Source organism: Myotis myotis, unplaced genomic scaffold (assembly GCF_014108235.1).
Source record: "Myotis myotis isolate mMyoMyo1 unplaced genomic scaffold, mMyoMyo1.p scaffold_m19_p_18, whole genome shotgun sequence".
Lineage (NCBI taxonomy): Eukaryota > Metazoa > Chordata > Mammalia > Chiroptera > Vespertilionidae > Myotis > Myotis myotis.
The window spans coordinates 57,272-115,707 of NW_023416322.1; the positions used below are offsets into that span (position 1 = coordinate 57,272).

Here is a 58,436-nt window from a genome sequence, read left to right on the forward strand (position 1 = left end):
CTTTCATTTTGGATTTGGGTCTCCTCATCTCTATTATTAAAGACCTTAGGTTAGGTTAACGAGGTCTTTTTGAGGGGTTTATGGAAGTTTACAGTAAAGGTGGTCAGGTCAGTGGAAAAGGACCTGAGATGCCTCTCAATCTGTGAGGCTGCACGTAGAGAGTGGGAGCACAGATTCAGACTATGCCCTCAGTCCCTGCTGCCTCCCTCAGGGGTAGAATGGGCTCAGAAATAGCTCACGTTCTCAGGATTTGGGCTCTCAGGGATAGGGGAGAAGGTGGCTTCTGGTTAAGAGGGTCTGAAGAGAAAGAGGCGAGGCGTTTTGTAATTTTGAGGAAGATTAGAAAAGTGAGAGAGAATGGCTGTCCAGATAAAATCCTCTCCTAAAGGGAACTGGCTGGCCACCTGTGAATTCAATTGCTGGAGATTCGGCGGAGAGCGCACAGGGCTGGGCGGGCAGTTAGAATGAACACGAGCGCACAGGGGGAGAGCGGGAGAGGTGGAGATGAGTGATCCTGGGTGGGCGTGGGAGAGGTATCAGAATTCTTTGATGAACGCGGTGGGGTTGGCGAGAAGGACACCAGCCGCTTTTCAATTGTACTCAAACGCCGCAACCACCCAGGGGTGGGGCTGAGGGGAGGAGGAGCCTGCAAACGACTGACTGGGGAAGCAGGCAGGGGTGGGGGTGGGGGTGGGGTTAGTCGCCCAGCGGCTTGAGTTTCTGGGGCAGTGGCCGCAGGGCGGCGGAAGGGGGGAGGCAGGTAGCGGCAGAAGACAGGAGGCGGGGCCAGCAGGTAGCAGAGAAGGCGTGGCTGGAGGAGGGTCCAGCAGGGAGGAAAGAGGAGAGGGGGCAGCAGGGCACCAACTCCGGCCAGCTGCAGCCACAGCCCATGGGAGGAGGGAGGACGGGGCAAGGAGAAGAGGCGGAAGGAACTTTGGGGGAAGGGATGGGGATGCAGACGGGGTGAAGAGAGAGAGAGAGAGAGAGAGAGAGAGAGAGAGAGAGAGAGAGAGAGAGACTTGGGCACATTTCCCGGTTCGCTGGCAAAAATTACTGAGATTGGTACAGATGGCAAAATCCAAGTCCCGTTTTCATACTGAGGCCATGCTACGTTACAGAAATAGGACGCAGGTCTGGGGCAGGCCTAGTGTTTAGCCAGGTTGGCGAGCAGGCACCCTAGAGGTGTGCTCAGGTCAGGTTTGGAATTTGGATTCTCCGTGCTCGATACCTGTGGCCTGTAGCGGGGCCAAAGGCCAGCCTCCGAGCGATTTGACCCAAGCTACGAACGAACGGACGGAGGGACAGGGGGAGGTAGGGACATCTCTACTACCTCCTGAGGTCCGGAGGAGCCTTCCTGGAAGGGTCCAGAGAGGCAATCTCTGACGCAGCTGCGTTTTACGGACAGAGACACCGGCGGGCAGGTGGCCACGTGGGACCGGCAGGGGGGCGGGGCGGGACTCACCGCTGATGTTGCCAAACTGGGAAAGGTTGCCAAGCTGAAGAAATGTGGTCCTGAGGGATCCAGAGACAAGAGGAGGGAGAGGCGGGCACCCCGAGCTGTGGAGGGACGGCCAAATGGAGTGCTCACGCCACCCGGTTTCGGCACCAAATGTTAGGTTAGGTGGCTCAGGAGGAGTAGGAAATAAAGAGAGTTGAGTCAATCAGAAAAGAAAGAAAAGGAAAGGTTTTATTCTGCGTCCCGGGTGACCCACGAACCCCAAAGACAGGGCACATGGATTTGTGCCAAGAGAGAGGGGGTTTCTTTTTTATACTGCAGTTGAGTGAGGGGCGGGGGCATGAACTGAGGAAGTCTCCGCCACAGGGGGTCGGCAGGTATTCAGGAAGGAGTCCTGTCTGTGTGGGGTTCGTTGTGGATTCAGGGAGAAGCCGGTATCTGTGTCTGGCACATTGATCTGTTAGAAATTCCAGGGAGGGTCCATTATCTCATCACACATCTGCATGTATCCGATCCTGGGCTCTCTCCGACCTAACACTTCCCCCGACCCTCACCTGCCTTCCCTCTGAGATTCCACCCTCTGTTCCCTGCTTCCATGTCTCTGGGTCCATTCCATTCATCAGTTTATTTTATTACTTAGATTCTACATATTGAGTGAGACCATGTGATAGTTGTCTTTCTCTGACTGACTTATTTCACTTCAGCATGATACTCTCCAGGTCCCTCCATGCTGTCTCAAAGGGTAAGAGATTTTTCTTTTTACTGCTGCATAGTATTCCCTGGTGTAGATGTACCACAGCTTTTTATCCACTCACCTGCTGATGGCACTGGGGCTGTTTCCAGATCTTAGCTATTGTAAACTGTGCTGCTCTGAACACAGGGGTGCAGATGGAGTATAGTGACCTCCATCTTGGGTAAAAACTGCTGTTTAAAATTTTAACCCTGCTATTCTGGCTTCTGTAAACATTTTCTTGCTTACTAGGAAAAATAAGAGTATTCCCCATTCCAGAGAGGCCATAAAATATTCCCCAGACAGAGTTGTCAGTGCTGGCACCAGGCCAGGCCTTGAGATATGGTCTCCCGGCCCTGTCTAAGCAAACAGGACTCTTTCTCAGAAGGTCTGGAAGTCTCATTCCAAATTTAGAAAACAAAGAGCTGAAAAACATATAAATTAAAAAGACTTCCACCATATTGAGCCCCAGAATTTGAGAAGCAAGAGCTCCTCTGGGCCTGCTAGCGCTACCGAAAATGAACACGACTCCAAATAAATTTGGCTTATTGATTAAGGCATCTTCTTATTTACAATATAACACATACTGTTAATGTAAAAACATCCTGTTACAGAGAACTGGAATAAATTGAGCAATGCCAGAGAGTTTGGAGTCACACTTTATTCACTGCGGTGGGTTTAGAGAAAATAAATTCAAATTCTAAGCAGAGCTACAAGCAGAACTCCCCTTTTTATTAAAGAGCCAGCCCTAGGTGTGCTTAGCGGTTATCTCGCTGGTGGCCTTGGAAACTACACAGTTCCATCCAATTAAAAAGTGCGCCGGGCATGGCATTGAGAGTATGGGCATATCTAGTCTCTGGCCTACAAGGTCAGACAGCTAAGTTTATCTTCCTCATTATTCAAGCAGGCTAGCTAGAGCAGGCTAGAAAGCAAAGTTATATTTTTAGAATAAGAGGCTGTCTAAAGAATAGCAGAGAATTCCAAACAGTAGTTTTACAAAATAGGGGTTAGCCTTCTCATTCTCCCCACCCCCACCCCACCCCCCTTTTGTCCCACACGCTGTTTAGCCTTGTGGTACAAAAACTAAGGGATGTTACAGTGAACGGGGGTGACGATCAATCTTTTACTGCTTCCTGCTGAAAAGGGACGACGTCCAAGGGGTTAACATCCTGTTTCTTCCTCTTGGAGAGGTTTGTAGGGAATTCTTCTGGCTTGTAGGACCATTTAAAGTTTAAAGGCATCTAGATGGGATGAGATAAAGCGAGTTAACAGATTTAGAAGACATGGCTATGAGTAGCATTAACAGTGGTCCTGTCAATGGGAGGAGCCATTTCCAGACACCTGCCCCACCCCCCCCCCATCCCGCCCATGCAGCCCAGGTCTCAGATAACTCCTGTCTTATTTCTGAAGCTCGATCAGCTAGTTTCTGGGCCCCATCCCTTACAATACCAGACTGGTTAGCATGAAAACAGCACTCTTCCTCAAGGAACAGGCACAGCCCCCCTTTCTCTGCTGTGAGAGGTCTAGTCCTCTTCGATTCTGGAGAGTAACAGCTGCCAGTGAGTCAATCTGATCCTGTACTGCAACAATACTTTGAGCTATTTCTTCTAAAGTGTCAGCAAGGTCCTTGGATAGGCTCTGATAGTAGGAGAGGGAAGTTGCCAATCCCCCTGTTCCAGTGCTAACCCCTGTTGAAATGCTGAGTGTTATAAGGAGAGGGATTAGCTGGACTGCTCTTTTGTATTGGATATGATGTGTTACAAGGACAGGCAAGGATTGATTGTTGGAGGTAATGTCTATTTCGGGGGCTAGGTAAGCCAGAGTACAGGTCCCAGTCCGGTTGGCAGGTAGACAGAGAGGTACTGGTGCCACAGAGGAAAAAAATTCCCTGGGTCTCCAAACAGAAGGTATTCTCAATGGTAGAGAGGTGTGTGAGCTTGCTATTCTCCTGTTCCCAGACAGAGAGAGTTCCTTTGCTATGTAGGAAGCAGTAATTTTATGGTGCTTCTGTGTCCCAGCAAGGGCAGAAGAGTTCTCCTGGAACTAGCCTCGAGTTCTGTCGGCACTCATAAAAAGACAAAATGAGAATTATTAGAAAGATAAAAACAATCATTATCCAGAATTACCAGAGCACTTTGCCTTTAAGAGAAGATAAGAAAGATTAGTGTAAGGAAGAATTCAGCAGGGCATTTCTGAATTCCTTGGAGCAGGTTGATCAGCCAGGTCCGTTGTCTTCTTGAGGGTGATCCGGAGGAGGTGTTTCTGATCAGAGGTCACCTTCCACTCAGGCTGGGTGTCGCTCGGCTGGTGGGCTGCTTTCACCCCTGGAGTGGTGAATCCAGGTGTTCAGTCCTGCAACCTTGAGAGCTGTGGGGGTGGTTAGTATGACTGGATAGGTCCCTTCCAAATTGGCTTAATGGGCTCTTTTTTTTTTTTTTTTTTTTTTTTGAGGCTTTTACCCAAACCTGGTCTCCAGGTTTATAAGGATGTACGGCTGTTCCTAGAGAGATGGGTAGTCGGTCAGTAACCCATCTGTGGACCTCAAAGACAGTTTTTCCAAGTTCTTGTAGTTGCTTCTGGATTTCTAAGTTTCCTATTTCCCCCAAATCTCCCTTTGGCCAAATTAAGGGACGGGGTCTACCATATAGAATTTTAAAGGGAGAGAAACCTACCCTGGCCCTCGGGGCACAGCATACCTGCAGGATACAAGAGGCAAGATATTCTTCCAGGGTAGGGTTTCTCATGGCATAGCTTAGCCATAGCCTGCTTTATGGTCTGATTCATGCGTTCTACTTTCCCTGAACTCTGAGGCCTGTAAGCTGTATGTAGGTTCCATCTAATTCCTAAAGCCTTAGTTACCTGTTGTACTATTTCTGCTACAAAGGCTGAGCCATTATCAGACCCTATGGTCAAAGGCATTCCATACCGCGGAATTATGTCCTTTAGTGACCTCTCGCCTTTTCCGTGTGAGTGGGATACGCCTCGACCCAGCCTGAAAAGGTCCAAACAAAGACTAGCAGGTATTTATTCCCTCTGCCAGGCCCTATTTCTGTAAAATCTACTGCTAAGTCCTCAAAAGAGCTTGCCCACAGCGCTGGACTCCTATCGGTCCCACGGGACCCTGTTTGGCATTGTTCTGAGCACAGAGGAGGCAACGCTGAGGAACTGAGGCACACAAGGAGGGAAGACGGGCAATTAGGTAGTATCTGCCTATCAAAGCTTCGAGAGCAGTCCTTCCTAAATGAGTAAGTTCATGCTGCTGGAGGACGACCTTATGGGCTAACTGTTCTGGGACAGACCCTATGATCTGGGAGTATCCACCAGCCTCCCATTGTTCTCTTGCCCCTTCTTGCTGGTCCCATTCCTTCTCCTGAGGAGTGTACTTTGGAGGTTCAGGTGATTCGGGGCCAACATGATCCCTGCCGGTGCTGCTTGTTCTTTGGCAGCCTGCTTTGCTGCTGCGTTAGCACACTGGTTTCCTTCTGACACTGAGTCTTTCCCTTTCAGGTGACCTTTGCAATGAATGATGGCTATTTCTTTAGGCTCCCAAACTGCTCTAGTAACTTTAAAATCTCATTTTGATTTTTGATTCCTTTTCCTCCCACTGTCAGGAGCCCCCTTTCCTTGTATATAACCCCATGAATATGCAGGGTAGCGAAGGCATAGCGTGAATCAGTGTAGATGTTGGCACGCTTATCCTTACTGAGTTCTAAGGCTCTGGCGAGGGCCCAAAGTTCTGCCCTCTGTGCTGACCATCCTTCAGGCAGGGCCTGTGCCTCAATTATCCCAAAGTCTGATACCACTGCATACCCGGTTCGTCTTTTTCCTTCATCTAAGAAGCTACTGCCGTCTGTGAACAATACTAAGTCTGGATTCTTTAGGGGCTTATCTGTTAGATCTGGCCGGCTGGAGTACATCTCCTCTAGGACTTCCAGGCAATCATGCTCAGGGGCCCCCTCAGCAATGGGTAGAAAGGTAGCAGGATTAAGAGTCCTCACTGCTTCTAGTCGTACCCTTGGATTTTCACATAACAGTCCTTGGTATTGAGTCATTCAAGCATGAGTCAGCCAGTGCTGCCCCCTTTCTTCCATTAGGGTAATAACAGAATGAGGTACTTTTACATTTAAGTTTTGTCCCAGGGTAAGCTTATCTGCTTCTTTGACTAATAATGCCGTGGCTGCAAGGGCCCTGAGACATGGGGCCACCCGGAGGCAACTGGGTCAATCTGCTTGGAGAGATAGGCTACTGGGCTTTGCCAGGGTCCAAACTCCTGGGTTAGAACTCCTAGGGCTACCCCGCTGTTCTCATGTATGAAGAGATTAAAGTCCCGTGTCACATCTGGTAGCCCTAGTGCTGGGGCCTCAGTAAGCTTTCCCTTTATGCTGATGAAGGCTTTCTCCTGCTCGGGGCCCCATTCAATGGGTGCCTTCTCTTCTCCTTTTAAAACTTCATAGAGAGGCTTGGCCAGGTCTGAAAACCCTGGGATCCAGATTCAACAGAATTCCCAGGAATTCCCGAACCTGCTGCCAGGTGCTAGGGACTGGTATGGCACATACTGCCTGCTTTCTTTCAGTCCCTAGCCTTCGTTTCCCTTGGGTGATTTAGAAGCATAGATACTTGACTTCCTTCTGACAAATCTGTGCCTTTTTCTTGGACACTTTGTAACCTGTTCCAGTTAACGGTCTCAGGAGGGCTCGTGTCCCCTCCCAGCACTGAGCTTGTGTGGAGCTGGCCAGTAGGAGGTCGTCTACATATTGCAGTAGAACACACCCCAGGTCCTGTCCTGGGAACTTAGACAGATCAGATGCTATGCTCCACTAAACAGAGTAGGGGAGCTTCTGAATCCTTGTGGCAGTCTGGCCAGGTGAACTGCCCCTTGGCCCCCGCAGTTGGGTTTTCCCACTCAAAAGCAAAAAGGGGCTGGCTGAAGGGGGCTAATTGGAGGCAGAAAAAGGCATCTTTCAGATCTAAGCATGTAAACCATTCCGCTTCTGATGGAAGGAGTCCTAGAAGCATGTAGGGGTTTGGCAGCACCAAATGCAAGGTTCTAACAGCCTCATTAACAGCCCGCAGATCCTGTACTGGGCGGTAGTCATTAGTCCCAGGCTTTCTGACAGGCAAGAGGGGAGTATTCCATGGTGACTGGCATCTTTTAAGGAGTCCCCACTGAAGTAGCGGGTCAAGTGGACCTGAATTTCTAGGCGTGCCTCCCTTGGAACTGGATATTGGCGGATTTTGACAGGCTGTGCCCCAGGCTTTAAGTCAATTAGTATCGGGGCGTGGTCTTTGGCCAGGCCAGGGGGATTTCCTTCTGCCCAGACCAGCGGAAATTCTTCCTCTAATTCAGGCTCTAAAGGTGTGGCCTTTGAGGGGCATAAAGTCTCCATTCTTCCTCCCGGGGCACTACTAAGGACAGGATCATTGGAGAAGTCTCCTCACCTAGGTGCGGCTGTGCCGAGCCATCAGGGGCAAAGGTGATCTCTGCCCCCATTTTGGCTAAAAGGTCTCTCTACCTATCAGAGGTACTGGACAATCTGGCAAGTACAGGAATTCATAATTTACTCAGTGGCCACCAAGTTGGCATCGGTGAGGCAGGCAGAATGGTCTACGAGTCTGGTCTCCAGTAGCTCCAATAATGGTGACTTCCTTTCCTGAGAGAGGTGCTACTTTCTGTGTAACTACTGAGTGCTCCGCTCCCGCATCAACCATAAAGTCCACAGTCTGGCCCCCAATTTTCATTCTGACCATGGACTCATGTGGGTCCAGCTGAAAAGAGCCTGATCTGTCTTAGTCAGAGTCAGCTGCTATGAACCCAAGAAGGTCTGCTTCAGGTGGTTCTGGTTGATAGTGACTGGGTGGAAAAGACGGCCCTGTTTTCTTGCTTTGTTCTGTGGGACGTTCATTTTTCCAGTGCCCTGTTTCCTTACAATAGGCACATTGGTTCCGTCTCAGGCTTGCTCTTCCTTTCCCCCATGATCTGTTTTCTTGCTTCCCTTTTTGGGCTGTCTAGGGGCCCGAACCTCTGAAAGCCGCTGATATTACCTTGGCCCTTATTTGTATTCTCTTTTCTTCCTTCTTGCTGCCCTGTCTCAGTTGATGAAAACCTTGTTTGCTATCTCTAGAGGTTCACTAGCATTTGTTCCTGCAAACCCTTCCAGCTTCTGTAATTTTCTCCTGATATCAGGTTGGGCTTGGCCTACAAAAGCAACATTTACCATGGTTTGAGTGTCCGGGGCCTCAGGGTTAAAGGGGGTGTAGATCTGGTATGCTTCACACAGTCTCTCATAGATAGCTGCTGGACTTTCATCAAGCTTCTGGAAAATCTCAGAAATTTTAGCCATATTGCTGGGCCTCTTGGCTCAGGCCCTGACCCCCTGGAGGAAAGCCAGCCGATATCTTTCTAGCCTGGTCTTTCCGTCTTCTGAGTTCGCGGACCAATTGGGTTCCTCATCTGGGAGGGCCTCCCTTGCCCATCTGTCTGTATCTAATGTCCCTGCTGGGGCCTGGGTCTGGAGCCACTTCAGAGACTCTGTCATTACTCTCATGCGCTCCTCAGTGTTAAAAAATGCAAAAAGGAGCTGATTGCAGCCCACCCAGGTGGGCTTCTCTGTCTGGAAGATCATTTCTAGGAGATCTACCATGGCCTGAGGTTTTTCAGAATAAGCTGGGGTGTGTTGCTTTCAATTCAGAATGTCACTTGTGATAAAGGGCTGATAATAATACACCAGCCTTCCTTCCTGTAAGGTCCCATCTTCGTCAAGCACTTGAGCACCCCGAATCTCCCTGAGAGGCATCCGACGTGCCAGTTGTGGTTTGGGCCCTTGATTGGCTGAACGCAAGCGCCGCCCAACCGGCTCTGGAGAGTCTGGTTGAGGAGAGACGGAGGGGGGTGGGGTTTCCAGACTTTCCGGACCTTCCAGGCTAGCAGGGGGAGCACTTGGTGCTGCCTGTGGCTCATATGGAGGTGGTAAAACTGGTGGGACTTCCTCAGGGGATTCCTGTAGAATAGGAGGCTGAGCTTCCTTCTGAGGGACCTGCTTCTTTTCTCCTGCCTGCCTCTCCTTAGCCTGCTCCTGCCCTGCCTGCCTCTCCTTAGCCTGCTCCTGCCCTGCCTGCCTCTCCTTAGCCTGCTCCTGCCCTGCCTGCCTCTCCTTAGCCTGCTCCTGCCCTGCCTGCCTCTCCTTAGCCTGCTCCTGCCCTGCCTGCCTCTCCTTAGCCTGCTCCTGCCCGCCTCTTCACTCTTGGTACTAAAACCTTACTCTGTCCCTTCTTACACACACAGAACTGGACCCAAGGTGGCAAGGTTTGAGCAATTTCTAACCAGCTGTCTATGTAGGGAAACTGATCTGGGTGTCCAGAGTCTCCTGTGACTACATTCCAGACCGCCCTGACCAATCCCTTATCTAGAGAGCCTTCCAAGGGCCAGCTGACCCCAAAGGCTAGCCATTCTACTTCACAGAATTTCCTCAGTGTTTCAGAATTCATTTCAGTTTCATAATCCCCATTGAATCCCTTTTTAAAATTTTTCAACATGCAATTGAGAACAGTGGGTTTACTCTGTCCCGACCCCATGATGATCAGTGGTGAGAGACAGATAAGGGAGGCATCACAGATCCTCACTCAGATGCCCACCTGGCCGCATCCCTTGAGAGCTTAGATTCGTCTTAGCTAAGGTGCACCTGTATAAATCCCAGGCCTGGTCACCTCCGAGTGGGAGTGAGTCACCATTATGCCGTATGACGAATCAAGAAACCACAGGTTGGAGCCCACTCAGACTCTGTAACCAAAGTCATGAAGTCACACAAAGGAGAGGAGAGGGCAGGCCCTCTCCCTTCACACTCACACACTTTCATCAGACATTCACTCAGAGTTTAAACAATCCACCCAATTCCTGACTAATTGCCTAAGGAAGCCCTATGGCTTCCGGGGAGGTGATCAAGCTTCCCCTTCCACTCACTTGGAGTGGGCCTGACTGACTGGGGCCCCTACCTTACTGATTCTGTTGACAGGTCCAGAAGGATCCGTCCACTCTCTCCAGATGCCGGCCGGGTCCTGGGCTGAGGTCCGGGACAGCCCAGAGTCCCCCTGTTCAATTCTGCTAAATCAGCAGGGCGTGCCTTCCAGAGGCCTATCCGGCTCCCCGGGGCCCCAAACACGGTCCATGCCAGAGGCCAAAATGCCAAGCATGGATTGGTTTTCCCGGAATCTCAGGGAACCAATAATGTTACAGAAAACTCGAATAAATTGAGCAATGCTCAGAGAGTTTGGAGTCACACTTTATTCACTGCGGTGGGCTTAGAGAAAATGAATTCAAATTCTAAGCAGAGCTACAAGCAGAACTCCCCTTTTTATTAAAGAGCCAGCCCTAGGTGTGCTTAGCGGTTATCTCGCTGGTGGCCTTGGAAACTACACAGTTCCATCCAATTAAAAAGTGCGCCGGGCATGGCATTGAGAGTATGGGCATATCTAGTCTCTGGCCTACAAGGTCAGACAGCTAAGTTTATCTTCCTCATTATTCAAGCAGGCTAGCTAGAGCAGGCTAGAAAGCAAAGTTATTTTTTTAGAATAAGAGGCTGTCTAAAGAATAGCAGAGAATTCCAAACAGTAGTTTTACAAAATAGGGGTTAGCCTTCTCAATCCAAACCTGTAAAGAATTTTTGTGAGTTTATTTGAGCCAAACTGTCAACAATTGCCAGGAAGCATAATCTCAACAAATTGGGATAATGTTCTGGAGAATGGCAGTTTTTTACCTTGTTTTGTACATCATAATAAAAGGAGGAGACGTAAGTGAGCTACATGAAATACATTGGTGATAGATTAGGAAGGTGGGAGAAAGCAAAGGGAGGGAACCCCTGGGATTGGGTAAAAAGTAAAAAGATAGGCACACATTTCTTTTACTTATGTGGGTGCAGGATAGTTAACAGTCAACAATTAACATGATAACAATAACAATTAGGGGATTTGTGGTCTCTGTCCTGGCTCCCAGGTACATTTTTTTGTGCCCTGAGGGATCTGGAAAAAGGGAAGTTACAAGTTACCCTGACATTTCACAGGGATGTTATCTTAGATGCAAAAAGACAACAGGCTCACCGAAGCCAGTTTGGCTCAGTGGATAGAGCGTCGGCCTGCGGACTGAAAGGTCCCAGGTTTGATTCCGGTCAAGGGCATGTACCTCGGTTGTGGGCACATCCCCAGTAGGAGATGTGCAGGAGGCGGCTGATCGATGTTTCTCTCCCATCAATGTTTCTAACTCTCTATCTCTCTCTCCCTTCCTCTCTGTAAAAAATCAATAAAATATATATAGATATATAGATATATAGATATATAAAGATAACAGGCTCAGTGAAGGTAAAGGTTGACCTTTGTCAGGGAAGATACTGGCCTAGGACATGACTGCTCACCATAACTGCTTTTAGTCAAAGTTTTAATTTCAGACCATCCTTTGTGGTGACTTTATCAGGGGTGGGCAAACTTTTTGACTTGAGGGCCACAATGGGTTCTTAAACTGGACCAGAGGGCCGGAACAAAAGCATGATGGAGTGTTTGTGTGAACTAATATACATTCAAAGTAAACATCATTACATAAAAGGGTATGGTCTTTTTTTTTTTTAGTTTTATTCATTTCAAACTGGCCGGATCCTGCCTGCGGGCCGTAGTTTGCCCACAGCTGCTTTAGGTCTTTGAGTTTGCAAAACTGCATACAGGCCTCCCCTGAGCTTGTCAGGTTAGCATGTGGCCCATTTCGTCCACACATCCCCCTTTTGGTCATAAATCAATTCAAAGGATGTACTGATGACCAACCTTCTGGTTGGATCATAGGGTCCCAAGGTGCTAGGCAGGCTCATTCCTGGGAATTCTCAGTGGCAGCATTTGTCTTGCTGAACAGGGTGGACCACTGGGTATGGGGCAAGACCATAACCTTAGATGGCACTTATGGTCAAATTATTATTATTCAAAATAAAAGGTAGGTAAATGGAAGGAAGTCAGATTGAAACAGGAATTTTTAGGGGTGAAAAAGACAGGTTTAGGAAATTTTAGAAATTTTGGAAATTAAGGAGACCATGGAAGAAGCACAGGGCTGCAGAGCAGCAGAAGGTATATTTCCATAGAATGTGGGAGCTGAAAAGCTGTAACAGATACATTTCCATAGAATGAGGGAGGGAGGAAACAGCAAAAGGTCTATTTACAAAATAAAGGGAAGGAGCCCCTCATCCAGAAGGAGAAGAAACCCCAAAGGGAATAGGAAAACAATAAGGAAGGAAGGAGAGAGGGAGAACCTCACACAGTCCCATGTGAGGTTTTTTGTGTTGTTTTTTTTAATATGTTTTATTGATTTTTTACAGAGAGGAAGGGAGAGGGATAGAGAGTTGGAAACATCGATGAGCTGCCTCCTGCAAACCCCCCACTGGGGATGTGCCCGCAACCAAGGCACATGCCCTTGACCGGAATCGAACCCGGGACCCTTGAGTCCCCAGGCCAACACTCTATCTGCTGAGCCAAACCGGTCAGGGCCCCATGTGAGGTTTGACCTTTGAGCTCAGAAGTTACTATAGTAACCAGTTCAAGGAAATAGTGACCAATCAGTGGGGACATCAAGGCACCAAGATCTACAACCTTTACAAACCATGGAAATAGGAACTCAGAGGGACTCTTACCCCTTCCCACGTGGGAGTCTGTGCTGTAAGATTCTTTCCTGTTCCCTACATGGGAGTCTGTACTTGTTCTTCAATAAATTTCCACCTTTGCTATACCACCTTCTGTCGTGGATTCATTCCTCTATTCCCATTGAAAAAGAGCCCAGGAACCAGCCTGTCCAGTCCAAAAATTCCATTTCAAGATCTTATATGTCCTTATTAAATATATTTTGGATCATTTCTAATTTTTGAGCCACCATAATATGAGTCTTTTTGCTATTTGTCAAGTTTTATTTTTCTGCATCTAGTGTAACATTTACATACCAGGAACAAAAGCAATAATATTAAACCAGTAACACTGATTAAGAACAGAAAATGTCTAATATTAGACAAGGAAGGATCGGAGGGGAACAAGTATCTGCTATTTTATTACCCAGAAGTTCTCATTTTCCTTCTGGGCAGTTAGTTTCATCCATTCCTATAGTTAGACAATACTCATCTCAAATACTCATCTAGATTAGATCCACATATAACGGCACCAGGGGAATCATTAGGGAGGTGTTTTTATAGCAGTTTGTCCAGGTTGGTTCTTTATAATAGATACAGCCTGAAATGTACCAAAGCTTATATTGATAGTAGAAGACCAGTGTGTGGCCAAAATTAACTTCATTATCATAGCAGATAATAAGAATGTTACAGAATTTACCAGGCGACCAGAAAATATACAAGTACCCAGAGATTCAGGGGGAAAAAAGAAAAAAAAAAAACTTTATTTGCAGATGTACTGGTGTTACAGAAAAACCAGACAAAAAGCAAACAGCGCTCTGAGAGTTTGGAGTTACACTTTATTCACCGCGGCGGGCTTAGGGAAATGAATCCAAATTCTAAGCAAAGCTACAAGCAGAACTTCCCTTTTTATGGAAGAGCCAGACCTTTGTGCGCTTGCTGGCGGCGACCTTGAAAACTACACAGTTCTATCTAATTAAAAAATGCACCTGGCATGGCATTGGGTGTATCTAGTCTCTGGCCTACAAGGTCAGATAGCTAAGTTTATCTCCCCCATTATTCAAGCAGCCTAGAAAGCAAAGTTACTTTTTCAGAATAAGAGGCTGTCCAAAGAATAGCAGAGAATTCCAAACAGTATTTTTACAGAATAGGGGCTTTCCTTCACACTGGTACAGTGACTCAGGGGAGTCAGTTCTCCAAAGCCTGGGTGATGAATATGGATGAAGCTTTCCCTTTATACCCTTTGGTTTCTTTTTTTTTTTAATTAAATCTTTACTGTTCAGATTATTACAGTTGCTCCTCTTTTTTCCCCCCATAACTCCCCTCCACCCAGTTCCCAGCCCACCCTCCGCCCTCACTCCCCACCCACTGTCCTCATCCATAGGTGCACGATTTTTGTCCAGTCTCTTCCCACATCCCCCACACCCCTTTCCCCCCCAAGAATAGTCAGTCCATTCCATTTCTATGCCCCTGATTCTATTATAATCACCAGTTCATTCTGTTCATCAGATTATTTATTCACTTGATTTTTAGATTCACTTGTTGATAGATGTGTATTTGTTGTTCATAATTTGTATATTTACCTTTTTCTTCTTCTTCCTCTTCTTAAAGGATACCTTTCAGCATTTCATATAATACTAGTTTGGTGGTGATGAACTCCTTTAGCTTTTTCTTATCTGTGAAGCTCTTTATCTGACCTTCAATTCTGAATGATAGTTTTGCTGGGTAAAGGAATCTTGGTTGTAGGTTCTTGGCGTTCATCACTTTGAATATTTCTTGCCACTCCCTTCTGAAATCAGATGGCAGTCGTATGGGTACTCCCTTGTAGGTAACTGACTTTTTTTCTCTTGCTGCTTTTAAGATTCTCTCTTTGCCTTTTGCTCTTGGCATTTTAATTATAATGTGTCTTGGTGTGGTCCTCTTTGAATTCCTTTTGTTTGGGGTTCTCTGTGCTTCCTGGACTTGTAAGTCTATTTCTTTCACCAGGTAGGGGAAGTTTTCTGTCATTATTTCTTGAAATAGGTTTTCAATATCTTGCTCTTTCTCTTCTTCTGGCACCCCTATAATTCGGATGTTGGTGATTATAATATGCTTGGAACTTTCCCAGAAGCTCCTTACACTATCTTCATATTTTTGGATTCTTTTTTTTTTTTTTTTTTATTCTTTTTTCATTTTGCTTTTCCGGTTGGGTGTTTTTGCTTCTTCGTATTTCAAATCGTTGACTTGATTCTTGCGATTCTCTAGTCTGCTGTTGGGAGTCTGTATAATATCCTCCATTTCAGTCAGTGTATGCTTAATTTCCAGTTGGTCCTTTATCATAACCTCAAGGATCTGACTAGATTTCTTGAGGATCTCACTACATTTATCAGCGGTTTCACCAGTCTTTTTGAGGGTCTTACTAAATTTATTGGCGGCTTCTAGAAAGTTCGTGAAAAACCTTAAAAGTGTGGTTTTGAACTCTATATCCAGTAGTTTGCTTTCCTCCATTTCTGTCATTTGTGTCCTGTTTCTTTGTCTCCGCATTTTTTTATGCTTCCCTGTGTTGATAAAGTGGTTTTCTGTGCTAAGTGTCCTCTAGGGCCCAGTGGTTCAGCCTCCCCAATTACCTGAGGAGGACACTCTTGGTGCACCCCCTCGTGGTCTTTGTGTACAGTCTTGTTGTAGTTAAGCCTTGATTGTTGTAGGTATCACTGGGAGGGATTGACCTCCAGGCCAATTGGCTGTGACAATCAGCTGTGTCTGCAGTGGGAGAACTTCTGTGCTGGAGACGCACCTCCGGGGCAAGACTTGCTTCAGTGGGGCTTTGGTGCTCACTGAGTCTGCCCCCTGAGTGTGTTCTTTATGTATCTGAGGAGCTGCAAACTGGATGGTCCCACTCTGACCACCGAGCACAATGGCTCCTGGATCTCTAGGGAGGTGCTAATCTAGCCTCTACCTGAGGCTACCCAGCAAAAGCCTCCGTGCAGGGCTTGGGTGGGATGGATCCCACGGGATCAACAGGGCGGGGCTAGCAGTTATGGCTGCCCTCAGAGGCCCCGCTTTCTCAGTGTCCGGCAATTGCTGCAAGCCCCTCGGAGAGAAAGCTGCCCTTGAGTTCCGACCAATGCCATACAGTCCCGCTTCTCCCGTATGAGTCTCGGTCCCCAGAGACTCGCCTGGAACTGGAGCTCAGAGCCTGAGACTCCCTCCTGATTGAAAATGACAACCGCGCCCTCAGCCACCAACCTGCTCCGCGTGCACCTCTGTACCTTAGTATTTTACTTCCGCACCGCACCTCCTCTGAGTCTCGGTATGCTTTTCTCTTTCCTTCTAGTTGTAGAATTTCCACTCAGCCAGACTTCCTGTGGTTCTGGATGATGTTCATTCCGTCTTTTAGTTGTATTTTTTAAGTGGTTGTGCGAGGCAGCAAACTCCGGTGTTTACCTATGCCGCCATCTTGATTTCTCTCCCCTGTGGTTTCTTTGTCTCTTAACTTCTGGTCTTGGTGGGCTTTCATAGCCCTACCTAAGCCTATTAGAATGGGGAAGTAAGATTACATCTAAAGGCCTGGCCTGATGGTGCCAGTGACCTCCCCTCTGGCTAAGCTGTTAAATTCTTGGTTTATGGCCCTTGTAAACTGGGAGTATTTAGGAAAACATTCTGCAAGGCAGGACAGGCATCACAGATAAGAATGGAGTTAATTATCAGCTAGCAAGACTGTACGTTTATCGGCAAGCAAGGGTGTATGTCAGAAGGCAGGTTACTGGCACGGATTCAGATTGCTAGCCCCCCCAAAAATGTCTAATATTCCCCTTCATTCCTCCCTCTTGATCCTCGAGCTGATTTTCAGCCTTGGATATTCAATAGAAACCTCAAAGCTAGGGAGTAGGGTGTTCAGCAGCTCGAGTCTTTTTCATCTTCATCACCCAAGGGATTGTGATGGCAGTCCAGAGATCTGGTCTGGAGTAACATCCGGGGCTTCAGGGCTTACTGATTCTATCTCTATTAGCTGTTCTAAAACCTGTTTACTTTCTTAGAGGAAAGGAGAGGGAGTCTGCAGAGGTTTCTTCATTTCCGGCTTCAGAGCAATGGAAGTGGTGAGAAGCACGTCTCAGAGACCCATCTATTTCTCCTCCATTTGGCCCATCACCCTTACTCTGCTCATGTCTGTCTAACTGCCTAACCATCCCCTCAAGGATCCTGGCTCTGAATTCTTTCAGGGAAAGGGGGCGTTGGTGGCTCCTCTGACTACTCCATGCTGAGGAGGGATGCAGGTTTCTCTCAAAGCCAAGAGATCCTTACTCTCTGTCAGAGGGACAATGAGGCCTGGGCATTGAAGGAGGTGGCAATGGTGTCTAGATGTGGTATTCCCTGAGTAAGGCTTGTAACCTGGTGGAGACAAACTGTATTATAAAATTCAGTATTATTGAGCAATTAGAACAGCAAGAATTACAAATGGTCTGGTGGAAGGGAAAAGAAAACATTTCAGTTCTAATAATTGCCTATTGAAATAGAATTTTTCTCCTTAAAATCATCCTTGTTGTTATTAAAGAACTAAATTAAGACCAATTTATCTATTGCATTCAATTTGGCTTGATTGTTTGCATAAACACAACAAGAATGGTAACTGACCGTCTTTGCTGGAATTTCATGATTGAGTCTCAATGTGCCCCTCAGGGAAGGGAAGCTGAGCCATCCAGCTGCTGTCAGGCCTGCCTGCAGTATCTGCTATGTAAGGTGAATTCCTCACCAAGACCTGTACCTTCAGTAGCTCCACCCAAGCCCACACCCTAAGCTTCAAGGCCCATATCAGCAGCCCTCCTACTCCTCACAGCCTACAATGCGTGAGGGTTCAGCAGGGACACAGAGGTACCCTCGCTGCTCCCCTTCCACTCTGACCAACCACCAGCAATGGCAGGGTATGGGCCTGATGCTCCAGTACCATCTATTTTTAAGTCTACCAAACAGGATACCAGGCTTTCTCCATGGCACTCTTATTGGCTTCAAGTCTTCAGAGTCCAGACAGGACTCTTTAAAACATGACACTCCAGTCAAAGTTTTCAGTCAATAAAACCACCATTGGAAACCGATCTTATTGAATTTATGCAAAGAAATGCATCGCCATGATTCATTCATTAAGAATTGCCAAATTTTGGAGAGATCACATAGGGTGAAAAATACACTAACTTACTTTAAGATCTTTTGATTTTCCTTGCCAGTCCTTTCCATGGACTCTTCAGAAGATGTAATATTTTTCCAAATGCATTATAACAAAACAGTAACTGTCTCCAAATGACGATAAATTTAAAATGACATGATTATGGATTTCATTATGATGCAGATGACATGGAATGTTATCCTTTCTGTAAAACCCAACATTCTATAATATTATAACCAATAACCATCATATATAATAAAAGGCTAATATGCAAATCAACCAAACGGCAGAACGACCGGTTGCTATGACACGCACTGACCACGAAGGGGCAGATACTCAACACAGGAGCTGCCCCCTGGTGGTCAGTGCGCTCCCACATGGGGAGCACCACTCAGCCAGAAGCTGGGTTCACGGCTGGTGAGCACAGCAGTGGTGGTGGGAGCCTTTCCTGCCTCCGTGGCAGCACTAAAGATATGCGCCTGGGAGCGGGCCTAAGCCAGCAGTCGGACATCCCACAAGGGCTCCCGGACCGAGAAAGGACACAGGCTGGACTGAAGGACCCTCCCACCCCTAGTGCACAAATTTTGTGCACCGGGCCTCTAGTTAGTTATAACTGTATTTGACAAAGGTTCCTTCAGTATAAAATTTTCCTTCATGAGAGAGAAGACAAACAGTCAAGGCATTTCAGAGCCTATTGGGATGATCTAAAGCCAATTCTAGATCAAGAGAAAGTTTCTTAAAATTCAACCCTTTGAAGCATTGTCAAACTTGATTTTACCAAAAACTTAAATATCAAAGTGCATTAGACACAAACATAGGCTAGCAAACTTCAGTTCCTATGATTAAAAGATGGTCTTTCTTCTTTTTTATTAAATATATGATTAAAATAACATAATTATTTACTATAAAAGAACTAACCAAAATAAGGCTTATTTTCTAACTTCATTTATCATTGGGTGTGGACAGCAAATAACACTATTGGATTTCTGCTATCAGTCTCCCTGAGTACATTGATATAAGCTATTTGCCCTCGGTTTAGGGAGGCAAAATACAAATAATTGACTCTTAAGTGTCCTTGGTTTAGGGAAGATAGGATTTAGGATTTTCCAAATGGTTTCAAACTGCCTTTTTACTATCTCAGTTTCCCTGTTCTGCTTGTCCTGGCTTACTGGCCTGTGTCATTTAATCAATTTCCTTTTAACATTTCTTTCTACAAACTTTCTATAACTTTCACAGATATTCTTACAGCTTTCAGAAATAACCAGCTTTAGAAAGCACCTTCTTTCTCCTTCAAATGCATAACCATGCCTCAGACCTTCCATTAAGTATTTCTACTCTAATATCCTTTCTTTCTGTCATACCTTCAGCAACTTGTTCAGACCTTTTCTTTTTTCTTTAAAATGTATTAGAATTCTTCACTCTTAGAAACTTTAATTTCTCAATGATAACCAAAAAGTAAACAGCTATCATTTCTTAGATTGACATTTATCAATGTTATGGGTTCAATCAGCGAGATAGACTACCGACTCAGAATTTAAATTTAAGAGCCTTTATTAAACTGGCCAGTGACTACAGCACATCCCTCCTCGCAGGGGGCCTCGTACTGCAGTAGTGACCAAGGGTACAGCAAAGCTTTTATTTGCAAAAACTACAAAGCATTTCATTAACTGTTCCTAGTACTGGCAGGGTAAAAAGTTCACAAAAAGTTCACAGGTACAAATGGGAGGAAAACGGGGTCACACCTGGATGAGTTTAATCATAATACATTGTTTTTCTAAGACAATCAGTAATTTTTCTATGCCATGGTCCCTGCCCCTTAGCACACTCAGTAATTCTTCTATGCCACGGTCCCCGCCCCTAGAACATTCCCTACTGGTCTTATGCCCAAATCAAATCTTTGATTCAGTGCCCTCCTCTAAGATTTTGGAGTATTGGGTGTGTAAAACTTTACAGCCTGTATTCAATTTTGTATGAAATTGAGGAGGCATTTGGCAATGCAGGGGCCGAATACTAGCCCTAGGAGGAGCAGAACGACTGGTCCTGCCAAGGAGGAGAGCAGGGTAGTTAGCCAGGGGGACCAGGAAAATAAATTCTCGTACCAATTGCCCTCGGCCCTTCTAGCCTCTTCTCGGTCAGCCAGCCATTTTCGCAGCTGGCTAAGGCTTTCCCTGATTACCCCCGAGTGGTTGGTGTAGAAACAGCAGGTCTCCCCTAGGACCAGGCAGAGGCCTCCCTGCTTTAGGAAAAGCAGATCTAGGCCTCGTCTGTTTTGTAATACTACATCTGCGAGTGAACTGAGGGAGTCTTCCAGCTGGCCAATGGATTTTTCGGGAGAGCTTAAGTCTTGATCTATCTGCCTACTTAACTCTTTATAATTTTGGTGGCCGGTTGCTAGGGCGGCTGTTCTGATGGCCGTAGATCCTGCTAGTCCTATTCCCATAAGGAGGAGGACTAGGATGGGGGCCATTCTAACCCTCCTGGGTTCGAGGTTTAAGTGTTCTCGATGCCCTTCTCCCGAATAGTAGCACACCTGAGGGAGGAAATGAGTTAGAATGCATAGTCCAGGGCCCGTCGGATGCTGGAGGGCTGGAGAGAAGATGCAAGGGGTTACACCAGTTGTACATGCCCACCAAGTCCCCTTCAGAGCTACTAAGTAGGTGGGGGTCTCTCCTGTGTAATTCTCTGGAAGTATGATAGATGAATTACATAGATCTGCATAGGTGGAACTGCCAAGGGGGTAGTTCATAGGGTACACGCAAGTCCCTGGGTTCAGGATGTCCCCAAGAGTGAGTCCTGGGTGCTTGTGTCCCCACATACACAGTCCGTCTGGCAGACTTTCTGCCGAAAGGTACCTGATGGCAGAGGCGTCCTTCCTGAGTTGGGCCCCTGCCCCTACCCCAACATAATAAGGGGGTTCAGGGTAAGGCACAGCCAGCAATCCGCGGTCAGGTTTGGGGAAGCGTGACTCAGGAAAGAAAACATTAAGTCTAGGGTTCCCAGCAGCTGCCGGTTTGGTTTTCCTGCGCCTGTACCCAAAAGCTGTTGTAGGTCCTTAAGGGCTGGCGGGGTTGTGGCTGCAGGTGGAGTAGGGCTGGGGCTCCCGGACTTTGGTGACTAAGGGGAACCAGGAGGTTTGGCTGGGGCTGGGTGCTGTGGCAGGCTCGGCATCCCTGGCTTGTCTAGAGGACGCAAGGGGCCAATCGGGTTGAGCCGCCGAGTAAGAGTCTGGCGTTGGATGGTGAAGAGCTGGCCAGGGTCTCGGCCGCTGACATAGAGTCTTAGTCCCCACGTCTTTCCCCCTTCCCATTGGTGAGTCCACCAGGCGAGAGGCATGAGGAGGATGAAGTTACAATTTCCGACAGTGCAGTTCTTCTTTGGGACCCCAGGTCGAACCTCTCTGGTCAGATGGAGGAGCTTGTCAGTGAGGGGTTTTTTCCACAGGGCTAGGGTCTCACAACCCCAAAAGGCACAGTAAAAGTCGCCCTCTCCTCTACAGTTACTACCCCCTTCCCGGAGGCAAGCATAGTGTTGAGTGTGCCATAACTCTTGTTCTAGGGCCAGGTCTCCGCACCCATAACCCCTGCCTCTGGTGACCGGGGGATGGCCCCCTGAGCCACACCCGGCCAATGCGGTTTGGCTACAGGAATTTCCCCAGTTTAATCCAAACAGTTTACAGAGATCTGTCCGGATGATGGGCGCCCCTACTCCAACAACAGAGCCTATAACAGTCCCAACAATAGTGTGTGTGACCTCCCAAGAGTAATTTTTGGCCAGATGGGGATTTCCCAGTCCCGGCTGCAAACAGAGGAGGAGAGTCAGGAGGAACACGGAGTGAGTCTGACCTTCAACGGGTCTCTGGTTTCCTGGACCCGCCATCCCTCGACGCTGTCGTTTGCCTTCTTAACCTGCGTACAATGGATCCAGTGCCTCTTTCCTGTGACTTTGATGGAGGTTGGAGTGCTCAGCACCACCTGGTAGGGTCCATCCATCTAGGTTCCAGGCTGCCAGGGTTGTGGCGCTGCACCCAGACGAGATCACCCAGAGAGAAGGCAGGCTGCGTTGGACTGGATCTCGGCGCGTCCTCCTCCCGTACGGCTCTCACCACCCACCGTGCCGACGCGGCGCTGCTCTGCAAAGCCTGTAAGGACTTAAGCAAATTTCGGGTAGACAGCCAGGCAAGCTCTTCCTCCCTTAGCCAGGGAAGGAGAGGTGGCAGCCTGCCAAACATAATTTCAAAAGGGGTGAGTCCTTTTATATACAGGGTGCATCTAGCTCTGAGGAGAGCAAAAGGAAGGAGACTTACCCAGTTTTCGCCAGTCTCTAATTTTAACTTAGTTAAGGTTTCCTTTAAGGTCCGATTCATCCTCTCTACCTGTCCAGAACTCTGTGGTCTATAAACACAATGCAATTTCCAGGTAACCCTCAGGGCCTTAACTATGGATTGTGTAACTTTGGCGATAAACACCGGGCCATCGTCGGACCCCATGTATAGTGGCAGGCCAAACCGGGGGACAATTTCAGTGAGGAGTTTCCTAACTACTACCTGTGCTGTCTCTGCCTTGGTTGGGTATGCCTCAGGCCAGCCAGAGAAGGTATCAATGAAAACCAGCAAGTATTTACACCCTCCTTGTCCTCCTGGTATCTCGGTGAAGTCCACTTACCAGTGTTCTCCAGGGTGCTGACCTCGGAATCGCTGCCCCGGCATGGCCACAACAGGGGGCCCTTGGTTTACCCGGGCACATACTTGGCACCTTCTAGCCACGTCTTGGGATATGTTCTGGAGCCCTGGAATGTAAAATTCTCTTCCCAGTAATTCTGATAGCTTCGTTCCCCCCAGGTGGGTACTCTGGTGGGTCTGGGAAGCGATGGTCCGCCCCAGGGCTTCTGGCACTATAGGCCTCCCATCTGGTAGAATTAGCCATCCAGCTTCTCCTTCCCGGGCCCCTAGCTTCTCAGCTAGCCTCTGCTCCTCCGTCAGATAAGTAGGCTTCTCTGGGAGCCTTCGCATTGGCAGGGCTACGAGAACTTGTAGGGACCCTACTGGTCTTTTAGCCACTTCCTTGGCGGTTTGGTCTGCCAACCAATTTTCCTGTGCTTCGGGACTATTACCCTCTGGTGCCCTCGGCAATGAATTACTGCCACTTTTGGCCCCCATATGGCTGCCAGGAGGTTAAGTATCTCAGGAGCATTTTTAATGTCCTTTCCTACTGAGGTCAAGAGACCCCTCTCCTGATAGAGGACCCCATGCACATGTACAGTGGCAAAAGCATACCGACTGTCTGTGTAAATATTCACTCTTTTTCCCTTTCCCCACCAGAGGGCCTGAGTGAGTGCTATGAGTTCTGCCTTTTGGGCTGAGGTGCCTCATCCTAAGACTTATGCCCAGAGAACCTCCTCCTGTTTCACCACTGCCGCCCCCGCATACCGGGTACCTTCCTCTACGAAGCTGCTCCTGTCCCTGTAGAGGGTCTCATCTGGGTTCTGCAGGGGCTGGTCCACAAGGTCCTCGTGGAGGGAAGCGAGGGTAGTCAGTGTCTCCTCGCAGTCATGTAAAGGGGCCTCTGCCTCCTCGTCAGGGAGGAGTGTGGCCGGGTTCAAGGCAGCTGTTTTCAGGAAGCTGACTCGTGGTGGGTCTAGCAGTAACACCTGGTAATGGGTAATGCAGGCGTTGGACATCCATCTCTCTGGGGGGCTCCTTAACAAGGTCTCAACTGCATGCGGGGCAACCACTTGGAGATTTTAGCCAAATGTTAGCTTTGAGGCTTCCTTTACCAACAGGGCGGTGGCTGCAATGGCTCTCAAGCAGTTGGGCCATCCCGAGGCCACCAGGTCAAGTCTCTTAGAGAGATAAGCAACAGGGCGTTTCCATGGTCCTCAGGGTTGTGTGAGGACCCCTTTGCCACCCCTTTGTTCTCAGCTACATAGAGCTGGAAGGGTTTGGTTAGGTCTGGCAGGGCGAGTGCCGGGGCGCTCACCAGGGCCTCTTTCAGTTTCTGATAAGCTTCTTCCTCCTTTTCCATCCAGACCAGGGCGGCCTCCTTTCCGCCCGCTGCAGAGTATAGTGGCCGTGCAATTTCTGCAAAACCTAGTATCCATAGCCTGCAATATCCCACTGCCCCGAGGAACTCCCGGACTTGCCTTTTGGTGGTAGGCCTGGGGATTGACAGGATGGCCTTTATTCTGCTACTGGATAAAGTTCGCCTACCCCCTTCTATGTTGTAACCCAAATATGTCACTCGGGTAGTTCACAGCTGAGCTTTCTTGGCTGAGACCCGATACCCCAAATGATCTAGGGTGGTCAGCAACTCTCGAGTGGCCTGCCTACAGTCCTGTTCCTCCTCCGTGGCCAGTAGGAGGTCATCTACATATTGGAGCAGAGTCACCCGTGGATGGTCCTGACGGAATTCCTGGAGGTCTTGGTTTAGGGTTTCATCGAACAGAGTGGGTGAGTTCTTAAACCCTTGTGGCAACCTAGTCCAAGTTAACTGTCCAGACTCTCCCTCTGTTGGGTCAACCCACTCGAAGGCAAAGATAGGTTGACTCTGCTTTGCCAGGGGAAGGGAGAAGAAGGCATCCTTTAGGTCTAAAACAGTATAGAACCGGTGTTCTGGCTTGAGGAGGCTGAGAAGAGTGTAAGGGTTCGGAAGCGTGGGATGGATAGTCTCAACCCTCTTGTTTACTTCCCTTAAGTCCTGTACCGGCCTGAAATCCTCAGTCCCTGGTTTCTGTACTGGCAACAGGGGAGTGTTCCAAGCAGATTGGCAAGGAATCAAGATTCCAGCCTCTTTCAGCCTCTTAATGTGCTTGGCGATTCCCACTCTCGCTTTCTGGCTCATTGGATATTGCCAGACTCTGACTGGGGTGGCACTGCTGGTCAGCTGGACCACAATTGGAGGCCGGTGTTTAGCTAACCCTGGTGGATTGTCCTCTGCCCAAACTCCCAGGATAGCCTGTTTTAGTTGTTGGAGATAGGCATCTGCTGAGACTTCCCCTGGCTCCTTCTCATGTAGTAAATATTCCTCCTGTAAGGGCAGTGTGAGGAGATATATCCCTGTAGTCCCTGGGTCTTGTAACTTGACCTTTGGCCCTGGCCCTTCAAAGGAGATTGTGGCCCATAATTTACTCAGCAAGTCACGGCCTAGCAGAGGGTAAGGGCATTCTGGCATTACTAGAAGTGAGTGAGTAACTAAACCGTTTCCTAGGTCACTGATCCAACCTTCAGTCCATGGGTAGGATTTTACTTTTCCAGTCGCCCCTTTGATGGGAATTTTGGTCTTAGAGACCGGACCCACTGGCTGTTGCAGGACAGAGAAGGTGGCGCCGGTGTTCACCAGGAAGTCCACCTTTTGGCCCCCCACTGTCAGAGTTATCCTGGGCTTGCGCTGTCAGCAGTGGCAGCAGCAGAGGTGTGATGGGGCATCGCCTTCCCCTGATCGACGGGTCACCTCCTGCCCCTGAGGGCTCCAGACTGTGAGAGGGGGCAGGCCAGGCTGAGGGACCCCTCCCCCCACTCCAGTGCATGAATTTTCATGCATCAGGCCTCTAGTGTTGAATAAGAGTGGTGAAAGCGGACATCCCTGTACTGTTCCTATTGTTAGGGGAAATCGTTTAAGTTTTTGCCCATTGAATATGATGTTCACTGTAGATTTGTCATATATGGCCTTTATCATGTTGAGATATGCTGCCTCTATTCCCACTTTGCTGAGAGTTTTATCAAAAATGGATGTTGGATTTTGTTGAATGCTTTTTCTATGTCTATTAATATGATCATGTGATTGTTTGTCTTTTATCATTTGTGATGTATCACATTTATTGAGTTGTAAATATTGTACCAGAATGCATCCCTAGAATAAGTCCCACTTGGTCATGGTGTATGATCTTTTTAATATATTGCTGGATGCAATTTGCTAATATTTTGTTGATGATTTTAGCATTTATGTTCATCAGGGATATTGGGCTGTAAATCTCTTTCTTTGTAGTGTCTTTACCTGGTTTTGGAGTTAGGATAATGCTGGACTCTCAAAAGGAGGTTGGAAGTGTTCCTTCCTCTTGGATTTTTTGAAATAGTTTGAGGAGTAGAGGTATTAGTTCTTCTTTGGATGTTTGGTAAACTCCCCTGTGAAGCCGTCTGGAACCAGGCTTTTGTTTGCTGAGAGTGTTTTGATTACTGCTTCTGTTTACTCAGTTGTTATTGGCCTATTCAGGTTTTCTGATTCTTCCTGATTCGGTTTTGGGAGATTATATTTTTCTAGGAATGTGTCAATTAAATCCACATTATCCAGCTGGTTGGCATAGATTTGTTCATGGTATTTCCTTACAATCCTCTGTATTTCTGTGGTGTCAGTGGCTATTTCTCCACTTTCGTTTTTGATTTTATTTATTTGAGCCCTTTCTCTTTGTTTCTTGATGAGTCTGGCTAATGGTTCATCAATGTTGTTTATTGTTTCAAAGAACTAGCTCTTGGTTTCATTGACTTTTTATATTGTTGTTTTAATCTCTATGCATTCATTTCTGCTCTAATCTTTATTATTTCTTTCCTTCTACTTACTCTGGGATTTTCTTGTTATTCACTTTCTAGCTCTTTAAGTTGTAGGGTTAAATAATTTATTGCTGATTTTTCTTCTTGTTGTTGTTTTTTATAGCAAAGGTGGAAGTTTATTGAAGAACAAGTACAGACTCCCACATGGGGAAAGGGAAAGAATCTCACAATACAGACTCCCATGTGGGGAGGGAGAAAGAGAGACCTCAATTTTTCTTGTTTTTTGAGGTGGGCCTGTAGTGCTATGAACTTCCCTCTCAGGACTGCTTTTGCTATGTCCAAGAGATTTTGGATTGCTGTGTGTTCATTTTTAAAAATACATTTCTATTGATCTCAGAGAGGAAGGGAGAGGGAGAGAGAGATAGGAACATCCATGATGAGAGAAAATCATTGATCAGCTGCCCCCTGCATGTCCCACACAAGATCAAGCCAGCAAACTGGGCCTGGGCTCTGACCAGGAATCGAACCATGACCTCCTGCTTCATAGGTGGATGCCCAACCACTAAGCCATGCCAGCCGGGCTGTGTGCTCATTTTTATTTGTTTCTAGGAAGTTTTTTTTTTATTTCTTTCTTGATCTCGTTGGTAACCATTTATTGCTTAATAATGTACTAGTTAGCCTCCATGAGTTTGAATGTTTGGGGTGTTTTTACTGTAATTGATATCTAATTTCATTTCACTGCGATCTGAGAAGATGCTTGATATGACTTCAATCTTCTTGAACTTGTAGAGACTTCTTTTGTGTCCTAACATGTGGTCTATCTTTGTGAATGATCCATGTGCACTTGAGAAGAATGCATATTCTGTAGCTTTGGGGTGAAATGTTCTATAAATGCCAATTAAATCCATCTGAGCCAATGTGTCCTTTAGGGTCACTGTTTCTTTGTTAAGTTTTTGTCTGAAAGATCTATCCAATGAAGTCAGCAGGTTATTAAAGTCCCCTACTATGACGGTATTGATCTCTCCCTTAAAGTTCTCTAGAATTTTTTTTTTATATATTTAGGTACTCCTATATTGGATACATATAAGTTTACCAGGGTTATATCCTCTTGTTGGATCGATCCCTTTAGTATTATGTAGTGACCTTTATTGTCTCTTCATTCTAAAGTCTGTTTTGTCAGATATGAGTATTGCTACCTCAACTTTTTTTCTTTTCCATTTACATAGAAAAATTTTTCCCATCCCTTCACTCTCATCCTGTGTGTTTCTTTTGCTCTGAGGTGGGTCTCTTTTAGACAGCATATAGTTGGGTCATGCATTTGTATCCATTCAGCTACCCTACACCTTTTTTTAAAATATATTTTATTGATTTTTTACAGAGAGGAAGGGAGAGGGATAGAGAGTTAGGAACATCAATGAGAGAGAAACATCAATCAGCTGCCTCCTGCACACCCCCTACTGGGTATATGCCCTCAACCAAGGTACATGCCCTTGACCAGAATCAAACCTGGGACTCTTGAGTCCACAGGCCGACACTCTATCTGCTGAGCCAAACCGGTTAGGGCTACCCTACATCTTTTGATTGGAGCATTTAATCCATTTACATTTAAGGTTATTATTGCTAGGTACTTATTTATTGCCGTTTAATTCTGTATGCCTAAGTTTCCCTCTCTATTTTTTTTTTTTTTTCTCATTACAGCAGTCCCTTTAGCATTTCTTGTAATGCTGGCTTGGTGGTGATGTACTCTTTTAGTTTTGTTGTTGTTGTTGTTGTTGTTTTTGCCTGGGAAGCTATTTCATCATTTATTCTGAATGACAGCCTTGCTGGATATAGTCATCTTAGTCTCAGATCCTTCCTTTCCGTTACCTTGAGTACTTCATGCCATTCCCTTCTGGCCTGAACAGTTTCTGATGAGAAATCAGGTGTCAGCCTTATGGGAGCTCCTTTGTAGGTAACAGTTTTCTTTTCTCTTTAAAATTCTCTCTTTGTCCTTAATTTTTGGCATTTAATTATGATGTGCCTGGGTATGGGCCTGTTTGGGTTTTTCTTGCTTGGAGTTCTCTGTGCCTCCTAGACTTGTGTGACTTTTTCCTTTCCCAGGTTAGGGAAGTTATCTGCGGTTATTTCTTCAAACCCTTTGTATATTCTTTTCTCCCTTTTTGCCTCTTCTGACACAGCTGCTATTTGAATACTGTTACGTTTCATGTTGTCCCACAGCTCCCTTAAGCTGTTCTCAGCACAGGAAACTGGGGTGTCTGCCTTCTGAGCTCTAACTCCAGAGCCCCAAATCCTGGCTTCTGCTCACACAGCTCCAGTCTACTCTGCCCTCCCTCTGCTGGAGAACATCATAGGTGGCTCCACAGAGAATTTTGTGCATTGGCCCTTTAAGAGGGTGCCTGAATTTCCAGTCTTCTCTCTCTGGCAGACAGCAACCCCGCTGCTTTTCACAGCCAGAGGTTATGTGGGCACCCTTCTCAGTTCTGGTGCTCTCTGCTGGGGCACAGCTTGGGGATTAGATCCCAGAGTTCTCAGTGCAACCCCCCACAGCTGGGATATCTCTCCAGAATTTCAGCTGCTCTCTGTGGGAGCCCCACCAGCCCTTTCGCGCTCTGTCCCTCCTACCAGTCTCTATGTGGTCTGCACTTTCCATCCTTGGTTAACGGGGTTCTCTTCAGTGATTGTTTTATTGATTATTTAGGAAGTTTTTGTATTTTAGTTGTAATTCCAGTTTGGTCCTAGGAGCGTGTCTGTGTAGCATCCACTTACTCTACCACCTTTTTTAATCTCTTAGTATAGATATTTTAATGATGTTCATTCTACCAATCCATGAGCATAGTATATTCTTCCACTTGATTATATCATCCTCTTTCTCTTTTTTCAAAGAATTGTAGTTTTCAAGTACAAGTCTTTTACCTCCTTAGTTAAGTTTATTCCTAAGTATCTTAATTTTTATTTCAGTGGTAACTGGGATTGTTTGTTCAGTTTCTCTTTCTGATAATTCATTATCCTATCTAATAAAGACAGAATATGCAAATGACCATCACTCTGTGACAAAGATGGTGGCGCCCACAGCCAATAAGGAGGGAATATGCAAATTGAAGTGACAAAGATGGCATTGTTTGGGCTGGGACGCAGGTGTTCCGCCCTGCCCCAGCCACTCCAGGCCTCTGGGCAGCTCGTGTGTGCAGGCACGGAACAGCCAGGGCGGACGGGATGCCTGCTATGGGGGGGTAGGGGGTGGAGGGAGCTACAGGAGGGCAGCAGGGCTGGAGCGAAGGCAGCTCCACAGGAGCAAAGGCAGAAAGCAGCTCCGGCCAGAGTGAAGGTGGAAGGTGGCAGCCAGAGCAAAGACCTGGGTCCCAGCTGATGGAGGGAAGCTATTGCCGGCAGCCAGAGGAAGGAAGGCCTATTCTTGCATGAATCTTTGTGCATCGGGCCTCTAGTTGGTGTATAAAAAAGTCATTGATTTGGGGGTGTTGATTTTGTATCCTGCTACATTGACAAATTCATTTATTAAAATCTAGTAGTTGATTGGTAGAGTCTTCAGGTTTTTTTATGTAAAATACCATGTTGCCTGCAAATAATGAGAGTTTTACTTCCTCCTTTCCAATTTGGATGTCTTTTATTTCTTCTTCTGGTCTGATCACTGTGGCTAGGACTTCCAGTGCTATGCTGAATAAGGAAAGAACACCCTACATTTACATAGAGCTTAGATTTCCAGCACCTGGACTTGCTGCGTGGTCTCTTGTGAACTACCCAATCTTTCTACCCATTCTTATCCAGTCTGTAAGTTGAGAGACTTGTTCTTTCTTTTTTTTTAATTTGAAAGTGAGAGGGAGAGAGGATTATCAATTTGCTATTCCACTTATGCATATATTCATTGGTTAATTCTTGTATGTGTCCTGACTGGGGATCAAACCCTCAACCTTGGGTATTGTGATGAGGGTCTAACTAACTGAGCTACCTGGCCAGGGAAACACCCTTGCTTTTTTGTTTTTGTTTTTGTTTTTTTGTGTGCTTTTTTGAGAGAGAGAAGAAGGGAGAGGGAGAAACATCAATGCGAGAGCTAAACACCAATTGGCTGCCTCCTACAGCATCCAACTGGGGATCAAGCCCTCAACCCCTTGGTGCAGATGCCTTGCTATCTTAATGGCTGTTAAAAATCATTTTCAAAACAAAATATAGTCCATCAACAAACTCCCAGACTAGGGACTATTATGTAGACTCATATGGTGTCATCCGTTGCATTGATTCCCAAAACAGACACCGGGTCCTAACACAGGGGAGGCCAGCAGTGGCCCCTGGGATTATACAGAAAAGCTCTCCAGCTCCTGGTGTTGAGTCACGCAGCGTGTTGAGCTCTGGGTTGTATCTTTCCAACCTGCAGAAGAAACGAAGTTCAGACACTCCCACTAGGAGATCCCCATAACAACTCTGTGGGGTATGAATTGTTAACCCCATTTTACAGATTAAGAAAATGAAGCTCAGAATGACTGACTGAAGTACAGGAGGGGCTTGAATCCAATTCTTTTGGCGCCAGGTCTAGTGTTGTTAACCACACCATGCTTCCTCCTGACTCCCCCTAGATTGCCTGGTGCCAGAAGCCAATCCACCCTTGCTGCTTGACACAGTTGCTGCAGGGAAGAAACATCTGCACAGCTTATGTTTCAAGGGACCTGGCGTATATGGCATATGTTGCTCCCCCTCTTAATGCTATGTGTTTTAAACAGGACCACCTCCGCGAGAAAGGTTGTTTCCCCAGGTGAGGATTTTTACCTGGAGTTAGGGAGGGAATAAAACCCCTTAACTAAATGCCAGGCAGGTAATTAATCACTTTAACTAAGAACAATCACGCTTAAACTACATAATCTTACTTAGGATAATCTCCTTCAGTTACTTCCTTGTAGCTTAATAGAACAATAGAGTAACCTTGGAATGGAGATAAGAAACGCCCTAACCTTTGGAATAGAATGGATAGGATTAAAATCAACTGGTATAAATACAGATGTAACAGGAGGATAAACACAGAACTTGACTGGAGATCCTGGCTGGAGAACCTCACTATGCTGATCAACTGAACGCTGTCTCCATGTCATTCCTTCTTCGCTGACTCCGTCCACACCTTTGGGAACCCTTGGACCCGATGGGGCTGGACCCCAACAGCCTGGGGCCACACAGTGTCCTCTGCAACTCTGGACTGTCCAGGTGGCTTTAATGTGGAGCTGCTGTCAAAATGCCAAGAAGCACAGCAGGCACCCAGCCTCCCCTCCCTTAGGACCAATGACAACATTATTATTGGGCCACAGGTGGAAGCTTGGGTGCAGGAGGAGGCTAAGGGGGAAAGAGTGGGGTGCTCTCGCGCCTTACTTTCTATGGGTACAAATGGGAAGTAGGATTATACCTACTTCACACATTCTGTGGGATTAAATGAGCTCATTCATATGAAGTCACTGGCAGGCCACCTGCAGCATCCCACCCTTAGTCAATGTTGAGACCCTGCTTTCCATTCCCTAAGTGGTCCATGCTCAAGGGCACCTCTGCTCAGTCTTCACCCTAGAAGCAGCAAAGATCACCTGTATTCTGGAATGACTCTCAATTACTTGCTAACTTTAGAAAATCATTCAGACTTGCTAAGCCTCCCTTCTCTGATCTCCCCACCCCCACAAACACCCTTGGAAGGGAGAGGTGTCCATTGTGGGGTTCACAGCTGGGGAACTAGCCTGGAGATGGCCCTAATTTGAAACTCAATCTCCCCAGTAAGAGCCGAGCCCCAGCACATGATGTGACCTGTGTTAGACCCTCACTCTGCTTGGGCCTCAGTTTCTTCACCTCTAAGTGAGGATTTGGGTCAGAATCTCCTAAAATCCCTACAGACCTGAGACTGTGGATGACGTTGTCGCAAGTGCACAACTTCCCAGATATGCTACGGCACTAAGCCCATTCAGAATCTTACCCCTTCATAGATGGAAGGGCTGTGGCTCCTCTTCTTAGATCCAGCCTGAAATTCAGAGGGTAAAAGATCTTAACTTCAGGGTAAGAAATGCCCCGCTCCAAAGTGGTGTGAGAGGTCCCAAAAGGGACTCGGTGCCCAGAGAGCCCTTGAAGTGGCGCCAACCAGAAGTGAATGAATCTCCTACCCCAGGAGCCAACAATGGGGTTTTGGTTTCCAGAAGATGTGAACACATACTTACCTTTGATGTGACATTTCTGAACCAAAATCAGTTTAACATCCACAGCCATCCACCCCTCACCCCTCAGACCACACACACACACACACACACACACACACACACACACACACACGGAGCCTTCAGACAAACCTGGTACAAACACGGCCTCCACCGTGTATCTGTTCAATGCATGGCACACACACTCACCCAGCGGAGCTCAGGGGCTCTCAGTAGTCGGCAGAGTCTTCAGATATAAAACCGAAGCCTGCGGCCAGGTGCTGTGGCCATGTCTGGCCATGTGTGTAGCATGGAATTTAAATATCAATCTCTCTCGCTAAAATCCTAGTTGATTAAATGACTTACTGGAAGGGGGTGGATTAAAAGTCTGAAAATGTGTCCTAACCTTCTCCCCCTTTTGATACAAACACACAATCGCTGACCTGCTTGAACGCCGTCCCTCACATCCGCCAGGCTCCCCGCTTCTCATCACCAAGTTCAGCTGATGGTCTGCACTGAGTCCCCTCCCACCTGAGATGAAAAGATGGTACGGGCCCAGGACACCCAGCTCTGTGGTTCCAGGTACCCATACGGGCTGCGAGCCCCCCTTGGGTCAGGATTAGAGGGGCTCCGATGGGCTGCCTCAGTCCCAGGCCTCTACCATGAGGTGACTGTTCCCTGAGGTCAGCACTGTCTCTCTAGGTCCCGTGCAATCCTGCCGCTCAGTCCGCATCGGAAACCTCTCCTTCTCTCACCACAGCCTTGGCTGGCCTACCAGGATCCTGTGGTTCCTGCACCAAGCACTTCCTCTCTGATTGTCCTCTACCTTCCACAGAAACTTCTGGAAACACCTTTAGTATATTCTTCTCCCAGACTCAGAGCTGCTGTTTTTCTCCAAACAGAACTAGAAAGGCACTTGCCCATTCACTTTTCAACAGTCATTTAACACAGGTCACTTGGGTACATGCAGTGGAAGTCAAGTCACTCAGAAGTGCCAGCCGGAGCCGCACTGCGCATGCAAAACATACCCCTGCACCCAAGCACCCCTGGAGGCGGAGACTCACCTTCCCTGGGGGCAGCACCACCGAATACAGGGTAGTGGCAGTTTCTTGTGATGTGGAAGCGGAAGACTGTTGAGAAGAGAAATGAAATCATTTCAGACGCATAGATAGATGTAGCACAGCCCACGGAGGGAGTTGCCTCTTCCACCTCTTCCGCGCCACCCTCAGCCCGCCCAGAGAGAAGCGTTAGTGTTGGTTGAAAAAGCCTGGCCTGGTGGGAGGCAGGTCGCACCGCTGAGTGCTAGTCCCTCTCTTAAATACAGTTGCTGCTTTTTTGGAAAATATGTTTGATTTTAGAGAAAGGGGAAGGGAGGGGAGAGAGAGAGAAACATCATTGGCTGCCTTCTGCACGTCCCCTACTAGGGATTGAGCCCACAACCCGGGCATTTGCCCTGACTAGGAATCAAACCCGGCCCTCTCAGTATATGGGACAACACTCAACCAGCTGAGCCAAACTGGCCCTGCACCTGTATTCTCCCCTAATCTTTAGGACACTCCTATCTGATAAGAATGACTATAATTTGCCTCATTCCACAGATGAGCCTCCAAAAGATAAATAGCCAAATCACAGAAGCAGCAGAATTTAAACGCAGACTCCCAGCGTTCTTTCCTCAACATCTCCATGTCTCCTTTGGCAGCCGTTTTCCTTCTCTGTATCTGAAAGAAGCATCTCCATGCTGCAGGGGAGGGATCTCAGTCTCCCCGGCATCTCCAAGTCCTCTTCTCAGAATGCAATGTGGCTAAACCCAAAGCTCGCGGAAACAATCGCTCTTCTATCTGTGGGCAAAGAAGGAGCCACATACTAAACTGACAGGCTCCAGGGAGGCCTGCAAGGCGGGCCTTACAAACCCAGAGCCCTGCAGCAACCACACAGGATGGCCTGCTATTACAGTTTCCCAACTAAAGTGGGGAGTCATGTCCTCGGCCTGCATCTTCCTCCACAAAGGCCAACCAGTACCTGAGCCTGTCTATTGTCTTTTTGCATCCACCATGGGTAACACCTTTGGAGTGATCCCCTTCTCCAGACCCCTCAGGGCACAGCTCCCACCAGAGCAGACCACCCGCCTCTCATTGTTACTGTTACCGTGTTAATTGTTAACCGTTAACTATCCTATACCCACAAACATCTATTCTTTTTATATTTATTTTTTATTTTCTGTGTCTATTCATTTTACTTTATTTGTTTTAAATATATATATTTTTTATTGACTTCAGAGAGGGAAAGGGAGAGATAGAAACATCAATGATGAGAGAGAACCATTGACCAGCTGCCTCCTACACGCCCCCCAATGGGGATGGAGCCCGCAATCCAGGTATGTGCCCTGACTAGGAATCGAACCGTGACCTCCTGGTTCATAGGTTGATGCTCAACCACTGAGCCACGCTGGCCGGGTTTCATTTTACCTTTCACCCAATCCCAGAGGTTCCCCTTTGCTTTCTCCCGCCTCCCTAATCCATCGCCAATGGAGTCCATGTGACCCACTTAGGTCTTTCCTGATTGTAATGTACAAAACAAGGGGCAAACTGCCATTCTCCAGAGCATTTCCTCAATCCATAGATTTTGATTCCAGATGATTGTCGTCAGTTTGTATCAAATAAACTCATAAAAATCCTTACAGGTTTGGACTCTTTAAGGCTCTGTGACTTGGCCCAATGAGTCCCATTACTTTAAGGGGAGTGGGAGGAGGCAACACACTTCTTAGGAATTCCTCCTCCTCCCCCCTCCTCCTCCTCCCCTCCACCCCCTCCCCCTCTTTCCCTTCCCCTCCCCCTTCTCCTCCTCCCACTCCTCCTCTCCTCCTCCCCCTCCTCCCCCTCCTCCCCCTCTCCCCCTTGTCCCCCTCCTCCCCCTCCCCCTCCCCCCTCTCCTCCTCCTCCTCCCCCTCTCCTCCTCCTCCTCCCCCTCCCCCCTCCTCCTCTCCCTCCTCCTCTTCTTCCCCCCTCCCCCTCTTCCTCCTCCCCCCTCCCCCTCCTCCGGTCCGTGGCCTTCCTCTAAAGCCATCCCCATTCCACCAAGCTGAAGAGGTTGCTGCTTCAGGTCAAAGTTCTTTTTTCTTTTTTAAGTAATTTTTTTAAAATATATTTTATTGCCAAAACCGGTTTGGCTCAGTGGATAGAGCGTCGGCTTGCGGACTGAAAGGTCCCAGGTTCGATTCCGGTTAAGGGCATGTACCTGGGTTGCGGGCACATCCCCAGTAGGAGATGTGCAGGAGGCAGCTGATCGATGTTTCTCTCTCATCGATGTTTCTAACTCTCTATCTCTCTCCCTTCCTCTCTGTAAAAAATCAATAAAATATATATTTAAAAATATATATATATATATATATTTTATTGATTTTTTACAGAGAGGAAGGGAGAGGTATAGAGATTTAGAAACATCGATGAGAGAGAAACATCAATCAGCTGCCTCCTGCACACTCCCCACTGGGGATGTGCCCGCAACCCAGGTACATGCCCTTGACCTGAATGGAACCTGGGACCCTTCAGTCCACAGGCTGATGCTCTATCCACTGAGCCAAACCAGTCAGGGCTTTTTAAGTAATTTTTATCAGAACTTTTTAATCATTGGCCACCAGGCGGCAGTGTTACCCTAGAAAGAGATGCCCAGCTGGGGTCATCTACCAATATTCCAGACGCTTCCGCCGCTGACGGTGCAGCTCAAACCCTGGATGTTAGACACAGTGCAGGGGAGACTCCGGGCCCGTGGCCCAGCTCTGTGGCCTCGAGCACGTTCGCTTACCTCAGTCTACAGACTTCATGAGGCTGTTACAGCAGATTCGTTTTAAAAATGGACATAATGAGTACTTTATAAATGTTGTCCTTAAGTCATAATAAGATGAAAGAGAACAACACAGCCCTGACCAGTTTGGCTCAGTGGCTAGAGCGTCAGCCTGTGGACTGAGGCATCCCAGGTTTGATTCCAGTCAAGGGCATGTACCTTGGTTGCGGGCACATCCCTGGTAGGGGATGTGCAGGGGGCGGCTGATCAATGTTTCTCTCTCATCAATGTTTCTAACTCTCTATCCCTCTCTAATCCTCTCTGTAAAAAATCAATAAAATATATTTTTTTAAAAATTTGTGCACTGGCAGAGGTGGGGGTCCCTCAGCCCAACCTGTGCCCTCTCACAGTCTGGGACCCCTCGGGAGATAACAACCTGCTGGCTTAGGCCCACTCCCCTGGTGGCAGATGGCACGCCCGATCCCACGGTGCCTGCCCCAGTTCCCCCGGTCGCACATGGCAAGCCCGGATCCCATGCTAGGGCGGGCGGCGGCTGGGGATCGTGCTGCCACCCGCCCCCCACTCCCTGCCCTGGGCCACACACGGCAGGCCCGGATCCCGCACTGGGGTGGGCAGTGGCTTGGGATCTCGCTGCCGCCAGCCCTGGGCAGGGCGGCACAGCGGGATCTGCCTGCAGTATGCAAATTAAATGGCCATCTTTGTTGGGTTAATTTGCATACTCTTCTGATTGGCTGATGGGCGTAGCAAAGGTATGGTCAATTAGCATCTTTGTCTTTTATTAGTGTAGATATTTAAAGTTCAAGGGCCCCGTCCTGGAAGCAGCAGGGAGGAGGGAAGAAAGAACACAGAAAACCAGAAGCCGAACTCCCTGTCAGGGTCATCTGCTGCCCGACCTTGACCTTCAGCTGTTAGGCTGTGGAGGCCCCAGAGCACTGGGACTGTCAGCCAACTCAGCAGCTGCCCAGCTGCCATCCCTCTGGAGCACCGAGGTCTCACTGGCCATTCAAGGGTCTGAGGTGAGTGGAAATTGGAGGGGGGGGTGGGCATGAGGAAGCCCATAGACAGGTGTGGACTAGAGGCGAGACCCAGAGTGGTACCTGGGGCAGGACCATGGAGTAGACAGTGTTCCCTTTCCCAGCGGAGTCCTGCTGCTGCCTCCGCCCCTGCAGGAGAAACAGGGAGGACAAGTGGCAGCGTCAGTAGGCACTCAGTCTTGCAGGGTTGGGTCACGTGGGGAGAATGGTGGGAAGGAGAGGAGCTCCCAGAGCCTGGGAGGCAGCGCTGCAGTCCGGGGACGAGAGGCACGGGGAGCAGCCACCAGGCAGTGGCAGGGAGAGGCTCCCCGTGAGAGGCCGCACAGGGAGACCCTGCCACCGGGCGCCTGCCATGCGCAGACAGTGCACTAAGTGAGGTCTGAGCCCCACTGTGGCCGCTGATTCCAAGACTAGCGGGTTTCAAGCCCCAGCCCAGATCCAGCCTTGTCTGCGGGCCCTTGGCTCCAGCCAGCCCCTGCGGCTGCGCAGCTGGGTGACCCCGACTCACGGCCAGAGGCGCGTCTCCCTCTCAGTCCCGCCCCCACATGGGGTCCGAGGTCATTCATGCCCTTCCCCTGACTGAGGGTCTGCTGCCAGGAAGGGATGGGGGGGGCGGGTTCTGCATTCAGGGGAGGAGCCGAGAGGAGCAGGAAACATCAGCTGTCCTTGTGTTGGGGACCAGCTATGATTGTAAGAAATATTCATCCTGCTCCGTTAACCGGGATTGTTTTGTTCTGATTAAAGAAGACACAGGCCAGCTCTGTCTGGGCTGAGGCAGCCATCTTGCTCTTGCCGCGTGCTGGTGTTGGAGGACTCTCCCTGCTTCAGATTTACCAACAGCATGAATCAAGAAAAGTTAGCCAAACTTCAGGCTCAGGTCCGGATAGGGGCAAGGGTACAGCTCGCAGAAAGAAGAAGGTGGTACATAGAACAGCTACAGCTGATGACAAAAAACTTCAGAGTTCTCTAAAAAACTGGCTGTCAATAATATAGCTGGTATTGAAGAGGGAAATATGATTAAAGATGATGGAACAATTATTCATTTCAACAATCCCAAAGTCCAAGCTTCCCTTTCTGCTAACACCTTTGCAATTACCGGTCATGCAGAAGCCAAACCAATCACAGAAATGCTTCCTGGAATATTAAGTCAGCTTGGTGCTGACAGCTTAACAAGCCTTAGGAAGTTAGCTGAACAGTTCCCTCGGCAAGTGTTGGATAGCAAAGCACCAAAACCAGAAGACATTGATGAGGAAGATGATGATGTTCAAGATCTTGTAGAAAATTTTGATAAGGCATCAAAGAATGAAGCTAACTAAAATCTTTTCTGGTTTTTGGAAGTTGGCATGGACTAGATTTAACAAATCAGCTATGTGGTTCCAAAGTTTTACAGACACGGAAAACATCAACTGTTACTAGTTCAGTAATATAATATTTGTATATTAATAATGCTGTTTGTTCAGCATTTTTGGTCATTTGATTTTGCATTTTGCACTTCCTCCCAGGATCTATTCTTTTGGTCAAAATCCAAAGTATTGGTGCAGTTTGAGGGTGTTTTGATTTTTAATTCTTGTTTTCTTTTTGTTTTTTTGTTTGGGGTATTTTTGGTGTGTGTGTATTTTTTTGTATGCGTGTGGGTATGTGTGTACACAGTGGAGCGCAAATTGGAAAACAGTTCTATTTATCCTCCTCTTTTCCCAGTAGAAATAAAACAAATCTTTACATAAAAAAAAAAAAAGAAAAAAGAAAAAATAAAGAAGACACAGCCGGGCCGGCGTGGCTCAGGGCTGAGCACCGACCTACAAACCCAGAGGGCACAGCTCAATTCCCGGTCAGTGCTCCTGCTCGGTCCCCAGCGGGGCGTGCGGGAGGCAGCCGACCCATGATTCTCTCTCATCATTGATGTTTCTCTCTCTCTCTCCCTCTCCCTTCCTCTCTGAAATCAATAAAAATATATTTTTTAAAAAAACAAGGCATATTCTACTCTGGCTGCAGTTGCACATGGAACTGGGAGCTCACCTGGAAATGCAGTCTACTCTCCTCACCCGCGAGCTGCCTATTGTCATGGAAAGATTGACCATCTTGTTGCAGAAATGAGAGGGGCCCCCCACACCCCCTTGCAAAGCTCCAGCCTGCATTACCTGTAAACTGCCCGTTCTTATCCCTTTTGCCTCCTTCCCATGTAATCTTTGTCCTTCTACCCAATAGAAGCAGCCGGCTTATGGGGCAGGGGGAGCAGATTTGTGTGGCTGCCCTGCTGCTCTCCCTGCCGCTGGCAGGACTGGAATAAACGCTCATGTAGGATTCCACCCTGTCTCTGCTAAATTGGCTCAACCCCTTGGTGTCTGGTCACTGGGAGGCTGGGGAGTCACAGGCGCCTGGCAGAACCCGGGCTGTTGCTGTTCTCTTCTCCCCAGGCCTGCGGGAAGCGTCCCCAGGAAGGCCTAGGGGACCCCGTGGGGGTGGAGGTTGAGGCCTTTACCGAACCTTGGAGACAGCGGGGTCGAGGCCACAAGGGACAAAGCCCTGGCTCAGAAGCACAGGAACGGGCCTGAATCCCCAATAGACTTTTTACTCCTAAATCCTCATCTTCTCCAATATTCTCCTCCATTTTCCTAATCTAAAGTGACCTTCACTGAGTAGGGCCTCCGTGGCTGTGGGCATTTGCATTTGCTGTGACTGCACTAGGGTTCGGCTCTGAAGGGAGAGGCACAGACACCCCGTATTCTGCTGCAGCGCCCCGACAAGGTCCCGCAGCGCCCCGACAAGGTCCCACAGCGCCTGAGGGAGGCTCTCTGTCCTGGTGGTTGCAGGAGGCCCCACACATGACTTCCTGCTTCGCTGCCCCAAGCCAAGCCCCAGGAACGGTGGTGGGAGGAGGGTCCTTCCTGTCCCTGCTTCCCCACCGGATAGTTCAGCGAGCACTGCGTCCCGGCCTGACCCCACAGCCTGTCCTCAGCCCCTCCGAGCGCCGCCCGGCTCACCGCCCGGGGCTGCTCTCTCCCAGCACCTCGGCCAGGCGCAGCCTCTTCTTCCCAAGCGTCTGAGCACAGACGCAGAGCCAGGGCAAGACTGACCCGCCAGCATCCTCCCCGCCGGGCAACGACCAAGGGCCCCCAAAAGGAAACGTGGGCTTAAGGGGCAGGAGAATTTGTGTCCGACGCAACAGACAAGGTTGCACCGCCCTGAGCCTTAGCCCGGCCTCAGGAAAGGGCACCAGGGGGCCACCAGGGAGCAGAGGCAGCCTCCGCCCGGGTCCCCATCCCGGCTCAGCAGGTTCAGTTCTGCACCCAAATGCCCTTCGGCCGCATTTCATCGTCTCACCCAGTTTTCTCTCCACCCAGGGCCAGAGCTAGGATGCTGAGGGGGACAGAGACGGGGCCTGAGGCCACTCTGGGGCGCAGCGGGCTCTCTGGCCCCTGCTCAGCAGGGCCATCCTCCCAGGGCACTTCCAGAGGGAAGGAGGGAACCCCAGCCCTCGGGGCCACACCTGGCCGCTCCTGCCTGGCGGGTGGTTGACATCTTCATAAACTGTCAGCGATGCCTCTGGGCCGGACTCTGGGGGGAGGGAAGCAAAGAGCAGAGCTGCAGAGTCCTCCTGGCGGAACCGGGCCAGGCGCCTGCTCCCGCATCCCACCCTCATCCCAGGTGGCGAGACCTTGAGGAAGGTTCTAGAAGGGAGGATGGCTCGAGCTCGTCCCAGGAGACTCAGGGAGCCCAGGGCAGCACCCGCCTGACAGTTTCCCCAAACCAGCCCCAGCCAGTGAAGCTGCTGTTAGGGATCAGACGGGGCCGATTGGGGCCCAGGAGCGAGACCTGGGAGCAGCCTGGTGCGGGAAGGCGGGCCAGGCAGCGTGTCCTAGGACCCTCCACTTACCTGCCGGCTTCCTCCCCCTTCTCCACACACAGACGCTAGTGAGGGTGCCCAGCAGCGTGAGTATGAGAACCAAGATGATCATCAAGAGGGGCAGGAGGCCGAGCTCTGAGGGAGACGAGACATGGGCGTGGACTCACCTTCTCCCTCCCTGCCCGCCTGCTGCAGTGGCTGCTCCACCCCCACTCGCTGGGGTGGCTGCTCTCACACCCTGTGCATTCAGGTCAGAGGTGTCTCCCGCTCAACTGGGAGGCCGCCCAGTGACACTAAGAGCAGGGGACGTAGGACCAGATGCTAACGCTACGCTCTGTGCCCTTGGCAAGCTCCTTAGCCTCTCTGGGCCTGTTTTCTCACTTACAGGAAGGAGTCAGTGTATCCACACAGCAAGTTAAGAGCATCTGACAGATGCCAAGCTCAGCAACTGTTACACAGGAACATTCCTGTGTTTTAACTCAACAAACATGTCTGCTCTGGGCCAGGCCACCTCCGTCCCGCCTTCTGCGACCTCTGCCCTTCCTGCGTGGACTTCTGCGTCAGGGCCTGTCACACACGCAGCCGCAGCCACAGCCGCAGCCGCAGCCAAGGTAAGTGCCGCGGGCGAGCAGCGCAGGGAAAGGAGGGAAGTGCCCCAGATGCTGCTGGCGAAGCTCCTCGCAGACATCACCCACTTCCCTGAGCAGCAGCTCTGCCAGGTGCTTAGTAGGAGCTTCCCATTGTGCCCGGGGGAGACTGTCTGGACTCAGAGAGGTGATGACCTGCCTGAGGTCACAGAGCTTGAGAGAGACCCGGCCTGGCTGGCCACACGCTGCATGACAGCGGGGCTGAATCACCTGGAGTGGCCAGGGCATTTCCCCACCTGAAAAGGAAGCATTAAATTGATTGTTTGCTGCCAGACAGCTCAGGGCATCTTAATCTACATGTTATTGCCTCCTACTGGCCAAACACCTGAACAGCCGTAGGCGATTCTTCCAATCTGACAATGGACTCTGTATATGAACCCTGACCCTTTGAAGTGTATATCTCTGCCTCCTCTCAGGACAATTTGTGTTAATAAAAAGCATGGGGCCCTGAGACGAGGAGATCTTAGTTTCTTTAGCTGGGCTCCTCTGACCCCCAAATGCCTTTCAAAATTATGCTTCATCTCTGGACTCTTGATTAAGCTACGCACAGCCCTTCTCCAGATTACTGAACCTTCTAGACGCCGGAACGAGAGCCCCGGCCCCGCCTTCAGTTGCTTGTTTCCCTTCACGGTGGGAGCTTATGTTGTTGTCCCTGTTTGGCTATGAGGCCTTTGAAGACAGGGCCGCAGGCGGTGCTGCCCACGCGGACGCACATTAGGTCTTTATCTGAGAAAAGGGGTGCAAAGTGGGCTCCGGGTAACCCTCGGAGAAGCACAGCAATGAGCAGTGCCTCCGCCAGGTGCCCGTCCAATGCTGCCACGACCCAGGGCTGCTCTGGGACCACAGGGCTTGGGGAGGTGCCCCCTGAGAGGAGGAAGCAGGTCCCCGACAGCCTCAGAAGAAAACAACTCACAGCCAGGCTGGGCTGTCACTCACCAGACAACGAGGCATTTCCTATGGAAGGAAGATGCTGTCTTCCCGGAGGTTCTGATGGGGACAGAATTCCTCCAGCCTCAGACCGGCCTGGCTGCCCAGGACCTGTGTGCCTAGAGGCCAGGACCCTGGAGAAGGGCTCCAAGCCCAGGGGTGTCCTCCCGTCTCCTGCTCCTGAGCCTGGCGATGGCCCAGCACCCTCCGCCCTGTCCCCGCCCCAAGCGCTGCACTCACTCTGGGGGGTGCTCCCACAGCCCTGGCCGAGCTGGAGGCTCTGGTGCGCCCAGCTGACGGGGTTGCTGACGTTGCAGGTGTATATGTGCCCGCCGTTGACATCGACCTGCTCCTCCAGTCGGAAGGGGCTCCTGGGCGTCGGGATCCTCTCGCCCCCTCGGTACCAGGTGTAGGTCACATCGCCACCTCCGGAGGCCGAGCAGTTCAGGGTCACTCGGCACTGTCCACTGCCCAGGGCCGCCGTCTGCTCCAGCAGCTGCAGCTCGGGCTTCCCCACAGGGTCTGGAAGCAGAGGTTCTGATCAGGAAGGCGCTTCAAGCACCAGCCTGCGCGCTGGGAGGGGCACTCACCCAACACGGACACGTGGAAGCGGTGGGTCCTGACGGTGCCGTTCTCAAAGGTGACCTCCAAGGAGTAGGTGCCGCTGTCGTTGGGCTGAGTGGCCTTGAGGAGGAGCCTTAACTCCTTGATGCTAAAATTGAGCCTATTGTTGCAGTCACTGGCATTCCGATGCGCATGATGCAGCCTAGAATCATTCTTCCAAGTGAACAGCACACAAGGGCTTGGGTTTGAGCGCAGCCGTACCTTCCAGTCAAAAGACCTCACCGCTGTCGGGGTGTGGCCGGGCCCTAAGCAGAAAGACGTGCCCGAAGGTCTCACCACAGGTCCATCCGGAGACAGGGGTTCCGGGCAAGAGGAAGCGGCTGTGGGCAGGAAGGGCGCCAGGTCTCAGCATGGGGGCAGCTGGACGTGACTTCCCTTGAGCTACGAGGGGCCCAGAGCCTGAACCTGAGAGCACACATCCTCATGGGCACCCCTCCTCCCCGAGCTCGGAAGGCGCCCACAGCCCCTCATGAGAGTGAACGTTTCGAGTTCTCACCATGGCGCAGGCAGGTAAACTCTCTACATGTGTTAACCATTGCACTTCACAGTGGCCCTACAAGGTTCTCATCCCCATCTTACAAGCGAGGAAACAGATTTAGAAAGAACTTAAAAGTCACGACCCCTAATTATACAGTGAGAAAAACAAGCTTACAACCCAGTTTGGCTTTAGAAGGTGAATTTTAATATATTTTTATTGATTTCAGAGAGGAAGGGAGAGAGAAATAGAAATATCAGTGATGAGAGAGAATCATTGATTGTCTGCCTTCTGCCCGCCCCCTACTGGGGATGGAGCCTGCAACCCAGGCATGTGCCCTGGACCGGAATCGAACCTATCCACTGAGCCAAACCAACGAGGGCTGAATCCTTTTATTTATTTATTAGAGGCCCGATGCACGACATTCATGCAAGAGTAGGCCCTCCTTCCCCCGGCTGCCGACACTGGCTTCCCTCACAGCCCCAGCTTCATCCGGAAGGTCATCTGGTCTAATTAGCAGACACTGACCAAATAATTAAAGGGCTTGGCTGGACCACATGGCCGTCTCCGTGGTCCTCAGACTCTTACACCTGAGAGCAGGCCAGCACGCCAAGGCCCAGGGAATGGAAAGTCATGAGTAAGCCTACAGAAAGGGCCTCGGGCGCTCCGTCCGCACTGCCCCCACTGGAGCCAGAGCCCGGAGGAGCCCGGACCTCCTCCTGTGTAAGCACGTTCCTGACCCCAGAATCCGGGATCTGGGACCAGATCCTACTTTTAATTCCACAGCATCCGCTTAGTGCCTGAGGAAGTAATCACCTAAGGAATTTTAATTCTGATCATGGAAGACCAGGTAGACACATGCTAACCAATGCTCCCACTAAGAATAACTAAGAAAAAATGGGTGAAATGTAAGAGCATGTTGTTAAAGGCATCAGAGAGCTAATAAAATGGTGAAAAAAAATTTTTTATAAGAAAGCGTTTTTGGGCCAGACCTCTGAGCCCAGAGGGTCAGAGGGAGACCGCATGGCAGACAGCCGCGTCTCTTGGGACAGGCACAGCCCCTGACTGGGGAAAGGAGATCCGCGGGATTGCTGGCGCCGGGGGATTTGAGATCTGGGTTCTGTGATTACGGAGGACTGAGCCTAAAGGGGGCAGCCTGAGGAGCTGACCAGAGCATGCAGTGCTGGTAAGAGAAGAGCTTACAGAAACTCAGCCTTCCCCGTTTCCACAGCCGGCGTTTGTTTGTTTGTTTTCACTGAATCCTGTTCATAGGACATTTCGGATACAGACACTCACCTGTGCTGATGAGAGGGAGAAGGTGCGGACGAGTGGAATCTGGGGAGAGGCTGAGGAGAGAGGGGGGGCCGGGAGAGGTGGCAGTGAATTGAGTGCTGAGACACCCCTCGGCCCAGGACTGGGGCAGCCATTCTCTCCAGAGGGTGGGACTCCTCCACCTAGTCCCCAGGCAAGGAGCACAACCACACCCAGATTCCACCCTGAACGAGATGAAGGATTAAAATAATCTGATTAGTCCCTGGGAGTTAACAGGGTCTGGCCTGTAGAGGGATTTTCACTCCCAGCAACAACACAGAGCAGGGTAACAATTAAAGAACCAGCTCTGGACAGTTGACCTCCCCAAACCAGTTTTAAGTGCAATAGAGAAAATAAACCCTTGCTACTGGATAGAGAAGCTGTATAGCCTCAGAGGCCAACCCAAAAACACTGCCACCCAGAGGCTGAGCCACAAACTGACTCTTAGGTAAATACAAATTAAGGCAGTCTGGGACACAAATACGACCTGCTTTAAAATCAGGACTGTGGTTTACAACATGGAGGAACAGTGTATCACAGGGAAATTCAACACTCTCCTGAATACCTGGCAGGACTAAGGCGAGCCAGACTGAAGAGTAGAAGAACCGAAGGACCTTTACTACTGCAAATTTTTTTTTCTTTTTTCACCTTTTAATTAAGAAACCAATTTTTTTCTTTTTCCATCACCTGATCTTACCCTTTTAATTACTACATTTTTATTTTTAACTAGTATTATTACTGCTACCACTTTACCATTTTTTAAAGTGCCATTTTATTTTCTCTTTATTTTATTTTGGGATTAGTATTCTCCATTCTATTTTCATCGTTCCCTTAGCATCAATTTTCCCTACCTCAATTTTACCTCTATGCTAAAACCCTCTTCCTCACTTTCCCCTTTTGTTTTCCTGTTTCTCTTACCCTATTCCTGCTTTAGATTTTCCCTATTCCTTCTTTTTACCACCTGTCAAAATTTCACCCTACTTATATATCCTATTTCCAATCCACTGCTCTAAATCCTTATACACCTATCCCTTATCTTTCTTCACTATCCAAAATTTTTTTCTCTTCTTTTATCTTTCTATTGTTTTGTTGCTGTTTGCTTGATTGTTGAGTATATTGTTTTTTGTTTGTTTGTTTGTTTTGTGGGTTTTTTTAGGAATGGTTGTGAGCTTGTTTTGCTTTTTCTTTTTTTCTGCTGGTCCCCCCCCCCCCTCGGGTTATTTTTGTGCTTCTGTTTTCCCTTGCCTGTCTTGATATTACTGGTTGTTTGTAGTTTGCATTCATCTCCAGGGATCTGTTGCTGGAATTTGTTGGGATTAGTGGTGGTTCTATCGGAGTTTTCTCCTCATATAGTCTCTTAACCTCTTCTACTTCATTCTCTCTTTTCGCTCTTTTTTTTCTCCCCCCGCCTCCTTTTTCCCAATTTCATTTATGCACTCCTTTTTCTTCTTATTTTTCTTTTCTTGTTTCTCTTTTATGTTTTTATCTTCTTTCTTCCTTATCCCCTAATTCTCTTAATTTGGGTGGTCACCTTTATTTGGGGTTATTAATATCGTGAATATATTTGTGTTCAGTGCCTGGTACGTTGTGCCTTGTTGTGTTGTATTTTGTGCCTTTAAGTCAACGCAGCAGATCCAAGCAACAGCAGCCTCCTGATCACCACACCCTCTGTCTGAGGAACAGCAGCTGTATGTGAAGCCTCCCCCACCAGCCAGAAGAGCCACCACAGCTGTGAACAGCACCCACCAGAGGAGCTGCTGCCAACTGAGGAGCAGCTGCTACCACAACCGCCTGAGGAGCAACCACAGCCCAAGGAGCCACTGCCACCCAGGGAGCAGCCACTGAACGACTCAACATCTAGGTATGTCAGTGAGATCAAACATGGGTAGATAAAGAAACCCCCAAAAGAAAGAAAAGAGGACTCGCCAGAAAAGCAGCTAAGTGATACAGAGGCATGCAACATGACAGAAAAAGAATTCAGAATAAGGGTCCTAGAGTGCATAAACCGGATGGAGGGAAAAATCAACAACTTATGCAAGAAGCAAGAAGAAACAGATGAAAAAATTAACAACTTAAGTAAGGCACAAGAAGAAATGAAGAGCGATATTGCTGCAATAAAAAACACCATTGAAAGTATCAACAGTAGACTAGGAGAAGCGGAGGACCGAATTAGTGAATTAGAAGACAAGGAAGCAAAACACACCCAAACTGTACTGCAATTGGAGAAAAAAATTAAGACAAGAGGAGAGCCTAAGGAAGATTCGGGACAACATGAAACGAAACAACATACGAATAATAGGGGTTCCAGAACAAGAGAAAGAGGAACAAGGATTAGAAAACCTATTCAAAGAAATAATATCAGAAAACTTCCCTGAGGTGGGGAAGAAAAAAGTCACACAAGCACAGAGAGTCCCAAACAAGGTGAACCCAAAAAGACCCACACCAAGACACATCATAATTACCATGGCAAATGTTCAGGACAAAGAGAGAATCTTAAAGGCTACAAGAGAGAGACGGAAAGTTACATACAAGTGATCTCCCATTAGATTATCAAATGACTTCTCAACAGAAACATATAGATCAATGGAATAGAATAGAGAGCCCAGAAATCGGCCTGAACCAATACGCTCAATTAATATTTGACAAAGGAGGCAAGAACATACAATGGAGCCAAGATAGTCTCTTCAATAAATGGTGTTGGGAAAATTGGACAGATATATGCAAGAAAATGAAACTAGACCACCAACTTACACCATACACAAAAATAAACTCAAAATGGATAAAGGACTTAAATGTACGACGGGAAACCATAAAAATTCTAGAAGAATCCAAAGGCAACAAAATCTCAGACATATGTCGAAGCAATTTCTTCACTGATACAGCTCCTAGGGCACTTGAAACTAAAGAGAAAATGAACAAATGGGACTACATCAAAATAAAAAGCTTCTGCACAGCAAAAGAAACCATCAACAAAACAACAAGAAAATCCACTGCGCAGGAAATCATATTTGCCAATGTTATATCTGATAAGGGCCTAATCTCCAAAATTTATAGGGAACTCATACAACTTAACAAAAGGAAGATAAACAATCCAATCAAAAAAATGGGCAAAGGACCTAAATAGACACTTTTCAAAAGAGGACATTCAGAAAGCCAAGAGACATATCAAAACATGCTCAAAGTCACTAATCATCCGAGAGATGCAAATCAAAACAACAGTGAGGTACCATCTCACACCTGTCAGAATGGCTATCATCAACAAATCAACAAACGACAAGTGCTGGAGAGGATGTGGAGAAAAAGGAACACTCGTGCACTGCTGGTGGGAATGCAGACTGGTGCAGCCACCTTGGAAGACAGTATGGAGTTTCCTCAAAAAACTGAAAATGGAACTCCCATTTGACCCTGTGATCCCACTTCTAGGAATATATCCCAAGAAACCAGAAACACCAATCAGAAAGGATATATGCACCCATATGTTCATAGCAGCACAATTCACCATAGCTAAGATCTGGAAACAGCCCAAGTGCCCATCAGTAGATGAATGGATTAGAAAACTGTGGTACATCTACACAATGGAATACTATGCTGCTGTAAAAAAGAAGAAACTCTTACCATTTGCAATGGCATGGATGGAACTGGAGAGCATTATGCTACGTGAAATAAGCCAGTCAATGAAGGAAAAATACCACATGATCTCACTCATTCATGGATAATAAAGACCATTATAAACTTAAAAAGAAAGCGTTTTTGGGTTTTAGATCATAAGACACACTCTGGCATAGCTTTCTTTGTTTAAAAATATATTTTTTTTTATTGATTTCAGAGAGGAAGGGAGAGGGAGAGAGAGAGATAGAAACATCAATGATGAGAGAGAACATTGATTGGCTGCCTCCTGCATGCCCCCCTCCCCAGATCAAGCCCAAAACTGGGCATGTGCCCTTGGCTGGAATCGAACCCATGACCCTTCAGTCCGAAGGCCAATGCTCTATCCACTGAGCCACACCAGCCAGGGCAAAAATAAAACAAAACAAAAACAGTGAAATATTAAGGGCCAGAATGGGAAAGAAGGAAATTCAGAGGGTTAGCGGTTTTCCGTTGCTCCCTGGAGGCATCTTCTGATTCCATAAAAGCAGCGGAAAGGCTGAGCAGCTCAGCAGAGTTTACAAGCAACTCAAGGAACCAAGAGAGCACGTAGCTCAGGAGCCGCCGTCAGAAAGGAGGTGCAGGTGCCTCACCCACAGGCTCGGGGTTGGTGCCAGGAATGCGTACACACTGAGAATTAAGAGTGAACAAGAGGGAATGAGGACACATTTGTAATTCCTTAACTAATAAAGAATTTAAAGATTTAAAAAAACAAATAAATAAAAATAAAGAGTGAACAAGAACACCCCCCCCCCCCCCCGACAGCGGCACCCCCTCAACCAGTGAATGCGTCACTAAGTGCAGCAGCAAACTGGTTTCTCTCTCTCTTTCCCTGCCTCTCTCTCTCCCTCTAAATGAGTAAGTAAAAACATTTTTAAAGAGGGAACAAGAAACCGGCCAGCTCTCACAGGCTCAGACCCAGGCTGGAATCGCGTGCACCCTGACTTGGATCACAGTGTTCCAGAATCTCTCCTATTTCCAACCCGGCTGGCTACTCGAGGCAGCTAGAAGTTATTCCTGGAGGAAAATGCCATAAACCAGAGCATTAAATTACTTCTAGATGTTTTCATATATGATGCCCAAAATGAAACAAAACAAACAAACAAAAGAAACGGGCCCAACAAGAGGAAACACATCCCAACATCGAAAGAGAACAGCCACAGAGACAGGCCCAGGGGCCTCTGGGTAAGGGAGGAATCGGCTGTAAGTTTAAAGTAATGATGTTTCTCAGGTTCAGGGGACGAAAGGGTAAGTTTGAGAATTCCAGCATGAACTACTGCGGCAGATGCAGACGGCCATTCCCTTGGCAATCCTCCTTTGCAGATGCTTCCGAAACTGGCCCTTTTTAAGCCGATTTTAGAGGGAGGGCGAGGGAGACAGAACCGTCCCTGCCGAGAAGCCCGACGGGCCGCCTCGGGCACGCTCCCGGCTGGGGATGAGCCCAGCACGTGCCCTGACTGTGCCTCCGGGTCCTGGGCGGGTGCTCACCACTGAGCCGCACAGCCAGGCCCGGGCCTTTGGCAAAACGCGCCGCAGAAACGACCCGGGACGCTCCCGCCCGTCGGCCCGGGAGCAGCGAGGCGGGCGGAGGCAGGGGCGCCCCGGCGGCTTCTGATCGCGGGGAAACGGAGGGAGTGGGAAGCGGGTGGAGGAACCGGCGGGGCAGGTGGCGGCGGCGCCGGGAGGGCAGGAGCGAGGGCGGGGGACGGGAGGGCGGGGGGCGGCCGCGGCCCCGAGGCCTCGCTGGCCGCGACGTGGGGACCCGGCGGCGGTGGGCGGAGCCCGCCTGGAGGAGGGCGGAGGCTGGGGACGCGCCGGGGGCACCGGGCCTGTGGAGCCACCGCTTAGGAAAGTGGGTCCGGCGCGAGGGTCCCGAGGCCTCAAACTTGGAGCTGCTTTTTGTTGTTGCGTTTTGTTCTGTGGCCTCCGCCGCTGGCGCGGGAGGGAGGCAGGCGGGGTGGGGGTGGGGGGAGGGGGGCAGGCGGGGGGGGGGTGGGGGGGTAGAAATGGAGGCGGGGGGGGAAGTGGGGGGGAGGGGGGGAAGTGGGGGGGGGGGCCGGAGGCCTCGGACCCCGCAGCCGGGAGTCGCTCTGGACGAGGGCGGGGGGCGCAGGGGCCTCGGAGAGGGGAACTTCCACCAGCGACAGAGGACGCTGAGGTTCCCCAGCTCAGGGCTGGAACGGGCGGCCCGGAGGCGGCTGCGGGTCTGCGGAGCCTGAGACTCAGATGCCGGCGCAGGACCGTCCCGCAAAGCCCCACGGCGGGTCCCGCGCCCCACCCCCCAGGCCCCGTGCGCACCCGCACCCGCCGCGCGCAGGCCTCTCTCCCAGGGCAGCCCAGACCTCCAGCCTCACCTGCATCCTGTCACTCACACCGTCTCTCCAAGAAAAGGAGGGCGGCGCCTTGCGGGTGCCAGTCACCGCGTGCGCCCCACTCTGTCCAGGCTGCTCCGGGCTAGCACTGCCCTGCTCCCTCCTCCCGAACTCCTCTTCATCCTGCAAGGCCCTTCCCCGGGGTCTGCACCAACAGGAAGCTCCATTTTCTCAGGCCTTTCTTCTCTAAGCACAGCTTGCCTCTGAGCAACCCTCAGCATTTTCTGTCTCTCCTTGTTTTACACGACTCTTCCTCTAACAATCGGGAAGATTCTTAAGGATAGAATCCACATCTGTTTCATCTTTTTCCCTCACAAAATCTTGCATGTCTTGGAACATAACAAGGGCTTAATGGAGCTGTTTAATTAATTACCTAATTAAATTCCCAAATCTACCTCAGTTAACTCCCAGAAATGACTCACGTAGCACGCACAAAAGGCTCACAGAAGCATTACACAGAAAACCCGGGCGCGACGCAGCGTCCGCAATGGCAGAATGGGTGAATGAACTATCATATAGTCAGACAATGAAATCTCAATCGGCCATGAAATGATCAGCTGCACACAGGACCATCTCATCAGATGTGGAGCAAAAGAGGCCAAACACAAGAGTACCTGCTGTCCCCATTCACGGGAACTGGCCAAGGATGCCGGGGTGTGTGGGGGGGCGGGGGGGGGGGGGAATTGGGTCTGGAAAGGGGGGAAGAAACGCGGGAGGAAACGCGTCCGCCCGGGGCTCTGTTCCCCGAACGGTGTCCTCTGTGCCGGTCACACTGCGGTGGGCAAGGTGTGGTGCTGAAACTGCTCAGCCGGCCCTACGGTGATTTCTGCAGGTCCGGCTCCTTCCAGCGGGTCCAGCGCCCCTGCGCCAGGCGCTCTCCTGAGCCCCGCAGGCCCCCACTCACTGTGAGGAAGGGAAGAGCTTGCCGGGCACCCTGCAGCCAGGCGATTCCTCCTGGGAAGTGGCTGTGGCCGCAGCCCTTCAGCTGACCCGCAGGTGCTGCCCGCCCCCCCCCCCCCCCCATTTGTTCGCAGCCTCCAGTGTGTCCTGTGGGGTTTCCTCGGAATCACAGCCAAAACCGGAGTTTAGGGTCCAAAGTGAACTTGAGGACAGGCCCCTCCTGTGGGCAGGGATCTGAAGGCCCCCCTCCCCCCACTCATCTGACCCACACTCATCCCCCTCTGCCTCTGAGCTGCTTGAAAAGAATTCACCTCTTCAGTCGGCGTGCCTTAGCCCCTGCGTGTTTCGCACTAACCACCCTGTAGCCATGTGAGAGGAAGACCGTGGAACCCAGGGTCTCAGACAGCTGTTCAAAACACGTCCAGGGAAGGAGTGGGAATGGAGAGGGAGATGTTGCCGAGAAAACAATTAAAATATTTCACAATATGCCGAAACCGGTTTGGCTCAGTGGATAGAGCGTCGGCCTGCAGACTGAAAGATCCCAGGTTCGATTCTGGTCAAGGGCATGTACCTGGGTTGCGGGCACATCCCCAGTGGGGGATGTGCAGGAGGCGGCTGATCGATGTTTCTCTCTCATCGATGTTTCTGACTCTCTATCTCTCTCCCTTCCTCTCTGTGGAAAATCAATAAAATATATTAAAAAAAATATTTCACAATATGATGCAATAATACAACTAAATGTCTCCTAAGGGAAATACATGCTTCCTTAAGGGAAAAGTGTTGAGGTCTCCCTACATTCCTGGTTACGATTATGAGAGACCTCAGCCAAGAGCCACACGGTGGAGGTTTATCATCATCGCAAGACTTTCTTACTTTCCATTCAGTTAAGTGGTGGAGGAAGGGCTGCTGCGCAGTCTCTCTGGACTCTGTTAGGGGCCTCAGTGCCCGGCCGCCCGGCCTCCACGCCGGGCTGGGGGCCTGGCTTCCCAGCACTTGGGTCTGGGCCCCCTGCTCCGGGCCTCGCCGCCCCAGGGAGCGGGCACCACTGCTGTCCCCACTCGACACACGAGAGACGAGGAAACAGGAGGCGAGTCCCCGTCCTCACGGCCACAGAAGCGTGTACCTCGCACTTGGCTCGTTCACTCTGGTTCCGAGAGTCTGCGCAGGACAGACAGAGGCCTGGCCTCAGACCTGCGCCCCGGAGCACAGAGCAGCCTGGGAGACAAAACAAGTAGGTGATCGGGGGAGGTGAGCAATGGAGGCTGCGCTGCAGACAGTGAGCCCGGAGCGGGGAGGGCCTCCTCGCGGCAGGGAGGGCGTTTCCGGGGAAGGAAGACCTCACTGGGAGGCGGGCTTCGAGCGGAACCCTGAGGGGTGGCGGGGAGGAGCCTGCAGGCCGGCCTGGCTGCAAGGCCGTGAGCAGCAGAGGCGGGCAGAGCCCGCAGACCACGGGGCGCAGCCTGCGGAAGACGGCAGCGCTGGAGAGTGAGTTTCCCGCACATGTCATTAAATTCCCCAGGAACCCAAGTTGTTAAGAAAACGTTTCACTGTCATCGTGTCTCCTGAGGGGATGAAATGAAACAAACCAACCCACCCAGGCCCTGCCCGGTGGCTCAGTGGTTACAGCGTTGTCCCGAGCACCAAAGGGTCGCCAGTTCGGTTCTGGGTCCAGGGCACGTTCCTGGGTTGCAGTTTCAGTCACTAGCCCTGGGGCGTGTGTGGGAGGCACCAATCAACGTGCCCCTCTCACATCAGTGTCTCTCTCTCAAATCGCCCCCCCTCACCCCCCCCCCCCCCCGCCTTCCCCCCTAAAGAAGTCAGTGGAAAACATCCTCGGGTGAGGATTAAACACAAAAACAGAAAGCCAGCATCGCGTTGACGGCATTCTTGCCAAAGGCGTTGACCCGAACCACACGAGGAAACAGCCGACCAAGCAGATGAGGAGCCTCAAGCATCTGATTGTCCCTCCATGGCCTGCGAGGAGCAGGAGCGCGGGGCGCGCTGCAGAGGACGAGCCGGTGGATGGAGCGCCCAGTCCGCCCGGTGGCGGCAGGGAACTGCCATGGCCTCGGCGCTGCTGGCATAACGAGCAGCATTTGCGAGTGGACTATGTATTCGATGGGATCAGTATCAGGTTTTCTAAATGTGATCGTTGTGATGAAGTCATATGATAGGAAATATTCCTGTTCTTAAAAGATGTGGACCAAAACATTTAGGAGTGAAGCGGCATCACTCTCAAATGGTTCAACAAAAACCATTACCAGCAAACATTTCTATGCACCTGCGTCATGTGGAGAGAAGAGGGACCGAAGCGAAGGAGAGTAAATGTAACTGGTGAGTCCAGGTGAAGAAATATATACAAGCATTTTCTTACAATTGCTCTGGAACTCCGAAATTTTTTCAAACTAAACATTTAAAAATTAAAAACAAGGCCAAAACCGGTTTGGCTCAGTGGATAGAGCGTCGGCCTGCGGACTGAAGGGTCCCTGGTTCGATTCCGGTCAAGGGCATGTACCTGGGTTGCGGGCATGTCCCCAGTGGGGGATGTGCAGGAGGCAGCTGATCGATGTTTCTCTCTCGTCGATGTTTCTAGCTCTCTATCTCTCTCCCTTCCTCTCTGTAAAAAATCAATAAAATATATTCCAAAAAAAAAATTAAAAACAAGAGTGGTTTCCGTCAGCCTACCCAGGCCAGCCCTGCAGGACACTGCGAGCGGTTTCCTCAGACCGAGCCCATCGCCCCCACCCCGCACCCAGCGCTGCTGGAGCCCATGCCCCCCACCCCGCACCCAGCGCCACCCGCCAGGGCTGTCTGCAGGGCCGGCAGCTGAAGGAGAGCTCGCCCCATCGCAGTCTCATCATCTCATCTTGGCCTCGACCTTCTATCCCCAAAGCCAGGCTCCTGACCCCTCAGCCCGACCTCAGCCTTCTCACAGGCCCCGGACACACACTCCTGGGCCTCAGTTTCCTCCCTTCATGCCCAGTGTGCCCCTCCCGCACCCGCCCACAATGCCCTGGAGGATTAGTCAACCTGGAATGCCTCCAAGTCTCCAAAGGGGGCTGCCTGCAGCTGAGACCACTGAATGCGGCGGCCTGGTCCCCTCAGGCTTCCAGCTGCTTCTCTGTGCAGCTTCTCAGTGGCAGCACGTTCTCCCCCTTCAGGCGCCTGTGGCCTGGGTGCTGCCAGCAGGGCCAGGCCACCAGGCAGAGGACACCTGGGCACCAGCTTTCCTGCCTCAGGGACAATCTGTGGTCTCTGACCCCCAGAACCACTCGCTTCCTGGTGGAAACCCAAGCCCAGGGGCCCTCTCCTTTCTGCTGCTAATAGCACCCAATTAGAGGCTATTTCCTTGGCCCTCCTCACAGCCAGGAAGGACACCCTCCCACCACACAGAGGTCAAGTAAGCCTGAGGCTGTGCTCAAGGCCCCACCACCCTCCACCAGCCTGTCCCCCGTCAGGTGCTCAGCCCAGTTCCAAATGATCCTGGCGAGCCACACCACCCAGAGGGGGCAGGATCTGACGCCCATGGGCCTGGCCGCTAGTCCATGCAGCACCGCCCCCACCCCCACCCCCACCCCCGCATGCAGAAGGGGCCTCACCTGGGCTGTGCCGTCCCTGCAGGAACAGGACTAGGAAGGCGAGAGCTGGCCCCAGCATCTCCACAGGCAGGTGGCCAGGCGGCTCCGTCTGCAGGCGCCCTGTGCACAGGCCCCACAGCCTCCAGTCTGGGGGCCGAGAGCACGGCCCGCTGCTGGTCTGGCCACAGTTTCCTCACCCAGAGGCTTCCTCGTTGACTGAGAGCTAACGAGGCTGCTGAAAAAGCCACAGTCCCTCGCCCGGGTGACAGTTCCCACCAATTAAACTGGCCAAGTTTGCCTCAAGTGGGTGGGGTTCACAGTGACTCACACCAGTGAACAATCTTGCCCTTCGCTCTCCCCAGCCCAGCAGCTTTGTGCACAGGCAGAGCCAAGAACTTGTCCAGCTCTCATCTCACTGCCATGGAGACCTACATGGGGCCACACGCCTTCATCCTAGACGTCCCTTCCAACACTGTGGGGGTGTAGGGGAGAGTGTGGCTAACAGTGGAGCCCTTGGTAGGTGGGGGATGTGGAGGAGTTGGTGCTAGAAAACCCTATAGGCCTGGGCGTTCTCTGCAAGTTCACGTCCGCCTTTAACGCTGCAAACTGAAGCGCTTTCTGAAGAAGCTGCTGTGGCTCCAGGTCCCTGCCTGTCTGCCCACATTCCCTCCCTGCCTTTCCCACTTTCCCCTGGTCGTTCTCTTCCTTCCCTACCTTCGCACACACAGGGCCTGACCCCTTTCCCGTCACCAGGGAGGGTGAAGGCAGGGACTTTCCCTTTCTTCTGCTTTCCTGTCATAGCAAACACTTCCAGTTCCCCTCAGGCCAGCCCCTCTCATTTTCCATCCTGTGACCCACTTCCAGCCCTGAGTCTGAAGCTGGGCTGAGGGCACACGGAGACGGGGCCATGAAGGTGGTGGTGCTCTGAACGGAGGACTGCATGTGGGGTCAAGGTGCAGACTTGGCTTAGGGAAGCTTCCCAAAGCTCGTGTCCCCACGGACGGTGTTTCCGTAGCCTTGGTGGAGGCGGTGTGGTGAGCGGCCTTCAGAACCCAGGCTCAAAGCCGTCCACCTGGGGTGGCTGCACTCCCAGCTGTGACCTACAGGGAGTGCCAGCCTCTGTGCCTCCTGTCCTCACCTGGAAACGGGGACAGTAACACCTTCTCTTAGGTGTGAGGATTCAGTAAGTTCATGCGTGTAGAGCATCTATTCTAGAACAACCCACAGCATTTACGAGAACTCCAGGCCAAAGATTACTATGTACGTACCATGTAACCCGCCCTCGAACCAGAACCACTTCCTTACATCAGCTCCTCTGCGGCTCCACCAGGAACAATGCAGGCCGTTTCCACCCACACCTGCTTACCTTAACTCTAAAGAGTACCTGCCTCCTGGCACCTTTTAAAAAAATCTGATGGTTTCACCCAACAGTAATGCCACCCTTTCACAGTCTGAACATCTTTAAGGATTTCACCCTGTCCTTTATAGGACACTCCCGTCCAAAAACAGACATGGGTGGCTGACAGAATATGCTACCCCAAAACATGCCACTTTAGAATTTCAATTCTTTCAGCTGAAGGCAATTTTTCTTCCCCTACAGCACATACATGGACTTTAGGTGTTGTGTGTGCAAACTGTCACAGAGGAAAATTTTTTCCCTACTCTTTTAGGCTCCTTGGCTGACCTAATTAAACTGACATAAAACAGATAAATGTAATTGCTCAGAAACTCCATTTCTTTAATATGACCCTTTCTGCCCTAGCCAGTTTGGCTCAGTGGCTAGAGCATTGGCCTGCAGACTGAAGGGTCTGGGGTTCTATTCTGGTCAAGGGCACACGCCCCTGTGGCAAACTCAGTCTCCAGTAGGGGGCATGCAGAGGGCAGCAGTTTGATGATTCCCTCGTCATTGATGTTTCTCTCTTTCCCTCTCCTGAAATATATATATATATATATATATATATATATATATATATATATATCCCTTTTCTCCTTTCTGTTCATTCACTGCATTCCTTAATCATTAAGCCCTTAGGACACCAGATTCTGATCAGCATCAAACTGAGTTAAGAACAAATGGCTACAATCGAACAGACTGCCCAACCTATGAGGGAAGGCGGGGGGTGAGGGGGTAAGAGATCAACCAAAGGACTTGTATGCATGCATATGAGCATAACCAAGGCACACAGACAGTAGCAGGGTAAGGGCATGTGCTGGGGGGTGGGAGCGGCTGGGGAGAGGTCAATGGGGGGAAAAGGAGACTTATGTAATACTTTAAACAATAAAGAATTAAAAATAAAATAAAATAAGAACAAATGGCCTCAGATTATTAGCTGTGTGATCAAGAATAAACCCCGAGGAGGATTAGAAATGGCAGCAGAGTAAGTGGAAGCTACACAGACACGCTCTCAGAATCAAACTGGAATTACAGCTAAAATACAACAACAACAAAAAGCATCCTGAATAATCAACTGAAGACTAGCTGGAGGAGTGGTCGGCAAACTCATTAGTCAACAGAGTCAAAAATCAACAGTACAACGACTGAAATTTCTTTTGAGAGCCAAATTTTTAGTTTTAACTCAAACTATATAGGTAGGTACATTGTTATTAACTTAATTAGGGTCCTCCTAAGGCTTAGGAAGAGCCACACTCAAGGGGCCAAAGAGCCGCAT

General features: G+C 49.6%; 1 protein-coding gene and 1 pseudogene across 3 annotated transcripts; one reads left to right on the forward strand and one right to left on the reverse strand.

Annotated features, from left to right (window-relative positions):
- Positions 1-30,438: 30,438 nt before the first annotated feature.
- CD244 (CD244 molecule) lies at positions 30,439-57,986 on the reverse strand. Of its 3 annotated transcripts, XM_036343939.1 has the most exons (9): positions 55,789-57,986; positions 43,453-43,806; positions 43,103-43,384; positions 41,319-41,423; positions 40,932-40,999; positions 37,508-37,573; positions 33,674-33,739; positions 32,396-32,440; positions 30,439-30,823 (listed from the first exon to the last, which is right to left on the reverse strand). In XM_036343939.1, exons 1-9 carry the CDS (start codon positions 55,844-55,846, stop codon positions 30,785-30,787), a joined length of 1,083 nt encoding a protein of 360 aa, XP_036199832.1. In that variant the 5' UTR covers positions 55,847-57,986; the 3' UTR covers positions 30,439-30,784. The 3 variants fall into 3 exon arrangements, with proteins under 3 accessions (XP_036199832.1, XP_036199833.1, XP_036199834.1); XM_036343940.1 differs by lacking the exon at positions 37,508-37,573; XM_036343941.1 differs by lacking the exons at positions 30,439-30,823; positions 32,396-32,440; positions 33,674-33,739 and adding an exon at positions 33,752-34,447.
- On the forward strand, positions 38,209-39,179 carry LOC118673317 (annotated as a pseudogene).
- Positions 57,987-58,436: the final 450 nt, after the last annotated feature.

Bases quoted from the DNA above. Each gene is read 5' to 3' on its own strand.
- CD244 (XM_036343939.1), bottom strand. From the start codon at position 55,846: ATGCTGGGGCCAGCTCTCGCCTTCCTAGTCCTGTTCCTGCAGGGACGG. The intron at 43,385-43,452 runs GTGAGTGCCCCT...CTCTGCTTCCAG, and splicing joins CTTCCACGTGTCCGTGTTGG to ACCCTGTGGGGAAGCCCGAG. The intron at 41,424-43,102 runs GTGAGTGCAGCG...CGTCTCCCTCAG, and splicing joins CTGTGGGAGCACCCCCCAGA to AGCTCGGCCTCCTGCCCCTC.